This window comes from Haemorhous mexicanus, chromosome 3, assembly GCF_027477595.1.
Source record: "Haemorhous mexicanus isolate bHaeMex1 chromosome 3, bHaeMex1.pri, whole genome shotgun sequence".
In the NCBI taxonomy this organism is placed as follows: domain Eukaryota; kingdom Metazoa; phylum Chordata; class Aves; order Passeriformes; family Fringillidae; genus Haemorhous; species Haemorhous mexicanus.
Window position 1 is genome coordinate 26,921,645 of NC_082343.1, and position 57,617 is coordinate 26,979,261.

The 57,617-nt window shown below is 37.1% G+C and overlaps 1 protein-coding gene across 3 annotated transcripts; it reads left to right on the top strand.

The window, feature by feature from the left end:
- Positions 1–291: 291 nt before the first annotated feature.
- Positions 292–55,643, top strand: PLEKHH2 (pleckstrin homology, MyTH4 and FERM domain containing H2). 3 transcript variants are annotated; one of them, XM_059841169.1, is made up of 31 exons: positions 307–371; positions 1,266–1,381; positions 4,696–4,825; positions 19,292–19,354; positions 20,389–20,538; positions 20,987–21,070; positions 22,593–22,674; positions 24,211–24,393; positions 25,742–26,730; positions 27,742–27,817; positions 28,275–28,369; positions 29,004–29,148; positions 31,313–31,449; positions 32,529–32,639; positions 32,901–32,987; positions 33,503–33,661; positions 33,927–34,007; positions 36,179–36,358; positions 37,138–37,246; positions 37,350–37,462; positions 39,589–39,768; positions 41,726–41,823; positions 42,290–42,467; positions 44,109–44,264; positions 45,631–45,728; positions 46,103–46,244; positions 46,970–47,115; positions 48,689–48,818; positions 49,707–49,793; positions 51,474–51,611; positions 52,869–55,643. In XM_059841169.1, exons 2-31 carry the CDS (start codon positions 1,353–1,355, stop codon positions 53,049–53,051), a joined length of 4,539 nt encoding a protein of 1,512 aa, XP_059697152.1. In that variant the 5' UTR covers positions 307–371; positions 1,266–1,352; the 3' UTR covers positions 53,052–55,643. The 3 variants fall into 3 exon arrangements, with proteins under 3 accessions (XP_059697150.1, XP_059697152.1, XP_059697153.1); XM_059841167.1 differs by lacking the exon at positions 1,266–1,381 and having other exon boundaries at positions 292–371; XM_059841170.1 differs by lacking the exon at positions 20,987–21,070.
- Positions 55,644–57,617: the final 1,974 nt, after the last annotated feature.

Consider the following 57,617-nt stretch of genomic DNA (forward strand, 5'->3'; position numbering starts at 1 on the left):
CCCTCCGCCAGCCTTGCCCTCGAAGCCCTCCAGCCGGGTTCCATCGCCCTCCGTCCCGCCCGCTCCCCGGGACGCCGTCGGGGCCGGAACACGCGAGGGCGGCGGCGGCCCCTGGAGCGCATCCCGCCGGCAGCGCCAGCCCGGGAAGGGCCCCGGCTCCGGGCCGCTCCTCCCGCCGGCTGCCGGGGCCGCAGAGCCGCGCAAGCCCCGCCCGGGCCCCCGCCGGGGGCGGCCCCGCTGCTCAGTGGCCGCCCGGGCCGTCGCTCAGGCGGCCGCGCCGCTCGCCCGGCGATGGTGGGGCGGGCGCCGAGGGGCGCGGGCAGCGCCCACAGCCCGGACGGCGCCCGGCGCGGCGAGCCACGGCCGGCCAGGTCTGACCTCCCTTTCCTTGCCCCCTTCCCTCCCTTCGCGAGCGGGGCCGCGCCCGGGCCGGCCCCCGGCCCTTCCCGGCGGGGTGTCGGTCCCGGCGGCGGGGCGCGGCGGGACAGCCGGCGCGGTGGCCCCCGGGTGACACCGGCGGGAGGCGGGCGGCCGGTGGCGGAGGGTGATGCTGGGTCACATCACCGCGGGGTATCGGGTCATGGCAGGACTCCGGGCTGTCCCCAGGCGGTGTCCCCGCGGCTGGGAACTGGCGTGCCTGAGGTCCCGTAAGGTCCCGTAAGGTTCAGGCTCCTCTCGTCCCGTTGGCGGTGCCACTGCCGCATCCCTACCGTCCCCCCGAATATAGAAGAGAGAGGAGAACACAACTCCCAAACAAACGTGCAAAATCATAATACTTTTGCGATACCTACGCGGCTAGCTTTCAGAATTTCAAGAAATTAAACTGGGACGTAGTGTGGTGTCACACTGCGACTTAAAAATTGCTGTCATCGGGAAAAGGACATTAAATGGTTTTGCGTGCTTTATTCTTGTTTGCTGCACGCATTTGACACTGGACAGCCGAGCAGGCAGCAATGGGCTGGGAGGGGGCAGCCTGGCCCCTGAAATCGGGGTTTGTGGGGGTCTGTGCCCGGGGCTGGAGCAGGCAAGCTCTGACTGACTGCGTCACTTCACGGGAACAACCTCATCAATACCCAAGAAGCAGCAGAAAAAGCATTCCTACATCAGATTTTGAAGGAAGTTTTAAATAGCGCAGGCAACAGTCTGTTTGAGCATAGAATTATGCAAAATGAGTCAAATGGAAAATAAAGTCACCAGTGTTTGGAGGTGAGTAAGGGCCTTGGCCAGCGACAAACCTGAGAATGACTTCCTTGATTCCTACACAGGTCCACTTTGTGTCTCATCATTTCCCTTCTCCAGTCCAATCTTTATGGCACCAAAAATATTTGTAAGTTCTGAGTTTGGGTGAAAAGATGGAAGAAATGGACTTGAAATTCAAGAGGTATGGTCCAAATTCATTTAGGCCAGTAAATATTTCAGGATGGTGAAGGGAATCCACTATGTACTGCGCAAACCCATGCCTTGAAACAGAAGAACTTTCCAAACTTTCTCCAGCAGAGAAGGACATCCAGAACATGCAGACAGAATATGAAGCGTTTAGTTAAACACTGCATTTTGTTAAAAACAGAGGAAAACACTGACAATGTGATAAGGAATATGTAATTTTTTTTTAACACACTTCAAAAAGGTAGAACATTGTTCCCTCCCCCCTGAAATGTATTTTGATAATTTCCAAGCAGACAGCAAAGAAAAGGAAATTATATCAATCCCTTTGGGGAGAATGTGACATTCTGACTTCTTGAAGCCTGGAAAGAGGTTTATAAACTTAAAAATTGAAAAAGACAAATTTAATCTTTCCAGACTTGTCAAACTTGTCTCAATTAATTTTTGATGGCATAATTAGAACTTAAGTCTTTCATGTGCACTTTTTTAGTTTACTTCTCAAAAGATTTAACTTTTTAAGGCTCAGGGGAAGCGGAGGGCTTTGCGGTGGGAACTGGAGCAGGAAGAAGGGGCGGTCTCTGTGTAGGTTTGAGTGCTGATTCAGAGTACTCTGTTAAGCCAAGAGAAGATGAACTCATTTTTATCCTCCCTTGGGGAATCAGACAAGAAACAGGAAGTCATTGATTCTAAGTAAGATCATTCACTCTGCGAGTGTAAACAGTGTGTTATGTGCCTGTAAATATTTCCAGAACCCACTGGCTTGTTGGAAAATACAAAGTAAATTATTACAATCTCTAGCAAAGAACCCACAATAACAAGAGTAATTTTCAATCTTTTTATCCATAATGTTTATGCAGTGGAATATTAATGAGTTTGGACATTGGGAAACTGCTTGGCTGGACACACTGTTCACTGCCAGAAATCCATCTACTGAAATGTTTTGTCTGTTGAAAGAAAAACATTTTTAACTCCACCCTGTAATATTGCACCCTATCAAAAAGTAAAAAATCTTTCATTATTGACCCATTTGTGTTTTCACTGCCACAAACACTGAAGTATCCCACTGTTAACCAGATGTTGGCCTCGTCCATTTCTGTTTTAGGTACCTGCAATTAGTTAAAAATGAAAAACCCAAAATATCCTAAATAGTCTAATAGCATGTTGCCACTCCTCATTACGTAGGAGACCAGAATTCAGATAAATCTGCAGCTGGAACGACTTCTCGCCTCCAAAACAGGAGAAGCTGCTGCTTGGCAGTGCCACCTTCCTCCCTTGAACAGGGGGATTCTGGACAAGCAGAGACCATCATGGATTAGGGACAGGACAACAGTGAGCAGCTTGCTTCCCTGACAGTCCAGGGACTTTTCTGCTTAAAAGGAGAATGGCAAAAAACACCAAGAGGTGTCTTGGTCACCTAGGAGGACTGCAATTGAAATGCTTGTGTTTAGAATGTGGGTGTTGTAGGATCAGCTTAGGAAACTATTTTAATAATGTACTTATATCCTAGTGAGTCCATGGGAATTCCTGAGTGGGAGACTGCTGAAAAAGGATAGTTGTAACCTCAGGCTTAGCAGCTTGAATCCCAGCTTGCAGGACCAAAGGAAGAAAGAGCAAAATATGGAGCAATTATCTTCAGACAAGTGACTGTGGCAAAAAGTTACAAACTTCAGTTTTTCTTTCCTAGTTTTCCTTCTAAATTAGGTATGGAAGGAAAGAAACAAGGAACTTAGGGTATGAGAAAGGAAAGAAGGTTTTGAGCCGGGGTTTTTCACCAGTTTAGTTAAAATGAATTTGAGAGTCACGTGAGACATGGGAATTTAGAAGCGAAATAGAAAATATTACTTTAGCAAAGAAAAGTGAAGGACTTTTTTGAATCTAGCTCATGACTTTGATCTGTCTCGTGGTGCTTTTTCTTTTTTCTTCCTGTTGTCAAAAACAACAGAGAAAATAAATTCATAGGTGTTTGTTCTCCAGCTGAGGGATTTCAGGTGGGCTGCCTCTTCCAATGCAGGGAGGAAGGGAAGGGCTTGAAGCTGGGCTTCTGGAGGCCTGGGATAGTCATGGGAGGGGGGCTCTCTGTGGAGTCACTTATTCATCCATGCTAACTGTGTCAGGACTTGCAGTGTGGAGATCTGTATTAGTCTTAGTCTTCCTGTATCAGCCTCCTTCATCACACTGAAAACAGTGGCCACTTGTCTTTCCTCACCCATGTCCCACTGTTGAGGTGACAAACATGCAATATAACATTATGACTTGTAGTTTTTTCTTTGTTGTGATATTCCAGTGGCCTTCCACTGAATGTTTTTTTTTACATGTTTATTATTTTTGAGATAAATTGGATACTTAGGAGCTATTCAGGCTTTATTTTCAAAGCCAAACCTAAGTGTCCAGAACCCTGCAAAGGCCAGGCCTTTACTTAGCAAGGGAATTTTGGACTGAATGGTTACATTCAGCCATCCACTTACTTTATTAAACTGTCTACAAATACTTGGAATACAACAGAGCCCAGTCCTTCTGCTTACACACAGATGATTTTCTTGGCTTCTCAGACTCAAACCATGATGAGCCAACTCTCATCCTGAATAATTTTTCCAGAAATGCTTGTCCAGAAGGGCACTGAGGCTAATTTCCAGAAGGCATGAGCAGTTAAATGTGGATGAAAGCACAAAGTTGAGACTGAAACATGCCTGAACCAGGATGTCCTGAGATCTGCAACAGCTAATGCAAAAAGATTGCTTTTCACAAGGGGGGTCCATTAGTGACCATTTGCTCACCCACCTTCACATTTGGAATCAGAAACTTCCATCCTGTTAAGGATATTAAATTTAAAGGCAATTTGATTAAGCAACATTTTAAAGGACTTTTAAAAGAGTGGTCTGACAAACATTTAACTTGCATAAAACCAAATGTGCTACTAACTCACAGGCAGTTACATCTATACAACATTTGCTAAGCAAAAGCTCAGTTCCCTGCAAGACTCTCCTAAGAAAGAATAAATGCAGTAACTGAAGATTAAAATGTGAGATGTGTCTCTACTTACCAAGGAAAAATAATTGCAGCCATAGGATAGCTGAAGAAATTAAAATACAATAAACCCAAATATTATCAACACAGATTTCAGAACTTGATAGTTATGATAAGGGCCTCAGAAAACTAACATACTTTTACCATGTTTTATGAAACTGTACTTGTGTAAAATTTGGGGGCATTCTTGAGATTTATATAAAATAGGTTAGTATGCATATTGAAATAAAGTCAGACATAAAATACAGACTGAATTTGACATGGGGATTTTTCCCTTTCTTTTTCCAGCACAAATATGGCTGAACTTTCAGAGCCAGAAGGTACTGTAAACTGGAAGGAAAGATGTTTAACTTTGGAGTCACAGTTAATGAAATTTCGTCTCCAGGCAAGCAAGATCAGAGAACTGTTAGCAGAAAAGGTAGGTCTCATGGGATGAATTTTAATGATGTATAAATGATTTTATTTTATTATGGGGGTCGATCACAAGTCATGGTTTGGAATTACAAGTACTGAGTTTTTTTCAGAAGGGGAAAAATAGCTTTTTACAACAAAATATATGGAAACCATGTATTAATGCTGTGAAAGAATTTTACACATCAGAATTGCTAGCAAGAAATGTTCATTTTCAAGTAAGAGCACACTGGCAACTCTCCTGTAGGAAAAAATATGTATCCAGTAATCACTTAAACAACACTGAATAATATTTAATACATTTATTAAGCATTTGAGATGTGATTTAAGACACAGAAATCATCACAGAGAAAATCCAGAAGTATTATTTTCCCCAGTGTTCTTTAATGTATCATATAATTTACCAGACTTCATTTTCTTGTAAGAAGACATCTGCAACTATGGCTCATCATCTGAGTCTCTGTATCCAAAAAGTCAAAAAGCATTGTAGCATTTAATTTGAATGTTTAAATCTTTATTTTATTTTTCAGTGGAAAACATTTCACTTGGCATATTCAAATATGTGTATCCCAAGAGCCAGTTTTAATTGAGCCCATATCTGAACTATAAACTCCCCCCCATTTTATTTACCTGGTAATATTTTGACAGAACAAGGCAATTAAAAGAGTACAAGAGACAAAAGATCTTAGAGATTTATTGGAACTATGCCATCATTAAGACTCACTTAATTGAATTTCTAATTTAAATGTTTTATTTTAGAAACTCTTCTATGAGCTAAATTTTCCATCAAGTGCTCCCTCTAAAGAAAAATAAAATTCAGATAACCTGATAGTATATAAGCAAAAATACTTTTATTTTTCACATGTACGTTGATTGTTCTTCTTTGTAAATTTATCCATTCTCCCTTTGAAGCCATAAATACATTTGATCTCCACATTTAGTCCTCTGTGAATCATTCCCACTTTACTATGTTTTGGTGGGGGCAAGAGCTAAATAGTATTAAAGCAGGAAGAAGCAGATATTTTTGTATTTACAAAGAACTGTGGATGACAAAGTTCCAGATGTATTCCAGTCCTTTCCTAATAATGCTTAACATTGTTTTCCTTGACAGCTAAATTGAAATTAACAATTGAGAATGTTTCCATGGAGATACCTATCTTAATTCCAAGATCTTACTCAAAGTCCTTTATATCCCTATGTGTCATCTATTATTTTATTGACTGTCCACTAAATCTTGCTCGTCAGAAAGCTTCTCTTATCCTGAATAACAAAATACCACCAAAAACTGCCCCTTCATTGCTCAGTGCCCATTACCAAATGTCTCTTTTGAACAGCAATGAGCCCTCAAGGGATCTCTGCAGATCTGCCCTGATAGCTGCTGGTCACTGTAGGAAGTAACCAATGATGTCCTATTTTTATTCAGCCCTTTTTGTAATTCATGGAGGGACACTTCCTCCTACCCCATGGCTTTTTACTTCCTTGAAACACTTTGCAAAATTCAAATAGTTCTAATAACCAGACCCTCCCTATCTTCAGCCTTGGTGATCCCCTCAAACTTCATTAGCTTTGTAAGCAAACACCTCTCTTTCCAAGGGCCACTTTATCTCTTTCTTTGCCTATAATACTTATCCACATGCACCCTAATTTTGCTGTTACAATTTCTACTAAGTTACTTACTACAGACATCAGACTTACACATCAATAGTTGGTTCAACTATGTCATCCAGTTCTTGACTGAATAAAATGTGGCAATTTATTACTATTCATTTTATCTATTCATGGCCTTATTTGTTCTATGGAGGCACCAACCTCAATTGGAGATGGAAAAAAAAAGGAATAAAGAAATTTAGTATTTTCTGCATTAGACTTATTTTCATTAAGTAGGCATGAAAATTTGCAGCAGTATAAAACAACTTCTAATAAAAAACTTTTCTCATAATAGCAAATTCCACTGAAATTGTATTCTTACAGTTAGTACTCCAAATAGTTCTGCTTCGGCATAACTAAAAATATTGCTGTTAGAAAACAGTGTGGTTGAAAACTCTTATTTTTTTCCTAATCCTGCAATTTTTCTGTATGACAAACTCTTATTGAAGAGGTATTGCAGAATATTAGGTTTGGGAAGAATAACAAACTGTGCAAAAGCCATCCTTTGAAATTTCATTAAAGAATTAAAAAAAATAATTTGAAAACGGAAAACTACCTGTGCCTTTCATTGTAGTTAGCAAAGCTCAGAGATGAGCAAGTTATTGTCATCAGTCTTGGGGGAGAATATCCATCCAAGCCTGGCTGCTGTAACACTCAGCAGATCATGGGATGCTCACACAGTCAGAGCTGTTAGGTCAGGGGTATCTGTTCTGTCTCTTTACCCATCTGGATCACTGCATTTTTGGATGGAAAGTGGCTAAACACTGGACATGACTTTCCTGGCAACCTTCTAGCAGCCATTGCTACCAAGTTTTATGCAGCTGCTGCTGATTGTAGTTTTGGCAACCAAAAAGTTAAGATTCATGAGCAGTACTTCACAACACTATATAAGTTTTAAGAAAGATTTTAGAAATTTGAATGCTTGCTATTTGACCTTCCACTTTGTTCATTTACAGTTTGCATTTACAGGCAAGAAATACCCTCTTAAATTAATAGCAATGTATGCATAATAATATAATTTCAAATATCAACACAAAAACCCCAAACAAACAGAATGAGATGGATAAAACCACAAGTCTTCAGCACTGTGCTCAAAATAAAAAAATTCAAAGGCAAATTCCACTCTCATCTGTGAGAAAGATGACCCCAAAATAAATAGAAAAACTTCAGAACTTACATTACTGCCCTCTTGTTTCAGTTTGCCTTACCTTTCTCAGAAATTTTAGAAAAAACAAAGTGATTAGAGGAGTTACATGAGAGAAACATTTTCTGTTGAAGACCACAGGTCCAACAAGTATTCAGCTGGGAAAATTCGACATAATACTCTCCAGAGCAGAGCATTAACAGACTTCATGAAAAATGATCTTTCTCCTTACTGTGCCACTTTGACTTTTTAATATGAATCTTTCACTCATAAACTGGAATTCAGTTGGGACACAAAGTCTGGTCAGAGCTTAATAAAATTTGATCATAATCATCTGCAAATTTAGACATTTGGCACAATTCAAAAGCAACCATTTTACAAATGGGCAGTAAAATCTTTGCTTGTATTTCTGAGTTGGTTTCATTTGCCAATAACTCAATGGTTATTTTTTCACATGTTTTAATTTTTGAAATGATACCAGCAGCTCTCAGTATAAGTTAAATAAAAGATACCCTCCCACTAGTCTGAAATTGAACTGCGTGGGATTGTTAGTCAAAAATTTGTTTGGGAAATAGTAAAGGGAGTAATGAAGACCCAATTGGTCAGTAGTTGACAGTCATCCTGAGACTAATGACAAAATAATAATGCAGCTGATATCAAGCTTTATAGGTACTTTCTGGATTTGTTACTTGTTATAGAATGAAACACATTGGCAAATGTGTCAGAAATAATTCTCACCCTTACTTTGATGATGAGCACAGGCCTTTATTTGTGGTTTTGTTTACAATCATCTCTACTCCATGAAATGTCTACTGAAACACTGAACAATAGCAGCAGACAGTGTTCCACTTCAAAGCAGCAACAAAATCATAGCAGTGTGGTGTGACAGACGTAAACCCCGTGGGTATTATACTATGTAATTGTTGTAGAAAACAGAGTAAGGATGATACTGTGACAAAAACAGAGAGTCTGTACAGGGAGATAAGAGAAATGGATTGGTGTAATTCTCCAGCCTTCCTCCTCTGCCTGTGTTTGAGAGGTATCTCTGCAAGACGGTATCAAGGAAAGGAGTTTACATCCTGTCACCTCCTGTGTATGACTTGCCAGAAACTGCCATTGGGTTCTTCCTCTTATACTTGTTGTATAATTTAGTCTAGAATCAAATTTAAATAAGGGATGTCTTGAATCTAGCCATTTCCAATAGTTGTGTATGACGTGTGAGCCCATAAATGTATTCGGGCTGAATAACTGACATACTTTTCTTATACACTAGAAATCAAATACCTTTGCAAAGTTATTTTATTTAATAGCACCCCTGCAAATAAGTGAAGAATTAACATGAAAGCTATTGAGTATATTATTCTAACAGAAGTGTTGTGATTCAGGAAAACAAACTATTGACTGTGTTCTCTAAATTTAGGAAGTAGTGATCCTTGAAACTCAGCTGAGGAGTTTGAGAAGTTTGCATTGTAAATGTGTTGCAGCAGTACAGCTACTAGAGCTTTAATTTTTTACTGAACTTGAGGAAAAGAGAGAGAAGCAAGGGAATATACAAGTTTTTCAGAAAACTCATTCCATTCCATGTTGTTTGTTTTTAATATTTTTTCATTTTGCCAAGTAAAGTCTATATTTATAAATCTAACGTGAAAGAAAGAAGCCTTGTTGAAGTTTGAAGCAGAAGCAGCTGCTGTAAGTGGGAGAGGTCTTTACAGGAATTTAAGGAATGATGTTAGAAAGTATCCTAGTAAGCCAAATTTAGGATGGCTGTGAAACTGAGCTTGAAGCAGAAACCTGTATTTTAATGCAGCTCGAGTCTTAGGTATGTGAAGAGTTTACAAAAAAACCCTTTGTTGAGTAAAAAATTACATGTTTCTACTGCAAGTTTAGCTTCCAGCTGGCATTTCAAGTCACAGGAAAAGTTGGTGACCTTCATTCTTTTCCCAGTAAGTGCATTTTTCACCTAGAATATGCATGAAACATAAGGTATAAAGCTGATGTTCTTCCTATCACTAAAAAAATCTTTTTAGTAGGGGAACTACATAGCTGTGTTAAATTCCCACTTGGGCAGCCTCCACTGAATTTCATCAGACCCCATAAGGACTGAATATGGCACTAATCCAAATGCTGTGTTATGGGCTTCCTATGAATGTCTGTCTCCAAGTTTGTTTCCTGCAGTGTTGAGGATCATTATGTTATGCTTTAAGTGGTTTTCAACAAATATAAATGATGATGAGAGAGAATTCTTTTCATGTGTTTGTTGTTTTAACCTTCCACTTGAAGATTCTATGTATACATGCTCAGCTAGCAATGAGTATGTACATCACAAATGTAATATTATTTATGCTTTCTGAACAGATCATGAAAATTGAATGATAATCAATTTTTAGGCTAAGTACTATTTTCAGTATATTCCAAAGCATAAAGCATTTTGGACTTTGTCTTGCAAACCAACAGCTAAATCCGTGTCCCACTGTATTTTTATTCCTTTCACAGTCCTTCACAGTATTTATGGTATGTCATTTGACATTTGAAAATGAAGCAGATGCAGTCTGTTTTGTTATCTCTGGCATGGCAATTTCATGTTTAATGTTTTTGGAGGAAAAGTCAGTAACTCACTGGACTTACACAGTGATTGCCAATATAGAAATTGTAAAAAAGCACAATGAGTATTTCCATTTGCAATCAAAGGATTATGAAGGGTAAAGGGGAGTAGAATACAGTGGAACAAAAATTATTCAGATGAAGGCTATTTTTCAGTATTTAGTTGTCCTTAAAAATTCTTCTCATTGTGAGGAATAATTCAGTTGCAGTTAGGAAGGTACAAATAGGAGAAAGCAGGGAGAGTTAAGGAGAATAAAAGTTTATATGAATAGAGTAGTAGGTTTGTTTACACCTTTTTAATACCTACACAGGTTTCTTATAGTTTCATTATTATCCCTTGTCTGTTATTAAGTTAATGCTATGCCTTTTTAAAATGGTGGAGCTTTTTTTTTTGTTTTGTAGTTTTTGTACATCTTAAAACACCATTCTTTCTAAGGAGGTTGAAAGTGGAAAAAAAAATAGAACTCAGGAAGCAATAAAGTAGTTATTCTTGTAGAGGCGTGGCTGGGTAATGGCATGAAGAGCACAGCCTTTGCTGTGAGGCCAGAGGATTAATATCTCCTTCCTGGTGGTATTCACTTCTCATCCAGCCCACCTATCATGGGGAAGTCAATGGAATTTGTGGAAACTGTGATAATGGGTCCTTAGCCAATCTAATACTTGTTTAGCATTTCACTTATAGGATCTACAAAATTTTGTTCCCCATTTTTGATGGTGAGAACTCTTTTTGTTCATTTAGTTTTCATTTCCCTGGGAGTGTACTTTCCTGCTTTAAATAGCTGTTGTCTTTAAAGTGCAACATGCTGCCTTATACATATTTCTGGAATCTCTTTCTCCTTTACCATGGGTTTCCAAAGTGTCCTATGCACTTGAATGTCATGAATAAATTCAGTTTCAGTCAAGTTTTCTTTTTTGAAAATGTTGGCCATGCGTGGTACCTTTGTTTCACAAGCCATCACCTCTCAGGCAGTGGCACATCCTGTTTCAGGTGGATGCTCATGTTGTAGCTCTAATCAGAAGCCACAGTTCAGGGAGACACAGGTAGCAGAATTTGCTCAATTGCAGTGAGTACAGTGATCAGTACAAAACAAAGCAGATGGACATATTCTTGATATATGTTTGTCTTTTTCATGTTAAGCACTACGTGAGACTTCTTTTTCCTTGCCTGCCAAAGGGCTTTGGTACCTTCTTCCCTGTCACTGAACAATATCTTCACTCCTTTCAAGATTTTGAATGCTCTGATAATGTCTGTGCTAAGAGTAGCCATCTACCTAATTTATGTTTGATTGTGTCTCTACAGTTTAACTATCAGGATAAGATCTGAGTTGGGAAAGATGACTACCAGAAAGAGGAAATTTCCTAGTGTTTTACCAGGCTTAGGAAAGTTCTGTGACTGACACTGGGAGAAGCAGAGTTACTGAGCCTGCATTACATGCAACTCAATTGTCCTTCACTACACTGCCTCCTCAAATCCCACTGCTGAATTTACCTTTTAAAATCTTTATGTTTGCTGGCACCTGTCCTAGACTATGAATTCTGGAAAAGTTCCCTCTCTGGGCTTTTCTGTTTTGTATTTTTAAGTTATATAATTAAAAAAAAAAAAATCATGAATTTTACTACAATGAACTCAACTGAGATGTGAAAGATTGTTTTTTGATATGTACTTTTCACTCATTTAATGACCACCAGAAAACCTTTTGAGATAAATAGTTCTCGATATCATGTTTAAGTATTGAAAAGAACTTGAAAGAAGTAAAATAACTCAGCAGTCTAATCAAGGAGAGCAATAGAAATTTTGAGCCTGTTTTTTTTTTATTTTGGAAACCAAGCAAATAGAGACTCATAATTTTTGGAGGTTTCATTTTGTTCTAAGGAAAGGCTTTTGTGCTAAGCACAGTTCAAAGGAATGAGCTGAATTGCTAAAAAGGAGAAGTAAAGAGGCTTGCAATTAAGAAGTAACTTTTGCCTACCTAGGAGAGCAGTGCCAGGAGTTCTGTAGTTAGAAGAGAACAGGATTGCAGTTCTGCACATGCAGATTGTAAAACTGCTGGTCATCTGCAGAAGTGGCTGTGTGTCTGTTTGTGGTGTGTGCATATGTGTGTGCACACATAGATACAGCTTTGACATCAAAGAATCAAATTGTTTTTACACTTCCTACATTTTTGTGACAAAATAAAAAGGAATTGGTTAGATGGCAAATTTGCAGATGGCAAATTTGCAGATGAATAGTTGACAGTGCTTTGTTCATGAGAAGAATTGTAGCCTTTTACCTGTTAATTGATATTGAAAATGAAGAAGATAGAAGAAGAAAAACCATGGGTGAGTGCTGAAAAGTGGCAGCTTGCAAACTGCCAGTGGTGAGCCTAAGCTGTGTTGCAGTAGTCATGACCTAGGCGAGCATTCAGGTGAGATCTAAAGGAAATATAAAGATGTAGTTTTCTGAATTTAACCCAGGTGAGTAATTCTTTGTCTGAATTTTTTTTCATGTAGGAAATAATAACAAACCATACAATTTTATATACAATATGTGCTTGGTCTCTAAGTAGCCTTAGGAACATTTGAACCCCATTGAGACTTAGCCTTTAGCCTTAGCCCTTTTGGGGAGATCTGTGACAAAAAAGATTAGGTTCAGAAAGCAATTCTTCATTTTGAGGACTGAGTAATACTTTTATAGGCTTCATATTGTTCTAGGGAAAAGCTATTGTGCCAAAATACCAATTTTCACTAAAGGCATATTTAATTTTATAAATGAAGGTGGGTCTGAAGTATCATTTCCTAGATTGTATAACAAAATGGATTTCTGCTAATAAGTTGTATGCAAAGCTGTTCAATTAAAGATAAGTCTCTCTAATTATTGTATTCCCTTTGGGATAAAAAAAATCAGTCAATAAAGAACAAAGTATTCTTCCCCAAGGCATGTGCTCATTCCTTCTTTACAAATTATCTTCTTGTTTATTTTTCCTATGAAATGTTAGTATATGTATTTTACATCTCTTTTCTTTAGGTGTTTTGTCTATATGGCTTAATTAGGTCATATTTAAAGTTTGTTGTAGCTCATAAAGATCTACCATTGCCCTTACAGAGAATACATAATACATTGAAGAGAAATGTCAAGGCAGAAAGAATAATGTTGGAAAATATGGATGGAACATGCCTTGTCAGGTTTTTAATAAATGAGTTACAGGACTAGGAGGAATATTACTGTATTTTCCTAAGCTAAACCACTAGAAGAGAGAGCTTTTTGTAAAAAGAGTAAGTCATGCTTCTAGAACAGTTTTACCATTGCTTTTAACTAAAAAATATGTGCAAGGCTTTATATGATTTGGCACAGCATATTATAAAACATGAAAACTGGTTGTCATCAAAGCCATTGAGAAGCAGATTACTTGCTTTTAAGAAGTACTAGCTTTTCTTCTGAAAATGCATAAATTTGTTGAAATATTTGGTCTAAACATAGAAATAAAGAATAAAAAGGGGAAATCTTGGTTAGATGAAGTAGCTGGCAGGCATAGTCTTCAAACCATTTATAAATTCACCAAGCATCACACACACACAAAAAAAAAAACCCAGATCTTTTGTCTTCATAGCTTCTATTAGAAGGTGCTTCTAAAATCTTTTTTACTCAATGTGAAAAATGAGTGTCTTCTAGTTGCCAGCCTGTGTGTATTCATCACCTGTTTATATCTGCTGGCACCTTTGAAAGACAGTTGGAGATGTGTTTATCCCTCAACTGCTTTTTCTTTACTTTTAGAAGCAATGATATACCCATGTCTCTGGTTTTGGTAAGTCCTATATGGTATGAGGACTGGTAGTTCATTATATCTAAAAATGGGCAGATTTACTGCTTCTTTTTTTTTTTTTTTTTAATGGGGAACATTATTTTTCAGCCACAGATAGTTTAGGCTTTTTTTTCAGATGATGAAGATTTGAAAAGTTGAAGTGCAAAGAAAACACCAGACTCTAAACATACCATTCTCAAATCACCACAAGTTCTGCATTTCATCAACAAACTGTTCAGAAACATTAGGTTTTAACTCATTTTTCCTTTTTAAAAACATTGACCTATTATCAACATGTTTGGAAAGGCATACAGAGAAGTGATGCTTTTCTTTTTGTTCATAATTGGTTGTATTTTTTCCTATATGTATTTCAAAAAGCCTATGTGATACAACTACATTGTTTATAATATTAAAAACTAGGAGACACTATATTATGCACTTATAATGTAAATTTCAAACATGAATGGGATAAATTATGTTAAATATTGACTTGGGTAAAAAATAGGAGTTTGTTCCTACACATAACAAACATTTTTCAGATTTCAAAAAGAAACTAATTAGAACAGTTTTCATTTTTAAAATAAAATGTTCCCTTTAAAATTGTTAAATAGCTATTTCAAATAACAGGAAAGTTCTCATTTTAATGCTGTAATTTCTCTCTAATACACACTACAGGAATAATGATCTCTACATATATGTACAGAAATGAAAGTATATATACACACACACACATATATATAGAAGGAGTATATATATACACATAGTATATGTATATGTACACCTACTATGTACATATAGTATGTATATATAGTATACAAATATGTATGTATACTATATATATAAACATATTATATGTACATATCCTATATATGTGTATTTACTTTGTATATATACAAAGTATATATAGGCATAGAAAAGGTGTATTTTTTAAGTTTGTGAGTGATGGCTTTTGAGTTCATACCCTTTGCTAATTTCATGTAATATGTGCTCTACTCAAATGAAAATTTCTTTACTTGCACAAAAATATATATGTTCAACATTTCTGAATACAGGCAAGAAACTTCCAGGTGACCCTTGAAAAGGAGTCACTTTATGATTTGCCTTTGTATTGTACAAAATTCCCAGTGACTGTGTGTTGTACTTCAATGTCCAGACCCCCAAGGCAATACACCTCTGTTTTTATTGCTGCCATGTTTCTTCAAAGCATTCACTGTTTATTCACATGTGGCCTTTCTCTGTTCATTGTTTGAACAAAAATAGCTCAATTTGATGAGTGTCAGATGTAGAGTAGTTATTTCCTTACTTAGTTTAAAACCAAATCTGTTTCTAACAATAGAAACTGTTTTCTATAATTCAGTAATTGATGCAGCATGCACTCATCTGTTTTCTGGAAATTGTAAGAGAATTTTTCATTTAAAGACAGAAGGAGAAAGTGCAGGTTAAAATAGCATCTGCTCTTCTGTACCTGTGTTCTTTAGTCAATATGCATCTATATTTTGTATATTTAAGACTGTAAAATAAAAACCAGTATAGATTATGACAGGACATCTCTGAATTCTTACTGAATTTGCACCAATCCAATGTGGGTAACAAGAACAATTCCTTACAAGAGGTATGTTGAACTGGGGCATTATTTCAACTTACCTTATTTAGGACATGATAGAAAATTGAGCTTAAACATATCTCACATGCCAAATGTTATCAATAATGTGATGGCCCTCCATATTTCTCCTGGGAAGCCAACTTTATGTCAGCTGATCCTTAACAGACTGTAGTTCATTCGAGCACCTAACAGCTGATACAAAACATTTTGATCCAGTGATACTGGCAATTTGCTGAGGTGTATACAGAAAGAAGTTGGTGGGACAGAGGTCTGGTTCAACAGATCTTTCTTTTTTTCAAATGGAATTCTTTATAAAGTCAGAGTTGGTTGTCAGTATTCAGGATGCTGCCACAGGTGAGAGTTCTGTGTCTGACATTTGCCTCTGATCATGGATATGGCTGCTGTTACCTGCCACATCCATCCTCAGGTTAAGGATCTTTTAAGAATTTTTATTTGAGAATCTTAAGCTATCAATGCATGGTGTGAAATGGCCTTCATAGTCTTTGGGTACAGAGGATTTAGCATTGTATTTTATTCTTGATGAGTTCAAAACATGACTTGATTTAAACCATTAGCTATTCAACCAGGCTTGTATTTCCTCTTTCTCTCAGTAATGCTGTGACCACTGTTGAGAAACTTGTCACTCGCTTAAGAAGAAGGTTTAAGGTTAGGTTTTGTTTCTGAAGAAAAATTCTTCCCTTAGAAATTGTTCCAATCTTTTGCCCAACAAGTTTGATAGCCTTCAGAGTATTCTAAGGTAGTAATTTTTTCTGTTGAACTTTACAGGCTTATAAACAAGCAAGGCTGTCAGAGTATAGATTTAAATCTAATTTTTCAGGAAAACCATCTGGTGATTATTTATGCAAATGCCAAAACCATATTTTTTAAGTTTCATTATTGTTACAGTATTATTTATATAAACTCTAAATAATGGGAAAATCAGGACTCACTCAGTAATTATTATGTGTAGCACCAAGACTATTGAAACACTGGCATATTTAATTTTAAGATAACTGCTCATGTTTGGTAACCATGATACTTGATTGGTGATTTGCACCAATCCAGTGTGGGCGACCAGAACAATTCCTTGCAAGAGGTTGAACTGGGGCATTCAGCATGTTGATCTGCTGAATAACATAGATTGATTTTTTTCTAATATGAGTCTCCTAAAAGAAACTGAAGACCCTTTAGAAATTTTGCAAATAATATCTCACATATAGTTGTTGCCAGTTAGCTGACTGACATATGCATATTGTGAGACTACACAAGGATTCTCAGCACTTCTTCTTGAAACCTTCAATAGTTAAATATTGAAGACACAAAAATAATGAAGAGACCTAAATTGTTCTTCCCTTTATAATCTTGGAATGATCTTTCACTTGGTAGTATTCTCTCAGCTTCTTTGGCTCCTGACTTTATGTTCATCTTAGCAACAGCTTTATTCCAATCATATTCTTGGTCCCAGGAGCCTACATGCACATCCTGTGCAGCAGTGTGTTCATTCCTGGCAAGAGCTGCACTGTGCAGCACCAGTGCACAGCCATGGCAGGAGCATGGGCCCTCAGTGCCCTGGATTCTCCAGGACTCCAGTGGTTGTGTAGAAGAGCAGCAGTACACTCAGAGATCATGAGATGCTGCTGGAGAGCCCAGCTGTTTGCAGGTCTAGGCCAAGCTGGAGCTGGTTGTGCTGCAGTGGCAGCTGGGTGAATTTGGCAAGCAACATTTTCAGGTTTTAATTCCATTTACTAAACCTGTCACATTTCTGATACTGCCTTACAGATGAAATGACCTTAACCTATGGAACATAAATTGCCAATTGCTGCCGTGCGTTTCCAAATTGCCTGTGAAAGTTGCTGAACACCTTGCTACTCATCAGTGAATTTCACAATATAAATATCTGAATTTTTCTGTCATAATATTATTATTTCTGTCACAATTTTAATAGTTTTCTGTCATAATATTGTCAGAACATTATAGAGTATTAGTTCATTATTAGTACCTGCACTTCCACCATATTTGGCACAGTGCCTTTATTACAGATGACCATATATTCAGAAATAACCTCAATTTTTGAATCCCAACTCACTAAAAAAATAGATGTCTGAAAAATGGTATTAAAGTGAGTCTTGCAACCAAACTTCTGTTTGAATGTAAAACTAAAAAGACAGATGGAAAGTAACCTTAGAAGTGAAAATTCCAAAAATGAAACTCAGAGTTAAAATCTTAACATGAGGTCATTTAAATATGAAATTAAATATGTGAGCAGAGAGGAACAAAGAAGGCTTATCTCCCTGTCCATCTGGCAAGTGAATGACTGGGAAGATCAAAACCTTAAAACTGTTCTTGCAAAACAACTCACTGGGGTCCTGGCCATAACCATGTGGATTGTGAAATGTTTGTTGCTCTTGTATCAGTGTTGTGTTGTGGTATTATTATAATTCAGACTTTGGGGGTTTGTATTTTTATCAGAAAGTACTGGAAGGTGAGTCATAGTTGCTTTTTTTTTTTTTTTCTGTTAGTGAAAACTCATTTTCTCCTTTTTTAGTTATTGATTGATAGAAAATGATGACTCTGTCCTTGTATGGATATGGTGCTAAAAGTTTCATATGATTAGCAGCATAACTGGGAAGAGAAAAACAGAGATGGAGAGTGAAAAAGAAACTGAAAGATGCCAGAAATTGAGTACAAACAAGATAGGATGAAACTGATTATTTTAAAACCATGCAGTAAATTGAAGAAGGAATAAATGGGTTCCATTTGCATTATTTGCATCATAAGCTTTTCTCAGAACAATTTTCAAGCTGAATACTGAGTATGGCAGTATTTATTATTTGATGAACTGAGGTCTTACCTAGATAATTCCTGAGAACCACTAAGCCCTAAAGGCATGGAATACCTTACGAATTTTCAAGTGTTACTTCAAACCTGGGCTTACTTTATTAAGAAAGTCAGAAAAATCAAAGGGCTGTTAACAAAATGTAACAAAATGTAAACAAAGTAGATCTTTCTGGCCTGTTCTGTACTGTTGGGAAAGCCTTCAAACTAAATCCTGTAAAATGCAGGGGTTTTCCAAGGCCCTGGGCAAAGATTGAGCCCGTGATTCATCAGGCATCGCTATAAAGTACAAGATCAGGGTCTTCCCCTCTCAGAGGTGACCTGCACTTCTCCATGGACACTGCTCTCTGTCTTCATCCACTGCTGCTAGGCAGCACCTGAGGCCACTGTGTCCCTTCTGCCACATCCTGCCTTCTTTCGTGCAACAGTGGAGAAGTCTGGGACGGTCCTTGCAGTTTATTTCTCCATAACACTAAATTTGTCAACATCAGAAGGATTAGCAGCCAAGTTCCCTCTACTCTTCCCTCTTTTGGAAGAACATGAGGAAAGTTTCAGAACTATTGTCAAAGGAATTTCTACTCTTGGTAGTAGGGGAGAAAAAGCAGTGTGTCATATGGCAGCCAGAGAATTAATTATGAAACAAGGTGTATATATTTTTTTCTGTTGAAAAGTATTTACAATGCTTTAATACAGTCACAGTGGTGAATTCTTTTCTCAGTCTGACACTCACAGTTTATCCTTTTATTTTTATGCTCCTGCTCGCCGTGTGTCCTTTCCTTTTTCAAAACAGACCGTGAAAATATATTTTTCTGATGAGAGGCAGAAGGCATGGCCATTTAACTGTATGTTTTTATACATCTACAGATGCAGCAGCTTGAGAAGCAAGTTATAGATGCTGATCGTCAAGCAGAGAGAGCGTTTCAGCAGGTATAAATGGAATAAATATCTCCACTAGCTGTGTGCATGTGGTGCTTTAATGAGGTGAAATTCAAAAAATTGCTTGATTTTTAAGTACTTCTAAAAATGGAGAAGAAGACAGTTTGCTTTAAAGTCTATTGATTTGTCTTATTAGAGAGTTCCAACACATTTCTTTGCTCACTATTCAGTTCATTTCAATAAAGTCAAAGCTAACATCACAAATCAAAAGTAGATGCATGGAATGAGCTTCTTCATTGGTGCATCATGAATCTTTGATACATTATGCATGTGGAAGCAAAGAGGAGAGGAAACAATGATCTGGTTTAGAAGATCTGTAAGAAAATAAAATTAGGCTGCCCAATACAGCCTCTAAATAGAACTGTTCTGTGTTGTTTGTTCCTCTTGTAGAAGTTACATCATTTAAAGAATGAGATCGTAGCTAAATATTTAACTGAAGTTGCTTTTTGATTCCAAATGGCAGACTTAAGCTACTGTAGACATTTTATGAACATACCTCTGGTATCCCTGAATCATTCCTCATATCTTACTGTGAGCCAGATAGAAACTGAAAATTATAAGACTAAAATGTTCATGTACTAATTTGGAGTTAGAAAACATTCCTGACTACAAGCCAAGTATTTTTAAGCAATTTTTTTAGAATGCTACTGATAATTTGCTGGGGTTTTTTATAGTGTGCAATTGTTTATTTATTAAAACATTGTTTACAGCTCCCTGTAGATAAATTGCATTCTTCCCATACTGGTGTTTCTAAAAGCTTCTGTGTTACAAAACTAGAAGCCTCTCACAGATACTAACAAAACCTGTGTAAGATCTTCCAGTGTTTTGCCAGTCCTGTTGGTATCAAATGAAAAGGGAGCTAGAATGAACTGTGGGGATTCTTGTCAAATAGGCTTCAAAACTTTCCAGGGTTGTCTTGAATTTTAAGTGCAGAGGCAATTTTCAGTTTATTTTTTGATTAAATTACTACCTTTGACTTGGGAGTGTTATGTTCCTTAAACTTTTACATTTGACTTTCCAAATAGGTGCAGATCATGGAAGAGAAATTAAAAGCAGCAAATGTTCAAACAAGTGAATCAGAAACCAGGCTGTATAAGAGGTGTCAAGATCTGGAGATCGTGATACAAGATAAAAATGATATAATACAAAAACTGGAGCAACAACTTGAAGAACAGGTTAGGAATAATGGTGTTAAAAAAGAGAAACATAAATTCCCTTTTTAATTATACAAAAGGAAAATAAAAATTCAGCTCAATGGAGGACAGAAAAGTTTACCATTGTTTCTGTTGTTTGATTAAAGAGGTTCCCATTGGAAGTATATAATTTGAGTAGTGTTTATTCTTTTTAAAATTAAGCTCTGGCTTCCATTGAAAGAACATGTGACCTTTAAGAGGGGAAAGATGATATTCCTCTTCACTGTCCCCCCTGAAGAGCTTTCATTCTTACTAGAGGAAAGAGGAATAGCAGCCTCTGTGAAGACTCTAGTCCTCATTTTTTAAAAGTCACCATCCATTACCCAGGAGCCTGAATTACTTCAAGCAATCTTAGGATTTGTGTCTGAAGATACTGCTCAGGCAGATTATATTACTCAGTGAAAAATATGCTTATGTCAATTTTTTCCAGAAGCAAATAAGACTGCAAGAAGCAAAAATCATAGAAGAAAAAGCAGCTAAAATAAAAGAATGGGTGACAGTCAAGCTTCATGAGGTATAACTCTTGCTACAATACTTACCCAGGAAATATAATGGTGTGACTGGATATCCCTTGGACCTTTTGGCTCTTAAAGGCCTGCATGCCTTGGAAACATTGCTTCCCACTTTCATTGATTTTATAGTTACTTGCTGGAAAGAGGAGAACTGAAAACAACGGCACAGAGAGCAGAGTGTCCATGTCACCTGAATTCTGATGCCTGATTTGGTCAGCCAGTATGATTTGGGTCCTCTTTCTGAAGAAAGGACCCAGCACTCCCCTCTGAAAGGTCAACTTCTCCCCTAGTTGAGAGAGCTTAGCTGGCAAACTGAGCTTATTCAAGCAGATGCCTGAAGTGTGAATAATCTCCAGAAGGCTAACCAAGCCTGCTGGGGCCTGGCAGAAAAAAGGCCTTGATCATTTTTTATTTCACAATGCCCACACTGCTCTTAGTCATGAATAGTTTCAGAGACACCAGCTCTAGTTTCAAGAAACCAGTTGTCTCCCTTTTTTCCCTGCTGTGGTAAGATAACCATGTCTCTGCCCTGCCTAAAGCTGCCAGCTTTGGGGTGCAGCTGTGCTTTCTCCTCCCTGGGTGTAGAATTCAAAGTTGCCTGTAAAAGTTAAAATCTTCCTCTGTTGTAGTTAACTGGAAGTTATACTCAAGTTGAAAAACAATTAAGTTATTGTTTTTGAACTAAGAAATTAGAAGGTTCTTACATAAAATATTTACTTTTCATCCGTGAGGGCTAAAGTAAATTATTTAGAAATAATTTAATAAAAGTGCCATTAAATTTAGCTAAAATTACCAGGAAAAAGTTTGGACAAAATCAAGTATGACTCAAAGTATTTACTTACTCTTAATGGAAAATCTCAAGGTAGTTTCACAGATGTGACTAAGTGTCACTCAGTGGGAAGTGGAATTGCTGGCTCCCTTCTGTGTGACAGGGGATACTCAGATTCAAATCTCCTTCCCTAATCTGGAGCAGGAGTTTGAACCAGCATCTTTTACCTCCCAGTGGTAGGCTACAGCAATGGGTTGTTGGTTTTTTTATTTCCTGTACAAAGACTTTTGTTTGGTATAAAGTTTTTTGGCACCTTTTGTTGGTGTATTGTTTTTTTTTTTTCATTTTTGCTGTGGGATAGTAAGGAGGCATTAGGACCAGCATTCCCTCTGACTCCTCACTCTTGGTTTTGCCAAGTGGCACAGCACAGGAGTTTGTAATTCTGGCCTTCTGCTTTTATTGAAAATGCCAATGCAGTTTTCTTTTTCTCTTATTTATTAAGGATTTTTAAAGCAGTCATGGGTTTGCTTGGTTGGGGGGATGATTTTGGCAGAATTGAGCAAATAATCATTACAGGAAATGTAGTTGTTCAGAATAAAGAGATGCCTAGACTGGTATTTACAGTAGCAGAGAGGAGATTATTATTTGAACTAGCTCTATCCTTAGATAAGCAGAAATTCAGAGAAAACATAAAAGATGTAATGACTTTAAAACTTGTGTCACCAATGGATGAGATTACATTTATATGCTTTTAGTTGGAGGTGGAAAATCAGAACCTTCGCTTGATCAACCAAAAGCAAACCAAAGAGATGAAAACAGTACAATCTAAACTGCAAGGTAAATGTACAAATCTTCTGAAAACTTCTCTCTCTGTGGCATATTTCTTTCTGTTCCCTATTAATGTGTGCATCTACCTGATGGAAAATATTCTGTGAAGTCACAAAGATTTCAGAGAGTATGAACTGACATCAGAGTGACAGTACATGAAGGTGTTAGGAAGGAATCAGGTGGTTTTATGCTGAAAAGACACACAGACAAGGCACAATGGGCATAGTGGGGTGAATGGGTACCACTGTTACTTCAGAGGTTCTACAAGTAGTAAGGTTTTATTGCATTTAGGATGGATCTTTGCTTTCACATCTTTACAGCATGGGTGGTCATAAAACTGTTAAAGAACACATGAATGTCAGGCTGCATTTGCTTTTTCTAGCAAATGGTCAGCTGGAAAGCAGAACTTCAATCAGATATTTTTAGTTACTACCTTTGACTACAGTGATCCAAAATCTTAATTCAGAGCCAGTATCACCAGGCTCCTCTCCAAATGGGTATAGTAAATTTAAACCTCATGAAGTGTAAATAGAAAAGAGAGGAATATTGCCTCCAAGAAGCATTATTATAAGATCAAAGTTGAATTTTATTCACCACCATGTTGCCTGTTCACCAACTTAAGTGTGTCTGAAAGTTCCCATTGTCCTCTGCACATTTGGTTGATCTGACAATTTACTATTATATGAAAATTTTTTTAATTTGCTACCTAGCCCTCATTTCTTGATAAAGTATCTTACATATACATGTAAATACATAGATCTTTAGAAATGTGTGTAGAGGAGTTTGTACACACATAATGTGTATAATATATGAGAATAGAAAAATTTAAGAATTAATTTACAATGAAAGTTTTTAAACTAAAATGCACTTTTCTGTTAATGAAGAAACTGGATAGTTTTGGTTCTTTGCTATTTTTTGATAAGTAGCAACATACTTCTTCCATACACTTCTAGTCATTCTCTTCTGAGAGATCTATTTAAAGGCTTTTTGAGACCAAAACTTCTGTAGTTTCCAACACACAGTACTGATATGCCCAAAAATATTAAGAAATTTATTACCATTTGCAGTCTCCATGCTGGTGACAGGCTATAAATTATGAACACGTGGTACCGTTTTAAGCAGTTTTACAGGTTGGGTAAGGGCCTTTTGTTCCTGGATCCACCACAGGGATTTTTCTGAACAGGGATGGACAGATGTCATGTTTGAGGCAGTTCATCAATTTCTGCTTTCACTTTCTCTTGAAGTTCTCCTCCATAGAGGCCTTCTAAAACCTGGTAACTTACTCTTCTGTATTTTCTATGAAATTGTTAAAAGATTTTTTCTTTCTATTATTATATCAATTTTTAAGAACTAGAAACATTGCTCTGGATTTCTCCTGATACAGTGAGATGTCAGGTAGCTTTTTTTTTTTCCTAGAATACATTTTTATTATCTTTTTTTCCTAAATTTTATTTACCTTTAGAAAAAAAACTTTAGAGTAAAGAGAAGAGTTGCATAGCTTGTTGGATCTCACTAACACAAGATTTCTGAATTACTATTCTTCAGAAGCTACTGGTAAGAAATCTGTTACTTCAACACAAAAACCTGGAGAGTGTCAGCGACTAAGCAGTTTGACTTTTGGATGCTTTTCAAATAGAGCAAGAAGTCCTCAACCATCTCCTAAGCTTGAAGAAATAAGCAAGGCTTCATCTAAGGAGTCAGACTACCCTGAAGGCAAAAACATACCAGGTACCTTGTCATCAACACTGCCATTTTTATTCTGACACAAGTGGGAAACTAAAATCAACAGCTCTGTCAGTGCATCCAAGCCAGCTGTTTTCAAATTGCATACCAGTACTGTCTCCCTCTTCATTGCTACTCTTCTTTTACGAGGAAGAATTCATCCTGTGGAGCTCTAGAGTCTCTGTAATACCAGTAATACATTATCTGGCAGCATGCAGAGGCTCCTGGGTGCTTTGGCTGCAAAGTAAAGATGTGGTTGTGACCTTTGTTGTTGCTCTCGTCCTTCGCTCAAATCCTTTGCACTGTTTGTGACTTCAGGGTTTTCTCCACAGTTAATCATGGTACCCAAAATGGCAACCTGAAGTCTTTTGAAAATCAGAAACTGAAAAAGATCCTATGAATATTTAGTGTATTTATATTACAGCAAGTTCATGATGAAGGTGGCTATGCATTATTACTTCTATTTCTACAGAGGAGGGAATTGAAGTAAGATTGATTTTTTTCAAGAGAAAGAATAAGACATAGAACCTTAGGCTTGCCTAGATGGAAACAGATAATTTTGGGGACTTCATTACTTAATGTGGGTGAAATGAAAATCTTTGTGTTATTCAGTCCATTTTAACTTTACACAGGTATTTAACACAGACTTTTCCAAGTGTCTAAGTAGAAAAACCCTAGTTCTTGCATCCAGTTTAATTTGGGAAGATGCAGGCCTCACTAACACGTTGCAAGCTCTAGCTCTCTCTTGTGAAACCAGGTAAAAGCGAAGAGCTGGAACAAGGCTATTTTTAACACAGCGTCTTTCCTGAAGTACGTTCCATGAGACTCTCTTGTGTATTTTAAGCATTCACCATTGGGAATACAATAATAGCTTCCAGAATAAATTTCTGTGTATAAACACTGTAGAAATGCTTAGAATACTTGATTTGTTAATGAAAATCCTTTCTGACAAGCTTTATTAAACTTTAACTTTCCTTAGATTTAATAAAGCAGCTAAATTTGTATGCCCTCTTAAGTAGTTGGCTTTTTGTTAGTTTTGTTTGTTTTCACACATACATGGCTTTAAAATACAGTTCCAGTCTGCTTATCTTTATATTTATTGACATTTTTAGTTCAGCTAGAACTTTGGGTAACATTTGTTACAGTTTTTTTGGCAAACTTAATCTGCATTCAGTCAGATAAAAAAATTATTATCTTTTTCTTAATGTTTATTATTAACAATATTAAAAAACATAAATGTTCTCATGCATTTGAAATTATTACCTACCTACTACTTGCAGGCATGATGACAAAACCATTTATCAGTCAGGTTTGCTAAAGTAATTTTCTCATGTTCATTATACTTCTCCTCCAGAGAAGGATATCCTGGAAACTACCTTTGCTGGTCCTGTACACGAGACAAATAGAGGTCAGAAGTCATTGCAACAAAGTTCCTCTGGTTCAGAGCAGAACAAAAATGTGAGAACAAGCTGCTCATCCAAAGACATAGACAGTGACATGTCAAAGAACTCATGCACTACTGGGAGTGACTGGAGCTCGGATGAGGATGGAGGAGACAATAAAGGACTGAAATCCAGGTGTGCATCAACTCTTTCAAGCCACACATCTGAAGAGAACGCAAGGTACAGTAGAGTGGGAAGTGAAATGTATTTGACAGCATCTGATGACAGTAGTTCTCTCTTTGAAGAAGAGAGTTTTGATGTTAAGAGGACTCAGCAAAAGAAGCTGTACTCATGGCAGCAAGGGTCCCAGAGAAAAGGCCTGAACAATCCGGGTGGAAAGTGCAACTCTGACTTCACAAGGAAAAAGAAAGACCAAGACAGTTCTTCAGATGAACTGAATAAGAAATTTCAATCACAGAGGCTTGATTATTCATCCTCATCCAGTGAGGCAAATACCCCAAGTCCAATTTTAACTCCTTCTCTGACACCCAAACACCCAACTCTAGCAACTTCTGCAGGTTCTCAATGCACAGCTCCATCAGATTTTCCCTCAAATTTGCCACATCCAAAGCTACGGACTCCTAATGTCTTTAGTCTAAATTCAGTGTTAGCAAAGAAACACCTAAGCCAGCCCCAGCTGAGTTCTGACAGGATGTTTGGTAGAAACAGAAATGCCATAAGCATGATCCGTCCCTGGAGACCTCAGGAAACAGACATAGATCTGGTGGATGGAGAAGATACTGATATTTTAGAGAAAATGGAGATTAGCTGTGATGAGGGAGTGTTTACCTATGACACCACTGAAGCACAAAATGCTGAAGCCCAGGAACTTTGTGATGTGACAAAAAAGGGTGCTAGCAACAAACCTCCAACGCCTCCATTACATCGATTTCCTTCCTGGGTAAGTGTGCTTATAGGGATTTTTCCTGCTGGCAAAACTAACTCATTTTCATGACTCTCTTCTGTGATTTTTGTTGCCTCTATTTTAATTACATTCTGTTTATTGACAAGACAGGGCATTGCCTTAATCATAACTACAAGCTCAGAATCTAGTTTTATTTTCAGCACAGTATTCCTGCCACTGAAAAACATAGTTTGTATTTTATGGACAAACCCAGGTTTTTTTCATGTGACATGTAAGTTATGTATGTCTTCTTGAGTGTATCCAAGGATGTAATGCTTATGACTGCATTTATTTATTTATCTGAACACTAACACAGCCCAAGAATGGTGGTGTCAATGCCCTTGCTGCAACCACTGTACCACTCACAACCTAGACAATTAAGTTGCCAGCAGACAACTACAAATTAGAGAAGTAATTGATCACATTTCCAAGTAAAATTTTAAAGCCATCAGTCAGGAGATTAAAATTGATATTAATATGTCTTATACAAAATCCAAAATTAACTGTGTCAAAGCTCACTGATTCTGCGGTTTCAGTGTCAGAGATTTATTAATTAATAATTTATTAAATATATTAATTCATTATTATTCAGGAATAATACATTATGTAACAACTTCTCTATATTTTAGTGAACTTTTTGCATTATATGTTTTGTTATTGTAGCCTGTTAACACAAAATGGTCAAAAAGTTCTCTTCTAATAGCATTTCTCTGCTCCTAACACACAATCTTCCATTAAAAAACATTCTTACTGTAGCTTCTTTGGCACCTGATGATAGTATTTTTAAGAAGAAGTTACTTACATTGTATGAAAAATGTTGAAAAAGGCTATGGCTATCAGTGTACAGCACAGAAAAGAAGGATGCATTTTTTCAGCTACTATTGACAATGTCATTTTATGAACCATTTTATCACATAATTGTACTAACACAAAGACTAGGAAGTTAAACAGAACAAAAGTAATTGTTGTATTTTAATTATCTATTGTCAAATCATTCTGCTTGTATAGGAAAGTAGAATTTATGCTGTAGCCAAATCTGGTTTAAGGATGTCTGAAGCTTTCCCCATGGAATCTCTTAATAAAAGTAAGTGGTTTAGCTGTTCATTGTCCCATCGACAAAAGTTCTCTTCTTATGGTGATTTGTGAGCAAGGATCTTTCAAATGTTTTTAGAAAGGTTTAGTTAACAGCTGTTTAAAGCCTAGAAGATTATTGGTTATCTTTCCATTGTCTTCTGGTACCTCACATCTTGACTTTGTGCTGAAATTGTACTTTGTTCATTCCAGTTTACTTTGCATTTCACTACTTTGAAGAATCCATACCAGGTACCAATTTTAAAAGGGCTAGTGTTATGACTGCAATTTTTATTTATGTCTTTAAAAGCATTGTAAGTTTCAAAAAGCTATAAATCTCACATCCAAAACAGTTCAAGAGTTATTTTGCTTTTTATAGCAATTATACAATGCAAAAAAATTTAAATGTAAATTTTGTTAATTGGGGGGTGAATTAGGAAGGCAATTTATAAAATATGTTGCTTTTTTAGATGCTGTTTCACTGACTTCATGCTCCATATCTGGATTATATACTTCTCTGATATATAAGAACATCACCACTCCTGTCTACACCACTTTGAAAGGGGTAACTGTATTACTGTTTAAAGAAAATTTTAAAATACCATTAGGCTTCACATCCAGGAACTTGCAATTTCACATTTGATACTACCATGCCAAATATGTTGTAAGTTGATGTATAGAGATCAAAGACCCCCAGAAGTAATAGAAATGTCGAATAGCTGGGGGAAAAAAAAATATTGCCTATAAAATGTTACTGGCCTAGGTCAATTCTTCTTAGGTTCCTTGCTGATTTTTTCCAAAGGCTTGTTAATTATTAAGCAGAACCACATGGTGTTCAATGTCATAATTAAAAGTGTGTGTATGTGTAGAAATGTCTTTGTGTCAGTGCCAAAGCTGTTTCTAGTGACACAGCCAGAAACAGTAATCACAGCATTGTTTGTCTTCTGGCAGCCTTTTGTGATTTGGAAAGACCCATGCCTTGAGCTACCTCAGGTTTCTGTTTTAAAGTATGGGTGTGGTTGAATATACAGAGGGCAGAGGGAATTCAGTTTCATGTTAATATTTTTGTGCCAAAACTCACAACCCAGGCAAGAACAGCTTTGAGTATTGTGGAGCCAGCAGAGCCTTGCCACAGTATGAAGGAAATGACTGATACCCTTTCTGCAAGGTATCAAAGGATGTTGTGTTCACTTCTGCAGAAAGCAACTCAAATAAGCAACAGCCCATTTCTAGATGAGTCGTCAGGATCTGAGGAAGAAGACAGCTCTCGGTCCAGCTCAAGGACTTCTGAGTCTGATTCTCGAAGCAGAAGTGGACCAGGGAGTCCTCGAGCTATGAAACGAGGTGGGCAAAACCATAAGGACAAGTAACTTTTGGAACTTTGGAAAACCAGGCAGTTTACATGATTTGCTTAGGAATTGATTTCTTCACTCAACAGTGTGGACATCTAAAGTCTAGGCTCTCAAAGCCCAGAGCTGTTACTCAGTCAGGAGAAAGGACTGTTCTGGATGGCTTTATTGCTGTTTTTATAAATACCTTTTTAAGGCATTAATCTTGTTGTCATGAGGGAAGAGTGACTTGTACATCTAAAGCAAGAAGCACCATTCTATCTATACTCTGTCATGCCAAGGACTTCCTGTGACTTTTAACTGTAGAAAAATAAAAATGACATGGAAAAAAGTTGCCATCAGAAAGAAAACACAAATCTATTCAAGTTTATAAAACAATTTCATGTGATCAGAAAGCAGGTGAAAAAGTTCCCTCGATAAATTATTTGATTCTGTCACCTCATGCCATAGAAGACTTCTTTCATTTTTACAGTGATTGTCTTAAGGTCCTGTGCAAAGATTTAGTTAGAACACTTGAATCTGGTAATGTTCTGTGTTTTGTGGAAGACCAATCTCACAGTTCTAGGTGACTGTGTTTTCCATTGGGAAATAATATGCTTCATAATATTGAAAGATACAGTCCTTCCTCATTAGATGACGTTATCAGTGTTACAGCTCTGTGAGTATTTCTTCACTGTGTAAACTAAGGGAGTCCAAGATCCCAGTGAGGCCAGGTGTTAAGATTCTTCATTATATATTGCTTTAGAAACACTAAATAACATTATTTGGTAGTCTCAGTTATACATGCAGAAATCCCAGTTACCAGGAGCTCCATTCAGTGACCCTGCAGCAGAGTGACAGAGCCACCAGTCCCACTCAACGTTTTCCCGTGGCAGCCACAGCTGGAGTCCAGTCCTGTTTCCAGTGATGTAGTTTTGCCACGTTAGTGTGAAAAGGACCCATAGATCCTGCTTCCCAGCAGCTCCATCCTGCTGAGCAGAAACCAGTGCCATGGCTGCAGACATATCTCATGTTATGTGCTTACACAACAGGAAAGCTAAATTGAGTAATTCAAAAGCTGGTTTCACCTGCACTTCATACCTGTGTCTGTAAAATGGAACCATTCCTTTTGTTCATGCTTTCTTCCCATAAAACAGTCCTTGCACTGTTTTGTGGGTGGAAACCTTTCTTAACCACAAACACATATGTACATGTCTTTGTTGACATCACATTCCTTAAAAATCTAGGCAGCCACACATTTCACCAAAAGCATGATTAGCTCGCTGCAATTTGTTATGTAAGATCCATCGTGAGAAGAGAAGAACCCATTCTCAAAGTCTTGGTGGCTTACCCAAGCAATAAATGAGAAAAGCCTTTTTTAAGAATAAAATTGGCAAATGAGTTGGGAAATTATTGAAACAAAGGAAAAAAGCTTTTTGTTTCTGTTTTGGAAAGTATAACCTTGCAGAGGGGAACACTAGTCCTTACCAAAGAAGACGTTTACATGCATGAAAATATTTCTGTAATGAATGAGGGAGGAGTTTGAATTTTTATTACTGATCCACTAGAGCTGAAAGCAGGGTGCATTTTTTTCAGGTTTAAAGGTAATAAACTCTAAAATCCCTCTGAAATATGAAAATCAAACTTGTAGAAAACCTTGGTATACAAATCCATACTGATTGCAAAACACAGTCACCTGCAGCTTCAACACAAAGCAGATGTTGAGTATGACTTCTTAGTACCCAGGCAGTTGCCTGAGAAATCTGGATGCTATAGTGAGTGAGAGAAAGTGCAGGGGGAAGGTTGCTTAGTTTAATTAAAGATCCTGGGGTTTTTTCTAGACAGTGAATATGATTCATGGCTCTAAGTCCCTCCTTAAAGAAGCTGTGGTAATGCAACAGAAGGTGATAATATAGAGAAGACATTTTTTTGTTGTTCCATTTACAAGGGACTTAACTGTTTAATTATGAATAAATTGAGAATTAGCACTGTGCTTATAGTTCAGCTGATATTCTAAAAAAATCCTTGGTTCCTGATGGATTTATGTTGATACTTATGTTTGCCTGCAGATTCTATTTAGATGTTTTTTCTGCATGGCTATTCTGATCTCAGTTGTTTCTACTAAAATTACTAAACTTGTTGTTTCTAATAAAAGAACCCTCTTTCTTCATTTACCTCAGGTGCATCTCTGTCTTCTGTGACCTCGGAGAGTGACTATGCTATTCCTCCAGATGCATATTCAGTAGATACAGACTATTCAGAGCCAGAGCAGAAACTTCCTAAGACCTCGTCCTCATCTAGTGATAATGGAAAAAATGTGAGTACTGAAGTTCTGTGAAGAAGTGCACCTGAGGTACTGTGTGTATATTTATGTTCAAAGACTGCTACCAAACCTTTTCATTCAGTCTTGCTGACTCACAGACTGCCTTATGAGTACAAACAGCAAAATATACCAACAGTGTTAGCCAAGTAAGACTGTAATTAGTGAAGGAAAGTGGAAGATCATTCTAAGCTTTCCTTATATAATGAAGGAAAAATAGGTCAACAACTCCAGAATACGATTCAAATTACTTGAAATTTCCTTTTTTGGAACGAGGCCTGCTATCAAATTGCATATGAAATACTCAGAACAGTTTAAAATTATTATTTGAATCGTTAGGTGAATAGAAGGGCATTCCAAGAAGGAGCTGAAGTCATGAGTGGAAACCCATGTGCAGTAATAAATTTCTATCCTTTCCTCATACAGGGAAAACATTAGAGAAATCCTAAGTAGAGTAACATGTGAGGACAGGCCAAAGAAACCAAACCATTATGAGGTATTGGTCAGCCTCCAGGAGCTTCTAATGGCTTGTGTTAGTAGTTAGTGTCTTAACATACAAGGGCATTGACTGCCTGCTGATGAAGAGTATTTTAGGCTTTCTTCACAGAGCAAAACTGTGAGCTCTCTTCTGCAGAGGTACACACTAGAGGTTTGTCTGTGAGGAGCTCAGAATTACAGTGCTTTATATCTGGTTTTCAGGTTAGGACCTGGAGTTGAGAAAAAAAAGATCACATTTATCTTTTATTCATCTTGCTCCTTGTTTAATATAAACAACTAGAAAGTAAAATCATCATATTCTTCATTATTTTGTATAGTTTGGGGCACTTTCTCTCCTTCATGTACTAAATCAATAACTAGGGATATGCATTTGTTATCCCATGTGCATGACATTTGTCCTAATTGATGCCTGTAAAAATGTTTTTCTTGGATTAAAAGATTCATCAAATACTATAATTATTATTTAGCATGCTTTTAAGTCATTAATATATCTCTGTGTGCGTATTTATACCTATTTCTGAGGGGCAGAGGTATATATTTCTATCTAACCACTTTTTATCTAACTTCTAAACAACCAGGAACCTTTGGAAAAATCTGGATATCTGTTAAAAATGGGTGGTAAAGTAAAGACCTGGAAACGACGGTGGTTTGTGCTTAAAGGAGGTGAACTGCTATATTACAAATCCCCAGTAAGTACATGTAACTTACCTGTTGTTTTGTGTTAGATTGTTTACTGATAATCTAAGGCTGCTAGGAGGAAAAAAAATGCACTTCTGGTTTCTGAGCTGTTAGGGAGTGATTCAGTACTCACTTCCTCAAGAGGTGTACAAGGTACACAATGTCTAACTAGAAAGTACTTATCAAGATTAATGTTTAAATTAGTCCTATATTGATTTATTGCTGTTTGTTGGTAGATTTAAAATATTCTTTTTCTATTCTTTCCATACCAGAGTGATGTTATTCGAAAGCCTCAAGGTCAAATTGAGCTAAATGCATCCAGCCACATTGAAAGGGGTGATGGAAAACAAACAATTCAGGTGCCTTCTTTTCTCCTCTGCTGCTGTTTCAGCATTCCCTCCATCTCCAAAGCCAGCCCCTTGTTCCAGTCCCTGTGGCACTGGAAGTCCAAGTGCGGACTTGGAATTAAATAATCAGTGCTTTTCATTTGAAACCAAAGAACTGTTTCAGTGACAGAAAATATAAAAAGGCCTGCCTGGAGTCTTTTTAGTATTGCCACAAAGTTTAGATAATCACTTATGGGATAGAAATAGAGAGCAGTTGTGGGGTCAGCCATTGGGGTAGAGAGAATTCATTTGCCTGAAAGGAGAATTGAGTTTTCTCAACTTGATGTCCTGGAACTTCTCAGATAAAGATTTAAAATGAGTGTCTCTGCTCTGCCTGGTCATGGAATGTTTCATTACTAAAAAGTACTTCAGGGAAGATAAACTCCCTGAAGTTACGAAGCTGCATAGGGTGGTGTATGTTAAAAATCCCACACTGTGGGGTCAAATATGTCAATTCTTGAAGCTCAAGACTCCTTGTTACTACACAGCTGACCACAGAGAAACGAACATACTACCTGACTGCAGATTCCCCCAACATCTTAGAGGAATGGATCAAAGTACTGCAGAATGTTCTTAAAATACAGGCTGCCAGCCCACTCTTTGTACAGTCTGAAATCAAGCCAATCATGAAAGGATTACTTACAAAGGTAGGAAAACACTTCTTCCCACAGTCTGCTTTTTTCCAACATTGTTTAGGCCAACAGTGGCCTTACTGTGCTTTAGATGAGCATCTCATCTAATGCTCTGATTCTTTTGCCCTCAATAGAGTTACACAGTTTTAATTTTATGTCCAGTGATGTGGATAGGAATTTGATCCAAGACACGCATTCCCAATATCATCAAAGTTCAGAGATGGTGAAAATAGTCAGTATTTCTCTGTCTGTGATTATTACTGATGTTCTGTAATTACAGGTGAAACATGGATATTCCAAAAGGGTTTGGTGTACCCTAGTTGGAAAAACTTTGTATTATTTCCGTAATCAAGAAGACAAGGTAGGTCCCTTTCTTGTTTATTCAGAGAATGTAGACTTTAAACAGAAACCTACAGCTTTATTAAGGTACAGTTGGCCTTGGTATTATAGACAGATTGTCAGCTTGGAAGATTCTGCCTAATAGAAAGCAATGCAGACCACACCCATTAGTCTCTCTCTACAGGATGTGATCCATGTTATGCATGTTATCCTTAGATGAAGGGGGACACTGGTTTGCCTGGAGTTCAGGTGTCACTTTCTGACAGGCATCAGAAAATACCCAGCTGTAGTTCTGGAAGCAGACCCTTTCTTATGTCTCTTGCAGTGGGCAGTGACTGCAAGTTTCAAGAATTTAAATGTTCTTTCTGTCCCTCAGTTGACTTCCAGATCCCGTTCTTTGGTATGTCACTGTATGTCCACAGTGCTGCAGGAGCTAGGACACTTCCTAGACATGACCTGTCCCTTTGCTCCCAAGGCATTATATTTTGTCATCAAGAAGCATATTTTTAATGGAGGCAGGTCAGAAACAGGATTTTGAACAGTCCACTGAGCCATTGTAAAAAAAAAAAAAAAAAATCAGTAGAAATTCTCATATTTGTACTTCTGTTTGAAGAAGATAATCACACTGGAGTCACTAATTCATAGTTTTTGCATAGAGCCTGTTACTCCCTTTGTCATCCTTTCCTTTTATAGCCATTTTAAACTTCAACAAAACCCCATTTCTAGAACTGTATGGATAAGATAGCAGTAACCATCCATCAAAACATTTTATTTTAATTGCTCTTTAAAACAATGTAAAACAGGGTCTGGGAATCAACTGGCTAGAGTATAATCTCAAGCTCATCCTACAGAGACATTAAAATTAACTTACAATTTCTCCTAGGGAAAAATCTCTGTTTAACATATCTGAATTTATACATTTTTACCACTGAGTATTTTGGCATTTTAGCATGCTCTTTAGTCAAGAATTTTGCTGAATTCTTGTGAATATTTCCCTCACATCTGGAAGAAGTTTAGCTGCCCTTTTAAAATAAAATTGAAACAAGTTTGCTAACTTGGAACAGAATGAGAATTCAGCTTTTGTAAGCAGAATATGTATGAAAAGTTTTCCAAGCTACTTTATTTCTAATGTTTAACAATATGCTAATTAAAATCATGTTTTCTGTAGCCGACTGTGGCTGTGCAGAAATAAATTACACAATCTGCAGTGGTTAATACAATAATGGAATCCATTTAATTGACCTCCTTTCAAAATGGAATTCAAACTAAAAAGCCAGCCAATTGTGTTTTAGTTAAACTTGGTGAATAAATCAATCTTGACTACTTGCATGTGAAACGACATCTTTTGATTCTCAGAATCTTATCTTACTCAAAAAGTTGAATGCTTCAGAAGCACTACAGAAAATACAAATCACCACATCATTTTTTAATCCTTACCAGTGGTGCTGTGGGAGAGGAAGGAGTTTTGTGTAGAGCAGCCAGTCAGCCTCTCTCAGTCCTGTCACCCAGTTGTGGAGAGATTTCATGCTGTATTTATGTTTGTTGAGCCTTCCTGTTGATAAGGGATATGAAAGAATTACTTCTGTGAAAATTTCCTCTTCAATGGCTTTTTCAGATTAAGTATTTTCTGCTAAATGATGCTAACTACATAAACATCTCAACATTGAAGCTCTGTGATCTCTCAGACTGGAGAAAGAAACCAACTAGAAGGTCTATCACACAAAAATCCAACTTTTGAATTTAGAGTATGAACAAACCAGATACATCAACAATACATTCCTGTCCTCTAAAATAACAAGATCATAATGAAAGTTCTAGGCTTGACACAGGAAATTTTTGCTTGGAACCAGCTTTGGGAACTCTGAAGAACTTCTCTCACCCTAACATACATTTATTGCATTAGCTATATATAGAGGCAGATCTGGAAAAGAATTTTTGAAAACCTCATTTTCAGACTTTGGCACATATCAGTCTCATTTTGCTCTCTGCAAGATCTGGCTTATCTGACATTTCTTGGCAGGACTTAAAATGAGTAAATACAAATGGGTAGGGATGGTAGTTCATGTTTTAATTTCTATTTGCAGAATAAGAAAAAATTCATATATCATAATAAATATAATAATATATAATACAAAAACAGTAGGCACTGAAACAAACATTACCCCTCACACCAATTTTGATATTTCCTTTTAGTTTCCTCTTGGTCAAATCAAGCTTTTTGAGGCAAAGGTTGAAGAAGTTGATAGATCCTGTGATTCTGATGAAGATTACGAAGCCAGTGGTCGCAGTTTATTATCAACCCATTACACTGTTGTTATCCACCCCAAAGACCAAGGACCCACTTATCTTCTTATAGGATCCAAACACGAGAAGGTAATAAATGGATGTTTTTATTGAGTTTCAGTAGCACATCTATGAGTATGGTGCTGCGATATGAATATTTCTAGAGGAGGACAAAGACTACAAGTCACACGGCTTGTATTTTCATATCATAAGGAGAAGGTTCTCCTTTATTAACATCCATCAGAGTTTGTCTGCAAATCAATGCTAGTGTACATAATCCTTGTAAAAATAGACAAAAATATGCAGGCTTGCCTACATAAGTAGATGGTGCAGAATATCTTATATGCTGTAATGAGAATTTTGCTCACACACAGTAACTTGTAGACAGAGCTGTAGCTGAGAGGTTACAGGGTACTGTATCCATTTTCACTGACAAGACTTACATAGCAGAGAGGTGCCCTACTGTAGTAAAGGAGCAATGAGAGGCGGGGTTAAAACCATTTTTTTTATTGTTGCTTCATTGTTCCCAAGAAATCTTGCAGACCTCATTTTGCTTGCTGGACTTATCCCCAGGTTAGCAGGATCTGGCACTGATAAAAAATTACTTAAGCATTTGGAAGAGGAGAGGAAGAATGCCCTGATAATTATACATGATTTCTGAGGGTGAAAACTTTTGGAGAGCCCTGTCCAATCTTCCTTGCTTAATATTTGTAACATAGAGACCATGAATGTGTGTTTATTCAACCAAAGGCAAACTCCTTTGGGCTTCAAAAGGAGTGCATGGTAGGGTTTTAAGTTGAGAGCAGAATCCTGATGAAGCAGCTCCTTCCCGCACAGAACGAGTGAGCTGCTATGTTTTTCTGCTTTAGGACACGTGGCTTTATCATCTGACAGTTGCAGCTGGAAGTACCACTGTAAATGTTGGATCTGAGTTTGAACAACTTCTGTGCAAATTATTAAATGTGGAAGGTGATGCCAGTAAGTTTATTTTCATTTCAACACACTGATCTTCCAATGCTTATTTAGTAAATGTACTTACGAACTGAACTAATTGCAAAATGTATATATTTTATCCGTTTAGCTTCTCAAATTTGGAGACATCCTACCCTTTGCCATAGCAAAGAAGGAATTACTTCCCCTCTTACAACACTGCCATCAGAAGCCTTGCAAACTGAAGCAATTAAATTATTTAAGGTAAAACCATAGCAGATGCCTTTTTTATTAACTGACGATTTTAAGTCTTTGCTAAAGAATGGCTGTTAGTTGGCTTACTAGATATATTCAACAGATTAGAAAAAAGAGATGTTTATTTTTATCTTTAGTGGAGGTAACTAATAGACAGCAGCAAAATGTGCTCAAAATATTACTCACCAAAGACTATCACATCCAATGTAAAGATAAACTTTAGTTGTGAGGGAGCAGTTTAGGCTTCAGCTTTTGGTGTTCCTACTTTATTGATAAGTTTTTGATAAAGTGCAAGTTAGTAGAGAAATCCATGACCATCATGAGTGATAATAATTTTACCTTGAAGTTCATAGCTCCAAAGAATCTAACAGCATGGACAGATATCTGCATTCAGAAAACTGTATCTGAAATACTATTTTTTCAGTTGGATTCAGGGAAAAAATCATAGGCAAAAGTTCTGTTGTAGATACATTTAAATCATCTGGGAGATATATTAAAAATCAGAGAAAAAACAAAGTAAATTTTAAGTTTAGGCAAGTCATGGATTATTTAAAACTGAGATAGAAAGCAGGGATTGTACTGCTTTCTTTAATAAAAAGAAAATATTTTTATATGAAGTAGCTATTCTTAAAAGACCAATTATTCAGTAATATAAATAGAGAAAATATTCCATAGAAAAATTGTTAGAAGTATTTCACAAGAGCTGAGTGCACTTTTAAAGATTCTCACAGATCTTTAAAAATACACATACATATATATGTGTCTCAGTGTAGTAAAAATGCTTTATGATTAGGAGACACATAGAGGTTCATAACCACTGAGCCACAGCTAGGTTCTTGAGAAGTTCTGTCTGCCTTACAGCCTTCCCAGTTGGAGGCCAGGTAGGTAGTTGATGCCTGTGAGAGGGGATATACTGCACTGCCATTAACCTGCTGCCAGGCTATAAAGGCTATTTCAGAGACAAAATAAAATGTTGCTGTTCCTTTGTCTGTACGTGGTGAAATAAATTACAAGTTGGAAGGCACGGAGGTTCAATAAAGGAACTTTCTCCACAAAGCTTAGATTAGTCTAAAGAACAAATTCCCTGAAGCATCAACTGTCTGGAGAATTTAGATGTTATGGTTCAGATCTAGGGAGGAATTCAAGAAAAGCACTGAATGTTTTGTCATGGACACTTTTAGGCAAACTTTCCAGCTTGTATCTCTGGCATTTCAAAGAAGTACATCCATCTTATTTTCTGCAATCCTGCAGCACGAAAATTTACAATGAAATGTACTTCTTTGATAAAAATAAATTTACGTCTACTTGGAAATCACTTTTCAGACCTAATTCAAATCACAGACACTTGCCTAAAGTAAATTAGAGATTACTGGTATGACCATAATTGAAACCTTGTATAAATCAGCTTAGAAGTCAGGTAGGGAATTTAGAAACAGATCACATCATGTTTCAGTTATCCCATTATGATAAAAATAGACTAAAAATAGATTGGGCTTCCATCCACTTCTTGTATTTTTGCTTATATCCCTTAAAAATTCAACTACTGTATACAGTACATGCAACAAGTGATATATATCCTTTCTTCTAACACAGCACAACAAATGCTGGCTTTCCTGAGACAGTACTGGGTATAGGCAAGGTCATACTTAACCTACAGTAAAAATACCAGGGAAACCCAAGATGTAAATCAATGGCTCTGAGTTATGGATTTTTTATCTGTGTATTTGCTGCCATGTTGTGCTCACTACTTACAGAAGCATTTTACATTGTCTGGCACGGAGAGCTGTAGACATTGAATTTCCAAGTCCTGTAGAGGGGTGAGCTGTGTTCAGCATGTCCTTAAACTTGCCTGCCCCCACAACTGTTCCAACTCCTGTTATAGTTCACTCCATTAGATTCAGAGTGAAAAGCATGGGTCGTAGGAGGTGTTTAATCTCAAGTCTCTCTGTATAGATTTTCATCCATTCTGGCCCCTTTTCGCCCCATTTTGCAGAACCAGCAGAATTTTCCAAGTCTACTGATAAACTTACTAATTGTGATTTCAGTTAAAGTACACTTTTGATATACAGAACATCTTAAAGATTTGCTGAAGCTCCCTTGTATGTAAACTCACTTGCTTATTATTTTATATCTAGACCTGCCAGTTGTTTATAAATGCTGCAGTTGACTCTCCTGCCATTGATTACCATGTATCTTTGGCCCAAAGTGCTTTGCAGATCTGCCTCACACATCCTGAACTTCAAAATGAGATCTGTTGCCAGCTTATTAAACAGACCAGGCGTCGACATCCACAAAACCAGGCAGGACCAATCCAGGTAACCCAGTATTTATTTTAATAGTATTGATTTCAGCAGCAATGAAGGAACTACGCAGAGTGTTTAAGATGGCAAAGACGCTCTGCTCTTCTGCAGCATCTGCTGAGTTAAGATCCAGTTCACTGGTGCTGTGTTTTCCTGAAACAAAGCTGATGCTATCCTCCAACAAAGTTTGTCTATTTGGTGGTAGAATATATCTATGCCCATGCTGTTTGTAAAGGGTGGACATAAAATGGGCTGTCTTCAAGTCAAGTTTTAAGTAAGAATGTAAGAAACCTAATTCTTTTTTACTGCTTCTTTCCTAAGAGAGGTGCTGCCTCAGGAAGCTTGGTGGGCTAAACCACATAGCAAATGACTCAAGAGCATGAGTGTGAAGTAAAGCTGTGGTGTCATGTAGTGGAATATCAGATAAGGCTCAGGGCTTTTGATAGATGTCCTCTCTTGTGTGCCATGCTGTTCTGCATTCACCCTGCATGCTGCATTATTAATACATGAAATTCCTCCCTTTGTCCACTGTCAGCTATTCAATGCTATCCAGATACAAAATTAATTGAAAAGAATACCAATACCTGGAGCTTGCATAGAATTAACAGAACTGGAATGTTACACTTAGGATGGAGCAATGTCTACAGAACTAGGAAATTGATCAGAAAATGAGAAAGGGAGTTACCATATCAAGGCTTCTGTAAGAGACATGTTTTTGTCTTCCCACAGAAAGTAGCACATGACCAGCAGCCATACCTCTTGGCTAGAAACAGCCTGTACCTGGGAGGTGGCTGCTGTTGGAGAGGCACTGGCACAGGTGGCCCAGAGAAGCCATGGGTGCCCCATCCCTGGAAGTGTTCAAGGGGTGGTTGAATTGATCTTGGAGCAACCTGGTTTAGTGGAAGGTGTCTCTGCTCAATGCAGGGGGTTGGAACTAGATGATCTTTAAGGTTCCTTCATTCAATGATTCAGTATGTGCACTGCTAAAACATTTTATAACAGACATGGTACATTCATGTCAATTAGCATGCACTGAAGCTACGTATGGCTGATGGAATTTATATTTGCTATAATTCTTCTTTGGTACTCTTCTTACCATTGGCAAGGCCTTCCCTCTGATGAAGATAAATAAGTTGTTGCTATCCTAACCCCCTGGAATGATTTTAAGAGCTAATATATGCAGTAAAATGTTTTCAGCCTTACACTAAGTTTTTAAAGTCCTAAATTCCTGCTCTAGTCTCCTACCCTTGCTCCTGTTGCAGTGCATACCTTCAACAGAGCCAGTGCTATCCTCCATCAAAGTATAGATACTTGATGAAAGGGAGTATCTGTGCCAGTGCTGTCAAATTTCTATTTAATACCAGACAAGTCAGATAAATCAAGATAGAGAAACACTGTTTTTTAAATCTCAGTGTGAAGCGTTGATGTACTGATTGTGAGAAAAGTAGTTACCATGTTATTAAGTGTATATCAGGGTTCATGAGAGCACTCTGTATTAAGTGAAACCAGTGAATGCATACTGAGTAACAACAATATACCAAAATATTGAATTACTGTTTTTTTCAATAGCTACTGTAAATTTAGTAGAAGACAAAATGTCTTATGTGTTGCTTCATAATATGTGTAACAGAAGAGATGAATTAAAATTGCACAGGCTTCTCCTCATATTATGATGCTTGGCTGTGCAGCCTAAGTATTTATTTTCCTTTGTATTAACTGCTTTTTATACAAACTCAACTGCTTTCCCATTTCCAGCCCCAAAAGAAACTGGGTGTACACATGTAAATAGATAGAGGGTATTGGGACATTCAGTGAGGTTATATGCTTATTTACTCAGCTTTTTCTCTGTTTTTTCATTCCTATTTCAGCAGTCTGAACTTGGCACAGTAAGCTGCACTGCTGGCCAGCAGCCACAGCAGGGAGTTTTATGTTGTAGGATGTTTAAAACCGTGAATGTATTCCTTTTGTTCAGGGCTTGCAGCTCTTGGCCCTCTGTGTTGGACTCTTCCTGCCCCAGCATCCATTCCTTTGGCTTCTTAAACTTCACTTAAAGAAGAATGCAGACTCCAGGTGTGCCTGAATATTATTACCCAGCTAGTCAACTGGTCTTTTTGAAGTACCTTGTTTTCAATCTTTCTTGTAATATATCAGATCTTCAGACATATATTTTAAAATTAATTTGAGTAGAATTGCTACTAAAATATAGTACATGTTACTTCTGTGCATCACTTGGGAAAGTTATAAGTTTAAAAAAAAATATTTTGCAGTGCATACTCTGACTTATGTTGCAAAATTGTGAAAACCAAAATATGGCAGTTACACAACACACCCTGAGCCACGTTCATCTTTGGCACAATTCTGCTGGTCTCAGTAGACTAATTTTCTTTCTAATTCCACGTGCAAAAAAATGTGTTGGAAATCTCAGAGAGTGAAATCTGAATGTCCTCCCATCTGGCCTCTCCAGAAATATTCACTCACAGTTTACTATCCTTTCAATCAGTCCCCAGGAACTGCCTTATTTCTCTTTCTGCCACAGGACTGAATTTGGGAAATACGCTATCTATTGCCAGCGCTGCGTAGAACGTACCCAGCAGAATGGAGACCGAGAAGCCAGACCTTCCAGAATGGAAATCCTTTCCACTCTCCTGAGAAACCCCTACCACCATTCCCTGCCCTTCAGTATTCCAGTTCACTTCATGAATGGCATATATCAGGTAATGTCATGCAGGCCACGAAACCTGAGCTCTCCCAACCCCCTGCTGTCAGCATATACGCAAAGCAGTACATCAAAAAGAGTAAGGTAAACATGGCTCAAGTTTCGTCCTGTGCCAGAGCCAGCAATGGCAGGCACAAAGTACTTGTGATCTGATTTGATCAACTAAGAGTAAAGGTTTGGGGGAAAAATCTTGAAGAGAAAGAAAAAAGCAAAACCTTGTAAGAGTGAGAACTGCCAAAACTCTGTTTCTTATTTAACCTGACCACCAGATGAATGAATTAGACTGAAGGAAAAGGAAAGGTATTAAATTCCACTTCCTTTCATCAGACATCTTGGAAGTTAAATATCTCAGTGAAGGCCTGGAAGCACAGCTGTAACTCCCATTATCAGTCCTGAAGGATAACCATATTTGTTACAGAACAAACATGGCTCCATTCTTAACTCTCTGGGGATGTCATTAGTCAAAGCCCCTAGGAAACATTCCATGGGCTTCCAAGCATGCTGCTTCACATCCTGGTTTATGTTTCCAGCTGTGAGAGATGGCTGAGAAGTGTTTTAACAATTCATAGTATTCCTAGATAGAAAGCAATTTTTTATATGAAATCAAAGCTGTATCAAATAAATTTTTAATTTCAGATTGTCACAGAAGTACTTTGCATTTTTCATCTCTAAGTTTCTTAATTGCTTACTGCTTGCCCAGTAAAACAGAAAAAAACCAACATACTTTAAATCGTCCTAAAGAGATTCAAACTTGAAGTTTGGAGAAAAAAAGGAGAAACTGCTCATTAGTTATTTACTGTCCAAAATTGTATAGTTACAAGGGCTAAGAAAATTGTAATTAAATACATAAATTACTTCAGTGGGATCAGCAAATTATAGTGGTATTAAAAACTCCTGTATTAATGTCTGAAGAGTCATCAGATTTTTATTTTAATGCCAGGCACTGAGAAGTTCAAACAATAGTTCATGATCCATTTTCAAGACCTTTTATTACCAAAACATTTTCAACATGTCAAATACAGGAAAACACTCTCAATACAGATTTAAGTGAACATCAACTACTTCTATCTGTAAAGAAGTTATTTGCCATCTCTTGCTAAAAAGCTTCCATACCAGTCACAGCAAACAGAAGTTCATATTTGGAGAAGTAAAATTTAGAAGGTTCTGTGTATTACTAACCTGTGTTATAGTGACAAAGCAACATTCATAAACTATTTTAGATCTGCCAGTGTAGATTTGTCACCTGATATCCCTCTAAAGTTGCACATGATGAAAAATTATTAATTGATCTCATTTGCTTCTGCACTATATTGAAAGGCACAGGAAATTATAATCGTCATTTTTCAAGTGCTATTTTTCACAAAAAGCTCAGATACTAGACTGTTATCTGTCATATAAATTCTGTAATAGAATTCCAAGTGTAACAAGTGCAAGGAAACCAATTCCACTAAACTGACTTCCCATGTGGAAATCATTTTCAGACCCTTTACAGCAACTTTAAATTTCCAGTTACAGTAATGGATGAAATGGGTCTTACAGTTCCACCATTATTCTAGATGTATTATATTTCAAAATCTTAGATTTAAAGGGGGAACAGGTATGAGTTTGATAGCAAAATACATTTTGGCTTCTTTTTTAGGTTGTTGGGTTTGATGCCTCTACCACAGTAGAGGAATTTCTGAACACTCTGAACCAAGATACAGGGATGAGGAAACCAGCTCAGTCAGGATTTGCACTGTTTTCTGATGATCCCTCTGGCAAGGATATAGAGCACTGTCTTCAAGGAAACATCAAGGTAAACAAAAGCCTTTAATGGGCTGTGCATATAAAAAAATGAAGTATCTTCATTTGACAGAGATCTCTTCAGACAATGTAAAGGAAAACATTTTTCAGGCTGAAAACTGTCTTTCTTCTTAATGTGAAAGATTTTTTTTTTTAAAGATCACTTTTTCAGTTGCTGAAGTTCATTCAGTGAACTACAGTTAAAAGCTTTCTCCAAGAGATCCATATTATTCAGAGAAGTAATAGCTGTGTTAAAAAACAAAAAGTAAACTGTTATGGTTCTTTAAGGAGCATTAGAATCAAACATGGATTTAGAGATTTTAGTCAACATTTCTGATATAGCTCCAAAAGATGTGTATGTGAGGTCCAAGAAGTCATTGATACTGGGGTGGAGATCCTGGGAAATTAAAAAAGAGAAATGGTTCCTTTTCTAATACAGAATAGGCTTAAGGCTCAATTTAAGAAATTTCCAATTTTTGGCTTGCCATTGTCCTGAATTCTAAATTTTAGTTCCCTCTATTGCTAGAATTAAATTCTTAGCTGTAAAGAGTGACAAAAGGCAATATAATCTGTGCTTTAGTAAAATATTCGATCCTTTCCAAGTCTTTTAACAACTATTGAATCATTAATTTTTTGTATTTCTACCAAGTAGCTTTTTGCACCCTTTGGTCAATGTTCACAGCTGCACTTTTGAGTTACAAGGTGTTGTACAACCTGGTCTTGGTGATAAACAAGCGGTGTCACCACAACCAGAAAAATTACCAAAAGGAAAGCAAAATTTATAAAAGATGAACTTATTTTCTAGGTAACTGTAACTTTAGAAACTACTCATATTACTGCTTCCAGGAAGGCTCTTTTATGAAGGAATGGTGACATGAAGCCCAGTTGGGGTCCTAGGATCTCTGTTCTACTCCACCTCCTCCCCATCTGCCCACCTACCCACCTATACAGATTGTTGTGAACCACTTTTGCTGCATTTTTTAACAAACTTCATGCGAAAGGACCTGAAAAACTTGGGCATGTAGCAGAAGGAGAAGGCAGAGATCAAAGGCATTTGATTAATTATATAACAACTCACTCTGTGTTATTACACATTCATTGGCAGCTGCTAAATCAAGTACCTGGCCTTTCCATGTTATGGCTTCTTTCCAAAGGCAGTGCATGTGTTGCAGGATAAACAAAAACCAAAAATGTTAATTATTAAACACTTTGACTAAGAAATACAAGTAAAGTTACACTTCAGTGAGTTTAAAAATCCAAGCTGTGTATGTATCTAACAGGTGATAGTAGAGGACATTAAAATAAGTTGACAGTTCCTTTTCAAGGTGTTTTCAAATAGGAAGACATGCCAAATCAGTTTTGTATTGCTTTCCTTCTAGATCTGTGACATTATTTCAAAATGGGAGCAAGCCTCCAAAGAACAACACCCTGGGAAATGTGAAGGCACAAGGACTGTCCGCCTTACTTACAAAAACAGGTTTGTTTAGCAAGTATAATATCTCAGCCTTGTCCTGAGATTTGTTTTTCACTTTCTGCAGTTTCTTCATCTGAGAAACACTGGCTGACTTGAAGCTTGCAACAAAAATAGTAAATGGGTGTAACAGGAGAATTTTTTTAAATAGAGTTACTTTTTTTTAGTTCTTAAGAGGTGAACAGGGCTACAAAAAATCCCCACTGAAGTCAGAAGACTGACATTAAATATTTACCCACTGGTTCAAGTACAAGTGTTGATGTTCTAATGTGTTTTGCTGCTGAAATAAACATGTCACATTCAGAGCAGGTACTGCTAATCCTCAGGGCTAATGCATTTCCATATCTTCTTTATTTAATAACTTTCTGTCTTTTCTGTAGGCTTTATTTTTCAGTTCAAGTTCATGGCGAGACAGACAGAGAGAAGCTGCTGCTAGTGTATCAGACAAATGATCAAATAGTCAATGGACTTTTCCCTGTAAACAAAGAATTAGCGATGGAATTGACAGCCCTTTTAGCTCAGGTAATCTTTATGCATGGATAACTCACACAGCAGTTTTTCAGGAGAAAATCTTAAACAAACTGATCCAGGATTGCTTGACACTCAATTGACCTTCACCTTTTACGTATGAGTGGGCAGGAAACAGACTGGGCTGGGATCTTTGTGTAAGGCAATTCTTAACTGGGGTGGAAATGCTTTACAGCATTGGCTGCTGCTGGCACCAGTATGGCTAAAATGTGCTTTCCCTCTTGCACAGCAAGGCATTCTGGCATTTAATATCATGTAATCATGTACCATTTCTTCATTCACTATTCCTTCCATGATTTCTGCAAGTTAATTCTCCAAAGGAACAGCTCTTCAATAAAAGTCTAACAGTCCTTTACTAGACATGGTCTTGATGTTTTATTTTTAAAAAATTTAAAGCTTAAATGAAGGGTTTTGAGAAAGTAATTTGATGTTGTTATTCAATAAATGTAAACTGATTTGTGTCAGCTGGAGATATAGCCGTCTAAGAGCAGAAGTAATATTATGTCTGTAAAATTTGTGTTTGATATTTAGCTTTTTTCCATGGTAGATAGAAAATAAAAAAAATCACTAGTGTGACTTTTTATCAGTTAAAAGTATATATTATTTGACAAATTTGTTTTCTTTTATACTTGGTCGAACAGATCAAAAGATAGTTCATAATATCCAGCTAGAAAATTACTCTAGAGTAACAAAAACTCTTTTCATGGACTTCCCCTTAGGTAGAGATTGGAGATTTTGAACGGCCTTTCTCAACTCCAGCAGGGCAAGTCAATTCCCAGTCCAAGTCCAACCAAACACTAAAGCAAGTTTTGGAGAGATTCTACCCTAAGAGATACAAGCAAGGTTGTTCAGATGAACAGTTAAGGTGAGATGGGGTCTTTTGATTTATATTCTCTAAAGATCTAGGAGTGAAACAAAGAGTTTTAATTGTCATTGGGAATAATGTATTGTTGAGCTATATTGGCCTACCCTGTGTTTGAAAATCATTTTCTTGCTAATCTAAACAACCCATTTCCTTTGCACATTTCTAATCTAAACAAAGGACCATTATTAATAACACATTCCAGCAAGAGATGCAGCAGTTACTGGATAGTGTTACAAAACGCAGCAATTTTGAAATTCTTATTTTTTTTATACAGCAAGTCTAAATGAGGTCTGACTGTGCACAGACTAAAGAGTTATGAAGTAAAGGACATGAGGACATGATCTGTTTGTTTTTCTAGTGTGCAATCTGTGGCAGCCAGTCAAACTGGCAACATGTAACTTAGTGGACTTAGTAGTAAGGTATCACTTTTTTTAAAATTAATAACCTACAAGGCATTTAAATCAACACCTACTGACAAGAAAATAAGTGGAACAGTGTAATAAATTATCCAAAGTCAGTGATACAGCAGTTTTGAAGTCCAGTAGACATCACAGAAATGTTCTTCAGTACAGAAGATTTTCAGGTTGAGAAAATTTAAAGCTATTATTAAATGAACATAGTAACATTACATACTCAAAAGCCAATGGGGCATTCAGACTTATGCAATTAACTTCAAAGAACAAATTATAAAAGGTCTCAGATTAGATTAACTCATGGAGGAAAAGTGAAACATCTGTTGAACTGTTTAAGTAGTCCTACACTACCAACTGGCTGAGCTGGGGATTGGTGGCATGGGAAGAATCACTCTGTGCCTCCCCTATTGCCTATATTGTGTTTGCTAAGGGTGCAGTTTGACTTCATAAACAGCAAGACCAAAGCTGCAAGTGCTGGATCTCCTTTTACTACACATTAACCCTCCCTTTTCCTGGGCTACATCTTATAACCTTATGGCTGCTGGGTAAGTCCTCCCTGCAGGTCAGTGTCCTAGAAAGGTATTCTGGGCTGAGCATTTTTTGAGAATTAGTTTTTCTATAGTATTGAACCAACTTGCCAAGGAGCCGCAAATTGACAAAAGGAGTCAGAAAAAAAGCCCCAGTGTGAACACACTGTGCATCAGGAGTAGCATTCTGGGTAGCAGTGCCCAGACACACTAAAAGGGAGTAGTGCTAAGCCACGTCTTTCTTGCCTCCTACCAGGCACAGGTAAAGATATGTGCTAAGCTGGATGGATTTTTGGAATGACAGCTGACATAGCTGTTGAGTACTGATAAAGGTACATTGATTCTCTGTAGAGACACGTTAAAAGCTGTCCCAGACTTTCTGCCTTTATGCTGCCACTGCTACATCAATATTTAATCATAATGTTCCAGAAATTAGAAGATACTTCATAATTTTTATGTGCATTAAAATACTAAATGACATTTTGGATTTATTTAATACTGTATCAGTGATAGTCCTTGTATTAACTGAAATTACCATTTTAAGAAATGGATTCTTCTGTTGCTCATTAAACTTGCTGTGGGCAAGCATTGGAATTCCCTTCAGTAAGTAGATTCCATCCTTCATTTCAACAGACAGCTTTGCCAGCGACTGTCGACAAGATGGATGGCTCTGCGCGGGCACAGCGCCGCAGACTGCGTGCGCATTTACCTCACCGTGGCCAGGAAATGGCCTTTCTTTGGGGCTAAACTGTTTGCAGCAAAAGTGAGACATTTTAATGAGCTTGATTGGGGGGGGGAGGAGGGGCTTAAATATAAATATAATTTGCAAATAATAGTACATTTTTGTTAAAAATAACTGTGTATACATGAGCTGATTGAACCTCCTGTCAAATTACTTTTTAAGTCATAGACTGGTGAAATATAACAGCCATAGTACTAAGTGTATCATAATAGTAACTTTCCAATGCTCTTATTGCTTGTTTTACATTATTAATCTGTGTTTCCATTTCCTTCCATCTTAGTTTGAGATAGCCTTTTAGGTTTAGACTCTTTTTACCTGATAACTAACAGAACATTGAAAAGGTATCATTAGCTGGCTGTGAAAGCTGAATTTTGCAGAAGGACTAAATGTGGTTAAAGGTATTTAGAGCACTCCCTTTTATGCTGGCCCCTTCTCAATTTCTCTTAACTACTGGTATCTTAGTTCTTTTGATTCAAATAACAGCTCTGTTAAACAGAACTGTCACCTCATGCCTTCAGTTTTAATAGGTAAACCCAGTGTGTGTGTGTGTGTGTAAACATGTTCATGTGTATATATAATTGCTTTTCAGCACACTCTTCTTTGTGTGTTTAGATATATGAGCTAGTGGACAAACTGTAAGACACCTGACTATTTTATTAATGAGACTATATATTTTATTGGACCAAGCACCAGGGTAGGTTTCAAGCGTATTAGTTTGAGTTCATTGTTCTGCCACTGGCCACCAACATGGCTTTGGGCAGGTATTTCAATTCCTTTCCTGAAATTTACACTGAGAAGGAATTGAAATGAGAACTGTGGATGGAGAGAGGTCTGTAATAGCTGAGAATTAATAATTATTCACATATGCCTCATTTTGAAGTAGTAACTAAAGAACATTTCTCTTTGTAGCCTCTAGCAACAGCCTCAGTTGAGAAGTCCTTCATATGGTTTGCTGTCCATGAAGATGGAATAAGCATCCTGGATTACAGCTCCATGGTAAGTGAAATTTCTACTTCAAATTTGGTCAAGATAGATTTTAGTATTAATTATTTGGAGAGATTCACCACCATACTATGTAAAAGATGGCATTAGCTTTCCATGCTAAGTTATCTAGTCCTTCTCTTAAAGCAAAAATTCATTCCTTTTAAAATGCTTTAATGTTATCATCATTACAGTAGCACTAATAATAGAAGTAATGAATTCTTTGCACAGAATTTATTTTTGTTTATCAGATACAGTTTTATATCATTTAATGAAATGTTAATGTTTTAATCATTCAGATGTCAGGAAATCCATAGTTATTGTAATGTTATTACAATAACATTAATTTTCTTTTCCTGGAGACTTAATTTTCTAGTATTATTCATAATACATACACTCCGCAAAGAGCAGTTACTTTAATAGATTGTTATTTTCATTGTATTATTTTTGTTTAATAGTAGGTAATGTAACCCAGTGTTATTTAATTATGTCATTTTGGGCTCAGATTTTTCTTTGATTTGCAATACAAGTTTTCATAGAAAACGACTCATAATCAGTGTGAAAAGCAATGCCTGAGAAGATCCCTGCTTTCATTTATATCCTGCAAAGAAAAAGAATGGCATGCTGCTATTAGCAAGTGCTAATATTGAATATCAGAAAATTAAAATCTCAGCTTTATAATTGTGCTGATATGGGCCTTTTCATTACATTTCTTTGCAGTTAAAGAAATAATAAAACAAAGAGCATGAGGAGAGGAAACAGCAGCTCTCAGGGAACAAGCAAAATGTGCTTGCACCAGACTGCAGAGAGCTCTACCAACACTGCTCCTGGTGCTATGGCATTTCTGTAGGGCACTGCCAGGTTAAGTACTGGCAGGCCTTATGTGACATTCAAGGAATGCTCAGCTTCCAGGGAACATCAGGATTTTCTGTAGGAAGGATCAGGGATATCAGAAATGATGCTGCAAGGGGTAGAGATAATACTATTTCAAAACTGGGGCAAAAAGAGGTTTACTAAGGAAGGACACTAAGTCAGTTATTGTACAAATGTTGTCTGACAATGAATTTTAAATGCAAACATCTGCAGCAAATTAATGTGAGGTGTAACAATAAATTAAATGCTGATTTTAACTTGAAGGCCAGTACTGTGGTGTTTAACCCAGAACAGTAAGAATCGAGGGATAAAAAGCTGAGGAGCCTTGAAGAGCATTTATGTTTCATCAGAGCTGTGAAAAAAAGAGAACAGAATTTAATTTGTGTGTTTGCAAAACATACCACTGCACAAAAAGAATACCTGGAGTTAAATTCCTTCAGATGTCTCCTAGTCTGCCATTTAATTTATTTAGATACTGCTTCAATTTCAAGTGGAATTTGTAAGATTAACTTCTCTCAAAGTCAATCAAGATTTGGATAAATGGAATTACACACTTGAGTTGAAATGTTCTTACATCTTTTATCTAATTAATTTGGAATAGAAACAGAGGTCAAACTTTGAAGAGTTATCATCTACAGTGAAAATTCCTCATCCTGAAGGTCTAAATGAAGCTATCCCAAATTTCATAGTTAATTTCAAGATTGATAAGAGGCTACCTCCATTGAAAAATATAGGTGTAATTATATTTTTTAAAGAATAATTTGTCATAATCGGTTTTTCCTGCATTGTCCTGCTTAACAGCTTTGTGTTTCCTTTTTTCAGCGACTGACAGTTACATACACATATAAGAGCCTGATGACTTTTGGAGGCTATCAAGACGATTTTATGCTGGTTGTTAACAATGCTCAGACAAAGGACAAATCAACTGAAAAACACCTGTTTGCCATGACAAAGCCAAAGGTTGGTCTATTACCTGACACAGTTTCCATCTGCTTTTGTGCTCTCTAGTGGGTAATCCCTAACAGATGTGAAAGAGGAAACACCTTTTTTTAATCCCAGCCTGCTCAGATTACTGGCTTTTGCTAGATGATTTTAGAGATCAAATAATTACTAATGTCAGGGCTAACTGTGACAGTACTGATGAGTTCCTGCTCTTTTCATGTCACTGTCTATAACATTCCAAATTTTTCATAGAAGGACAAAGAAGGCTGATAAGGACAGAAATTACATGCAGTACCTAAAACCTACTCTGTTTGCCTAATCAGCACCAGAGATGATTTTTCAAAAAGTACATTTGGGTTCTACAGTGAAATTGTAACACACAACATCTAAAAGATCAGTCAATTCTTAGAAATCCTAGGATATTTTTCGTTTTGGTTAAAAAAAAAAAAAGTCCTGCTTTTTAAATCCAGATTCTCTTGACTATATTAAAAAAAAAAAAAAAACAAACCAAAACAAACCCCAAACAATAAACCAGAGTTTTTGCTGTTAGTTTGAACAAATTTATGAAATAATGCAAAATTCCACATATAGATTTGGTTCAAAACATGATTCTTCATACAAATAAGCATAGTAAAAGAAACATGTTGAAGTTTCCCTCAGATTGTGCCCTTATAGAACCTCATAGAATCACAGAGTGGCTTGGATTGTAAAGGACCTTAAAATCACCTAGCTCTGACCCCCCTGCCCTGGGCAGGGACACCTTCCACTAGACCAGGTTCCTCAGAGCCCCATCCAAGTTGGCCTTGAACACTTCCTTGGATGGGGCATCCACAACTTCTCTGGGCAAGCTGTTCAGTATCTCAGCAAGGTTTATATGGGTCACAAAGAGAAAATATGATAAAAACCTCCCCAAAGTCTTTATTCCCTTCATCTACCCTGCATCTTGAGTTCTCTGAGCTCTCTGGCAAAACTTCTCAGGGTGTCATCTTTTGGACTTCAACATCTCTCTCATAATTAAAGAAGTCATCTCTGAATCATTTAAGATGTGGAAGACAAAGTATCTTTGGTACGTCCTGATGGGAATAACATTACATTATTTAAAGGAGCAATAAAAAAAGCTTTATTAGTTATCTCCTCTCCCCATCATTAATTTGTTAAAGTACAAGTACTTATCCAGTTGATGGTGATTGTCACTTGCTAAAAAGTTAGCTATTTTTTCAGCAGTCAAAACACATCACTGTATTTTTCAAAGAGTTTTGTATGTTCCTGTTATAGATTCTTGAGATCACTCTACTGATTGCCAGCTACATTAACAACTTTCATCAGCTGAAAGGAGTTGCTCATCACCTCTCTGCTCCAGCATTACTGGCACCTCAAAGTGGACAGAAACTCAAGGAGATGGGGAGCCAGCCACTTCTTGCAATCAACAGACCAACTAAATGTCCCACTTTGTTATGAAAGGATTACGTATCATGATAATGCATTCTTCTTTGAGGGTTTCTACATGGACTGAAAACCTTCTGATGTACAAGATGTAGAGCATAAGCAGCTCCATAAACAAAAGGAAGGTGGACAGGTTTACATTCATTCAGTTGCATATAAGAGGAGTAGCCCTTAAGGTAAACTCTGGCCTGAATTGGAAAGATGATGAGTCAGTTTAAGGGTTATGATTGACTGGGGGTTGCTTGTGCCTACAGCTCAGAAAAAATACATCTGTTTATAATGATAGAGAAAGGTGTAATTGGAAAAAACTGTATAGATTTTACAGTTTTACAGATATATTCTCAGGGATCAAACTCTCTTCAACTCTTCGCCTCTATTTTTCAAAATTAGACCAGTTTTATAACTTTCATTTTGAAAAGGAATTTTTGTTTAGAAAAGCAGTCAAATGCAAAATACTTTTCACTTCCAGCACCATCCTTATTTGCAATACGAGTATCATGGGACTAAAAGGAACAAGTTGTGTATAATTGTTTCTTCTTTGAAAAAAAAAAAACACAACAAACACATAAGCACATCATGTAACTATTACAAATTTTAAGAGTATTCTCATGATACACTCTAGCCTTTGTTATACAGCTGTTTTACTTGGCAAATCTTCAGCCTTGGTCTGGTAAATTTCTAAATAAACCTTCTCTGCTCCAGCCTTTTGAAAAAATCTAAATTGGATAGACACTGTATTTAGTACAGATCTGTTAAACAACACCCTGTACCTAATTTCTCCTTTAATCCATAATAATAATATAATACAAATGGCAAGAATGATTCACAATTCAAAACACAAGAACAACATAGAAAACCATTGACTGAAATGTTGTGAGTAAACTTGGAGACCTAAAATCCGTGTACAATATGTATAATATATACCTTGAGTCCAAATAATATTTACTTCTTGTTTTTAATTTGTATCTATACATTTCCTATTATAATACTAATATAATGTTCTTGCACACTGAAGACATGATGCTGCATCTGCACTATTGGATCTAGGAGCACTTTCCAGTTGCCTTTTTCAGGTGCTACATAGGTCAAATATATAGAAATTACATCCATTGTTTTTCTTCTAGCCCTCTCTTTTTTTGTTCCAATGCAAATAAACCACTTCTGCAGGCTCCAAAATGGATCAGCACCATACTCTCATAGATAATTTAGGTACAACCATGAAGAAGGTACTCAAACATAAATCATGGACATTTTACAGTTTCCACTTTGGCTCATGTTAATGATCACAGATCATTAATCCCTTATAGCCAGTCCTCATTGGTTTTTGTTTTATTATTACTTAAATAGAAGTAATTTCACAATGAAAAATCTCTGGTTCATGTTCTTTAAACATTTCAAATGCTCATACTGAGAGAAAAGGTATTTTCAGCTTTTTGCCCTCTGTTAAAAGCAGGGGATACAGTATTCTCCCAAAGAATTAAAACAGATTGGAAGGGAGATGCAGGCCATGAAGAGAACATGGTCTTAAAAAGGGGAAAGTCAGACAGGCAAGCTGGCTTTCTTTAAAAAGCTCTCAAAGTCCTCCCACGGCTACTGAAGTCCACAGAACTCAAGCACCATGGGCCAGTGCTTCCTCTTGAAAATTACAACCAAACAACTCACTATATCCAGATGCTTTCATTTTGCAAGGTGGAAAGGGCTTCCTGCTAACTTCCTGGTAACTTCCACCCTTTGGTGGTGGTTGGGGCACTAGACCCTTCTCTTTCCATGAGGCAGGACCAGCAGCTGGAGGTTTTACCTCCTCTTAGGCAGCCAGTCCCCTGCCATCATCCAGGGAAGCATCTTAGGAGCTACAAGAGACCAATGGCATTACTTCTTGTTACACCCCATGGGAAGTGATACAGATCCCATGGTGAAATTCATTTAGGAATTAACACCCCTTTGCAATCAGCAGAATAATTAACTTAAAGATTTGAGGGGGTAAGGGTGTTTACAAATACAAACATGTTACTGCATCAGGTTACAGTATAAAGCTTCTCAAATATGATTAAAAACTTCAATTTACAAACCCAAAAGTCTTCTTGTAATCATGAAATTATGATAACCTGGACTACTCCAACTAGTAGTCTTTCCTAATTGACCAATTTCAAATGATGTGGCAGATCACCTTCTGTTATTAGAAGGGAAAAAAGTGGAGCATTTTGCTAGTGAGCTTGATAAGGTAGTTTTTAAAATCTATATTGAATTTTGAGACAACATGATAAACAATACAAACAGCTGATGTGTACATTTGGAGATTTCATTAACAACATCACAAACAGTTGTTTTATAAAGTACAATCTATGAGCAGAGTATGCCCTTCCTGCCTGCCTCTGGGTAGGAAACTCTACAGACATTGCTTTGCTTCTTTTGTTGGGCCCTTGCTGCTGCAGTATGTCCCTACATCATCGTAATCAGAAGCAATTCATGCCTTAGTTCCCTCTTTTTGGCATGATTTTCCAGATTTACTAACTGCTTGTTATAGGTCACCATTAATCCCACACAGTCACATGACCAGAAATGCTGTGTTATTTTATGAAATAAATGCACTCACAGTTACTGTGACAACCCTGTGTTAAACAATGGAGCTGCTTCCAGTTTGACTAGCAAGAGTGAGGTTTCTGTAGTGACAGTAACCTCAGCAGACACTTCCCTTCAAGGTAACAGCATCAGCAAGTGGAGTCCCTTTCACATGCAAGCACACTCCCAAACACAGCTCTCTATATCTCAGGGCCTTGCTCCACAGCTACTTAAAGAATATCACATAATGCAAGACAGCAAGGCTGAAAATTTCACAGTCCAAGCAGATAATCTGTTCTGCCTTCCCCACCAGCCCAAGCCCCATGAGTGATCCACAGCTCAGTCTTAACCTTAAGTCATCCACCAAAGAAATTCATACTGTGCTACCTAATCCAGGACTAAAGCCCAGGTAGGAACCTGACCTTTCTCACCTTGGCAGTGACGATACTGTGGGAGCTGTCAGTGAGCAGCAGCTTCTGGGACTGTTGCTGGAAAACTTCCTATGCTCAAAGCTTGCAGAACCTAGGTTGTAGAACTATTGGCAGGGTGGGATTAATATGTGCGCACATGCAAGGAGATTTCACCTTCTGCCATGAACTTTAGAATATCTTTCGTGATTGCTTTGAGTTAGTGCTCAGAATCAACAATCTGTGTAAATGACCAATGAATCTGAGCTTGACAGTGATTGAAAAATCACTGGCAAATGTCTGTATGAACAATCACATTGCTTTGAGAAGACTATTTGGAATGCAATGAAAATTAATATGTTACGTGAACTTCACTTTGCCTTGTCAGTTTTTGAGCAGCAGTATTAGCAAAAGAATAGCTGATTTCTAGGACAAGCAAGACCCATTTACTCCTGTAGCACACCTGGCAAAGGATAAAGCATTAAGGTTTTAATACAATCAATAAGTTTAATGGGTTTTATTTTATATTTAAATTTTGTTTAAATTTTAAATAAAAGCATATATTTCCCTATGAAAGAAGGGAGATAGGTATTTGGTGTTGAAGTTTCTTGTCAGACTACCAATTTTCCTAGGTTTTAATGGTTTCTGAAGGAAGAAAATCATTCTTGTGTAAAGGAATGCACCACTTAAAGCTTTAGGTAGAGCTTTAATAGTCCATACAGCTTAGTGCAATCCATTAGTTTGAGTTAATTTTAACTAAGATGATAAGTAACTCAGTAATAATGAATTAGGGGGGAAAAGTTTTGTGTGTGTGTTGTTTTGAGTATTTTTTACAGTTTATTAGGGCAGAAGAAACACAGAAAGTTGAAATATACCGAAAACTCCCAATTTAAATTCCAGATTGGGTTTCAGTGCATTTACTAACTGTACACACTTTTACTGTGCTCAGATCTGTACTGCAACATCCTCCAAATATGCCAACTCTGAGAGTGAGTAAATCACTGTAAAAATACCTTTGCTTTTTATACTCTCATCGTTGCAGTAATGCCTGCATAGGTCAAAGTGCCAGGAGCAATTCCTACCATAGTTTTGCTGTCTTTGGCAGAGCAAGAGCAGTTTTGTCCTGGGATTTTACTACCTCTAGATGCTGATTACAGATCAGTACTGGCTTCATATATATACCAAGATATCAGAAGTGTTCTGTTGAACTGAAACTGGTGAAAGAAATGCACTTAGACAGACATCAGCATGAACTGCACTGTATAACACTACATACTTTTCTTTCTGGATTTTAATTAGTAAGACCATGGTTTCCATAGGAGGTTAGTAAATTCCTGATAATTTGCATGCAAAAAACCTGGAAGTAATTAAAAACAACAAAAATATCTATATAAAGGCTTCTGGAACTGAAACTGAGTGATTATGCAAGCTAAATTTAGGAAAAAAAGAATCTTATTTAAAGAATGGACATTACTTAGGGTCAGTGCTAGGATACTCAGCCTTCTTTGGGCAAGGAAAAAGGAACAGTTAAAATGAAATCTGAGTTAATCATTATGAAAGAGGCCATTTTCCTGGCTTTGATCAAACAGGTAACTGAATGATTTTAGTCAGGTCT

Bases quoted from the DNA above. Each gene is read 5' to 3' on its own strand.
- PLEKHH2 (XM_059841167.1), top strand. From the start codon at position 292: ATGGTGGGGCGGGCGCCGAGGGGCGCGGGCAGCGCCCACAGCCCGGAC. The intron at 24,394-25,741 runs GTACCTTGTCAT...CTTCTCCTCCAG, and splicing joins TGAAGGCAAAAACATACCAG to AGAAGGATATCCTGGAAACT. The intron at 26,731-27,741 runs GTAAGTGTGCTT...CTGCTTGTATAG, and splicing joins TACATCGATTTCCTTCCTGG to GAAAGTAGAATTTATGCTGT.